Raw genomic sequence first — 53766 nt, forward strand, 5'->3', positions numbered from 1 at the left:
AGGATGCTCTCGTCTATAGATTGTTGAGTCATTATTGTTGTCAGTGTAACACTTAGACAACGTAATGCAGCATTCAGAGCGGCGCAGAGAGACGCTGCAGGTGAAAGTTACTTCTTTACCCACAGCTCCAGTCACATCCTCACAGTTTACACTGATGTCATCTGAAAAATATTTTATATTAAATAATACAGCAACTGAACAATAATAAAGTTCTCTGTTTTTGTTTTTTTTATATCTCATGAGACAGACTTCTTGTGTATCTGTCCATGTCAGTCATATAATAAACACACAGTGACTTTTTCATTAGAGAACCTATTCATAAATAAAATCACTGCATCAAGTGTTTTTGTACATTAGAGTTTGAATAGGTAATTTAATCTCTGGTAATGGGAGGGTCACATATAATATTGTTTATTATGAATTATAGCTTATATGTTCAGTAGCAATATATAAAGTCTCAGCATGCAACATCCTGTCTCTTTTAATCATGCGCATCAGATAGAGTCAGAGTCAGAGTCTAGACACACAAGATCCTGTAGTCTTGATTGAAAATGTGATTTGTATGAATATTATTATACATAAAAGAGTGTGTAATTAAACATAAATTAGCAGTAACTTGCAATGCACTGCTCCTTGACTCTAAAGGATTTCCTTCTATTGTGTAAATCATTTAAAATGTAGTCAACTCCCCGACTGTAATGGATTTCCCTCAAAGCCATACACATTTGGACTGAAATGGATACACTAACAAAAAGGTTTTAAGAGGTTTGACCTTCTTTCTTTATCTTATATTTAGTCCTTCCTCAAAACTTACACACTCTTTATAGGGAAAGTTTATTCTCTTACCATCAGCTCGACAGACTGCAGTAAAAGTCCAAACCAGAATGATCAGATGCACAGAATTTACAGCATTCATGCTTTTGATTCTGTAATAGAAAAAGAATGACAGAAATGTGCATCAGAAGTGGAACTTAAACGAATAAGGAAGTACTAGAGATATAATTAGATACAATTTATTGAAAGCTCTGAACATGATGTATGATTACCGAAAAAACTGAACGTGATGATATAAAATTAGACTTTTTCTGTTGCTTTGTATCCACTGGTTAAACCCAAAAACAAACAATTATGTAGGAAGTAACATTAATCAGACAGAATTATCACAAAGAAGAAACGTTTTCTGTCTTCATAGTCATTTTTAAATATCTGCAAAATATGTAAATCACATATTACAAAAACACCATGCATGTATTGAAGATTTTCCTGTGGCTGGTTATGGATTAGTAAATATATAGGAGATTTTTTTTGTTATTCTCACCTCTTGTCTGTAGCCTATGTCTTCACCGTCTGAGTTCATTCCACTCTGACTGACTAAACTTTTAGTTTTCAGATGACATTCCTGACCGGCAGCTGGTGATGTCACTAACCTGTGGATATCCCCTTCATGCAGTGATGCAATTGCATTTCAATACGTCAAAAAATATATTGAAGATACCGGGAGGGTCGTATAGCTTCTCTGTTTGTTGCTATGTTTGAAAACAAAACGTTTTAAAAGATAGGCTATGTGCGGTCTAACAGCGCTCATCAATGTCAAACTGATGGAGATAACCAATCATATCAAGGCGGAGCGTTAATGTTCACGAACATGAATTCCAGCACTACACTTCAGTTCTAATGATTAAGGAGAGTGAACTAAACATTAAATATTTGATGTTTAGTAAAGCTGCTTTAAAAAGTGAAATATAAAATAATTAACTTCATTGGAGGAAGCCTTATCCATCCATGAGAGGACCACCAGAGAGGAGAAGAGAGGGTGAAGGGTCTGGAAAGTGACTTTGAGAAGGCAACCTTAGATCCACCGATCCTCTTCTGTCGATTGCTGAAATGTTCTTGATATGTTCCATGCTGAACATCTCTGGAAAGGTGAATTTAATCTTTTTTAAACCATTAACTTTAATTCTAAAGATTTACTGCACAATAAGTTCATGTAACTTAAATAAATAAGGCATAAATTCAGATCATCTCTGTGCGGCGACTCTTTACCCACTTTACTAGTTTTACTGGTGTACGGTATCTTACCCAACATCATGTGATGATAAAAAAGTTTCCAGATATTCATGTTTAGAGAGCATCACACGTGTTTATTCATTCCATTTTTCTTTTTCTTTTTTTTTTTAAATAAAAAAGAACCCTGTACAAAATCGCACCATTCACAGCATTAGAAAATTGCAGGTATAGAACATTAAAAGTAAAAAATCACAATACCACTTAACCAGTACAAAACTGACATTCATTATAGAGATTCCTTGGAAATCAGGAAAAAAAGAGCAAAACCAAACACAGTTTGTGTTTTTCTGCATTGCCTCGTAATGTTCACACAATGCCAAAAATATACACTGATCAAAAAGATAATCATATATCACAGAAATCAATATAAAACAGAAACAGGTTTAAAATCTACAACCACAGTTATATAGTTCAGTTTGAGATATGACAGATAGTAATGTATGTACAGATATAGTTAATTAAGTTCCTATAAAGTTGGTCTTTCATGAGCTTCACATTAAAAGTCAAACAAAACTCATTGCTTTCATACTGTTGAGTCAGTGCTATTGATCTCATTTTGTGGGCTTTGCTGTTGCAAATTGCTGTTGTCTTCATCATGTCTGAGGCACAGAAACATCCTCCTCTGGAAATCATAAGGTTTGCTGTAGTTTGGTTTCCTTTTGTAAATGATTGTCATCGTTATGATGATGATGAAGATGATGATGAAACAGCCGGCAAACTGAACAAGCGACAGTAGATCCAGAAACTTCTTCTGGTATTGATTCAGTATGATTTCTTTTTGTTAATCCAGAAACCTCTCCTGTTGGTGATGGTGTCTCTGGAAAGGTGCATTTAAAGTGTTTAACTGATTGTTTAAATCATAAACTCAACTTCAGCCTATCAAACATCAGACAGTCAGATTCTCCACAGATTCACGAAACACTTCTGCTGCTGAGAATCTGAGAGAACTGATTTATGACACACACAGACCAAATCTAAACATCTCTAAAATCTGACTGAAATATCTAGAGAGATGTGAGACTATGATCATACATCAGTTTCCTTCTTAGACCCTAAACTCTAAAATCATTTATTCACAGGTGATTTTTAAAATTATAAATATTCTGACAAGAGACTGAAGAGCTGTTTTCAGTCTTCATTAATAACCTGGAGCTCAATAATCATTAACCAGAATGGAATGTAATATCTTTCTTAGGATCTTCAGTGATAATTTCAGGTTTAATGGACTATGTTAACAGATTTTAAACCAATGCTAGTAGATTGAAAATAAATGTAGAGTTGCACACATTTATTGAATTATAAACAACAGTATTATATCCAGTACCTGTAATGTTCACAGTAAATTCTGTTCTTTTCATTCCACTCTTTGTTTGCACAAAGAATCTGAATTTCCCAGTCATTGCTGTAGTTGGAGTGTGTCTGCATGTGAAGCTGTTTCTCTGTTCACAGGAGTTGTTTTGTTTACAGATTGTTGAGCCATTATAGATCTCAGGGTAGTAAAACTTATACAATGTAATACAGAATTCAGAGCACTTCTGAGAGACGCTGCAGGTGAAAGTTACTTCTTCACCCACAGTTCCAGTCAACATCCTCACAGCTTACACTGCAGACATCTGAAAAATAACAATGTATATCATATGATACAGCAACTGAACAATAATAAAGATCTCTCTCCTTTTTTGTTTTTTTACATATCATTAAACTTATAACATATCCAGACTTGTGTCTCCATCCATGTCAGTCATATAATAAACACACAGAGACTCTTTCATTAGAGAACATATTCATAAATAAAATCACTGCATTATGTGTTTTTTTGTACATTAGAGTTTGAACAGGATTTAATCTCTGGTAATGGGAGGGTCACATACGTTATTATGAATTATAGCTTATATATTCACAAGCAATATGTACACACAGTTATTGCATGCAACGGAGTTTGCATGTTCTCCCTGTGTCTGCATGGTTTTCCTCCAGGTGCTCCGGTTTGACATGCAGTACAGGTAAAGTGAATAAAGTGCTATGTCCGAACTGATTGCACTTTACTTTATATGTATCATCTTTCTATTCTTTTAATTCTTTTTTCTTGTTTTTATTTCATTTTTAATGCATTTTATGTTATTTTTATTTCTTATGCATTCCATTTTTACTTTTATATATTTGCTTCCTCTTTATGTAAAGCACTTTGAATTACCACTGTGTATGAAATGTGCTATATAAATAAAATTGCCTTGCCTTGTCAAAGTAAATAAGCCATAGTGAGTGAGTGAGTGTCCTAGCGAGTATAAACACATAAATTAGCAGAAAAAATGCAGTGCTCCTAGACTCTAAAGCCCCGTTCACACCGCCCGCGACAAGCAGCGACAAAGCGACAGGATCCCATTCATTTCAATGGAGCGCTGGCGACTTCCGGCGACAAGAGCGACAGTAGGCGTTTCTCAATGTCAAGGAAGGATCCTCGGAAGCCAGAATTTCGAGGATGCTACGTCATCGACATCTGTCGAAGGACTGTTCCAATGTCGAGGATCCTCGGAATTTCAAACAAGGACTGAGTCCTTCATTCGAAAAATATCCCATATACAGGAAAGGATATGTGTAGCCTTCGCGCTCTCAAATCACCCACAATCCTATGCGCACAGCTTTGCAATCTTGTTCAAAAAATTTACAACAAATGTCAGACGTTAACGGGCAATATGCTTTCAAATGTAAGTATATTTACTTGTTACCATTTGTAACTGTAGTAAATATGTCAGATAAATAAAGTTTAACGTTTAAATGCCAGTACAAATTACTACTGTATTGATATTATAAATTATACTTTTTTTATACTTTATACTTTAATTATACTTTAATTATGTTATTGATGGCTAACTGAACCGGGCCGTCATTTAACAATTGTTAGCTTGGTTGCCGTCACCGGCATTTCTTTTATAAATAACTAGTTAAGTTGTCCAAAGTAATTTAACATTAATATTATACCATTATACCATTCACAGCGTTATTCATAGCTTTCTCGTCTTTTTAAACAGGGACCAAGGAACAAACGGAGGCGTTCATACGTCTCCGTGTAGAAAGCAGGCAGCTGTTTACCGGGGGGTAATGACGCAATGACGTGCACTTGCTAGTCTGTTCCATTTACGTGTTCTCCGAATGTGACCAATCTCCTAGTGACCGTTGGCGAAGGAATGTAGGCGTGTCAAGCGACGGGAGACAGGCGACAAAAGTTTAGAGATATTTCAACTTTATGCAAATCAGGAGCGAATTTCGCGAGCGACAACCAATAGGAGTGAAGGCTCTCTGGAGCTCACGTCACCGTCTCGAGTGCAGGCAAGACAGACAGGAATTCCCGAGCGATTTCACTGTTTTATATGATTTGGCTGTACATATATAATAAAATGATGCGTGGAAAAGAAACGGTCGGCAGTCTTGTGAGTTTGATTCATATATTCTGTGTTGTTAATTATATGATGCTGTGAGCAGTTTAGCACTGCTGCAGTTCATATTACAGTTTCCCCTGCATTGTGTTGATTATTAGGGACAAGAAAATTGATTATTTGTCAAATTCGAATGACGTTTTAGTATTTTTTGACAGTATTAGTGAGTTTAATTTGTTGATAGATCGATCGTTAATCTAGTTAATTATTTAATGCACCGAGCTGCAGTCACAACACTCTACAACAGCAGAATGTTACTTAATTATTTTAAACCTAATTCCTAGTCAAATTAGAATGATTTCTTAGTTTTATATATCATTTGTGATTGCATTTTCTATATCAGACGTGTCTACCAATGATATTAGAGCAACAGCACTAGGAACGCCCACAAGCGACTTCACAGTAGGAGACTAGCGACATGCAGCGAAAAAGTCGCTGGCGGTGTGAACGTGGCTTAAAGGATTTCCCTCTATTGTTCAAACAGTAATTGTTCAAATAGTGAATCTACTTTTAAATCACTGGAAGGATATAATACTTGTAAAAGATTTGACCTTTTCCCCCATTATCTTTGATTCAGTCCCTCCTCAAAACTCTCACACATTCTTTCTAGAGGAAAGTTTATTATCTTACCATCATCAGCTCGACAGACTGCAGTAAAAGTCCAAACCACAATGAACAGATGCATACAATTTACAGCATTCATGGTTTTGATTCTGCAATAGAAAAAAGACAGAAATGTGCATCAGAAGAGAGACTAGGAAGTACTAGAGATTAAATAGAAAATATAGATGATTTACTGAAAACTCAGCAGAAATGTCAGAATTTATCAGTGAAATTTTGCTTGTTTAGCTATTAAATCAGTTGGAAATAAAAAAATCTGCCATCATTTGAACAAATCTTTATGGTGATTTTAAGTAGTTTGAAATGAGTAGAGTTTTCTTTATTATTAATTACCCTTCATGTTTCAAGAAACACCAATATCTTCTAATGCTTTCTAATCTTCTAAATCTTTAGATTATTTGATCAAAAACAGAATATGATAATTGTACAGTAAAAACTGAGAAAATGCTCAACTTCTTCAATATATCGCACAATGACCCCATTGAAGAGTCTTGTGAGTGCAAAATACACCCGCAAAACCAGAAGATTTATTACATTAAAGCACTGAATAATAAAGCATTACCTGCTTCGGTCTGTATGTCTTCACCGTCTTTCCACTCTGACTCACTCTGCAGCAACGCCAATTGCAAAACTCTAATGTACGAGTCATTAAGCTTTCCATTTTTTGAAAATGACTCATTCAATTTTCTATAATATTTGTGACCAGCAGTTGGTGCTGTCACAAACCTACAAATTACCCCTTCTATCATAATGGTGATGCAAGCAACCAATTGCAATTTCAGTAAGTTCAAATACAAGTTAATACTACTCTATCATGTTATAGTTATATGCATGACTCTTATCCAAATGGTCAAGGTGGTGTTGTTGCTTCCGAACACATTTTCTTCTTTGTAAGGCACTTTTTTTAGCAAAACTACTTTTGAACATGTAGTCTACTGTGAAAAGTGCTCTATAAATAAAAGTCAATTCAATAGAGGAACGCTTATCCAGTATCCACCCATGAAAGAAACTGTCATTGCAAAATCTCTCATCAACGGTAAACAGGTTTGTATTTCATCACCTCTACATGCACATTGATTCGTTAAACGTCAAAACATGAATGCGGTTTGTAGGCTATAAAATTTTCCATCATAACCTACAACACAAATACAAACCAACACCGTTGTGCCTCAAGCCCTAGGTGCTTCCCATGTTGCTTTAGCGTGACGTTCATTGTAATAAACATGCATTTAAATGTATTTAGGAATAATAGCTTTGAAATAGTCTATTGTAGTAGTACTGTGTCTCGCCCATACTTTCCATTCATTCATCCCCACTGGCCTCAAACTTTTGGCATTACACATCTGGAAATCAGCCCAAGTAAAACTTGGTTGAGCTAAAAATAAGTCAGTGACTGTACACGTGCACCAATAATGCGATTATTTCCTATAATCAGAGAAACCATATATGCTACCTTATTGTGCTATCAGAAACTTGATCATTCCCACTTCTGAAGTCATTATTAAGAGCTCATTGTATTCAAAATGGGAGGGCGTTTATGTGCTATTTTTACCTAAGAAACTTGATGCCTATGTAGCAATTTTGTTGCTAGATTTAGCAACTTTTCAACTATCACAAGCACATGCACACTTCTGTCAGAGTGGAATAGATGCAATTTGCATTTACATGCCAGTTTATTACGATTAAAGTCGGCATACGCCACATAGCCTTTGTCACTGCGATCAGCGTATGCCATACAGTTCAATACATTTTTGGTTATTAGCTTAATCATTAATCGTATCAATTTAAGTATTGTATTTACATGAGGTAAAGTTCAATTCGCAATATTGTCTAGTTGTTACAGTCTAAAGCACACCAGCAAATTACTGACACCTGAAGAAAGATAAAACAAAAGATTTAAACTGCATGGTTAGGTTCGTGGTTTTGACTCTTATACATCGCTGTCTGTAGATATCAGTATCAGCATCAGCCACTGAAAAACACATTTTGCAAAACACAACAAACATATACAATGAAATTACATCACATTACATTCATGCATTTAGCAGATGCTTTTATCTAACAAGACTTACAATAGAGGAAGAACACCAATTCATCATAGAACTGACAATAATTGTTTTCGGCAGTTCGGGTAGAGATTGGCAGCTCATTCCACCAGAGAGGAGCAGAGACGGTGAAGGGTCTGGAAAGTAACTTTGTGCCTTGTTGTGAAGTAGAGGTCTGTGCAGGACTGTTTATTTTTGTCTCACTCCCACCCACTCCCACCTAAAATTCACTCTGTGTTCACCTGCTATCCGCTTATAATGATTTTCTTCCCGGGTCCCGCTAAATTGGATCGTTTCCAGATTCTCGCATTTAAACTTCCTCCAAAAAAGAGAGTGATTGGGGAATATAAAATGTTGGATAGCCTACAAGATTTGTTATTTGTCTTATGATGCTGTCAACACCCTAAAAAATGTCAGAGAAAAAATGTCACAAAGAATAATAGGCTAAATATCACAGAGAAAAGTAGGCGAAATTAAATACAATACAATTCAGTAGGCTACACTATAGTTACTGACTGCTACTGCCATTCATTCAAAATTTAATCCCGCGTCTCGATAAATCTTATCGGGAAAGCTGTGGTAATGCAGACCGCTATTGTGAAGGAACAACAAGGCATCACTCAATCTATTTTATTTTTTATTTTTTTGAAAAAATAAACACAACTTCAGCCTATCAGACTAGTCAGATTCTAATTTTGTAGTGGCTTTTGACTGTTATGTGTTTGAAAGTCCATCTGTTCTCCATCAGACTGAGATTGCATTGATCTGTGTAGTTCAAAATGGTGAACATTGTTTCTGAAGAATGGTTTTGAACATCAACAATCCTATTGGTGTCTTTTTATGTGATCTAATGATTATTTGTGCCAATTTTGGTGAAAATTGGATGCATTTTTTTAGAGTTGAATCACCCAGAGAAGTGTATGGAAAATCATGTCCTTACATTGTAATGATTTTAAACCAGTGACATGAGAGAACCTGCTTGCCCTTGCAAAATCTCTCTCTTAAGGTAAGCAGAAGGTTAATTGATTGCATTGCCTCTACATGCACATTGATTTGTGTGGGAAAATATGAATATAAAATTTTCCATCATTACAGCCACCACCATTGTGCCTCAAGCAAGGTGCTTCCCGTGTTTCTTTATGGAGTCTTTCACAGTAAACATGCATTCAAAATGGCTTTGAAGTCTTTTTTTTTTAAATATAGTCACAATTACTTCTATTCATTCACACGGTCTGAGTTCAAACCCTCAACATCACATGATAGGGAACCAGTACAAGTAAAAAAGCCAGATAAATTATCATAGAATGATATTATCATAGTTGGTATGAGCTGTCTGTAGTCTGTGGCATCAGTGCATATACTAAACACCCTCTATACTATACAAAATGACCTCTAGAAAGTGATTTAATTCTTACAACGTGAAAATGAAGTAATTGCCAAATGAGCAATTGTTTTTATAATAGTTTGTCATGTATTTCTTTATTCCAGGCCATCATAAAGAGACGCTAACACGGCCATTACAGAACTTTTTACAACCACATTCCTTTGTTTGTTTTCATCTGTCATGTGCTCCTTTGTTCTAGTTTCCCACCACAATCTGTCACCATGGACACTAATCACATTATCACAGCTGTTTTTAATTAATTCGTCGGTGTATATTAGTTCAATTCTGTTGATGTGTTTTGGTCGGGTCTTGTATTTACTTGTGTTATGTTCCTATTCTGCATTCTCCCGTTTGATTATCAAGTAAAGACTTGTTTGTGTGTTATCTTCTTTATTGTGTGTTCTGCTATATACCAGTGTTTCCCAACCCTGTTCCTGGAGGGACACCAACAGTGCATATTTTGGATGACTCCCTTATCTGGCCCATATATTTCTGGTCTTGGAGTCTCTACTAATGAGCTGATGAGTTGAATCAGGTGTGTTTGATTAGGAAGAGTTGGAAAATGTGTAGTGTTGGTGTGCCTCCAGGGGCCTGTACCATGATGGTATTGAACAAACTCAGGGTTATAGGATTAGTTTTAAATTGACAAAACCAAACCACTCCAATCCAAGTTTGTTGGTACCGTGATGCCGATCGCCAACTTTCTCTGTCAACTCAGGCTTTGATCCTGAGTTTGTGGAGCGCGTGCACATGAATCCGTGACATCAGTGACAAACAGCTAATCACATGCCTTGCAACAGAAATAAACTGTTTTGATTCACTTCTCGCGAGAGAGTCAGCATGATTCAAAACTCTTTTGCTGAAAATGAAGAATTTAAACGCATTTACACTAATGGAAAATACTTGTCTGTGAAAGAGGACAAATAAAAGAAATGATCTTTCTCTATCAGTGCAAGTTGTGAAGTTAGTTTATTTAGTTGATAATATCGATAGAGACTCAAACATACAAGGTCACATGTATAGTCATATTTAAAGAGATATTTACACCTTATTTATATGATCTATATATTATTAATATTCATTGAAACTAAATGCTTATTAACAACTGTTAAACTAAACTTGCGTGTGTGTAATGATTAATAAAAAAAAAAAGATCATATACAAATCATATATAAATCATAAAATAATTCTACGTAATTATCATTAAAACCAAACAATTCGATAGTTATTTGTTTTTACTATATAATGACCTTTAATTTGGAGGATTGTGTGTGTTGGGTGTGTCAGTATCACAGCTTACATCTGATTGGTCCAATTTCAGTTTCAGATCTCTGACCCAGAACATAACCTACCCTGGACCAGGTTAGCCATGGAGCTTAAGTTACCATGGCGATGAACACCGCTAAAAGTCAAGTTACTTTCATGGTACCTAAAACCCAGGATTGGCGCAAACTAATCTGAAACTTACCTGGCTAGCCAGCTAATCCAGCTTCATGGTACAGGCCCCACGAACAGGGTTGTGAAACACTGCTATATACAACCAGCACGTTACACACAGTGGTACACTGGTACACTGTATGAAAGACCAGGAACAAAGTGAAAGAAAAAAGAAACTTCAAAGAAATAAAAAGTAAACAAGAGACATCAAAGGAGACTCAAATGAGAGCAGAAGAATTTCATGCTGTTTATGTACATTCAGATGCTGCTTAATGAAAAGCATAGTATCTCACATATATATATATATATATATATATATATATACACACACATGATCATATACATATTCAATTATTAAATATATGAATGCTAGAATATAACACGGTTCCGTTTGTTGTGAACTCAACTGACTGCTACACACTGTATTGAATTTATGTAATGCGTGGTTTGACACATACTGAACTCTTAATTTCTTTTTCTCACTTTCTCAGCACAGTAATTAATTTCTCAGAAAACAAATCTCACCCTCTTTACTGGTTTCACTGGTATACCATGTGATGATGAAATGAGGTTCAAGATCAGTGGTGTCAAAAGTATTCACATTCAATACTCAAGTAGAAGTATAGATACTAGGGTTTAAAAATACTTCTGTAGAAGTTGAAGTATCAACTCAAGCTTTTTACCAAGTAAAAGTGTAAAAGTACTGGTTTCAAAAACTTAAAGTATAAAAGTAAAAGTAATGTAAGGAAAAAAAATGCCATTAAGGACAAAAGCTTAGGCCGCGCCACAGGGGTCTATTGTGCACTCCACCTCCTCAAAATGTCATCAATAACCTTTATTGGAATGTAAATGTACAGTACAGTCCAAAAGTTTGGAACCACTAAGATTTTTAATGTTTTTAAAAGAAGTTTCGTCTGCTCACCAAGGCTACATTTATTTAATTAAAAATACAGTAAAAACAGTAATATTGTGAAATATTATTACAATTTAAAATAACTGTTTTCTATTTGAATATATTTCACAAAGTAATTTATTCCTGTGATGGCAAAGCTGAATTTTCAGCATCATTACTCCAGTCTTCAGTGTCACATGATCTTCCAGAAATCATTCTAATATGCTGATCTGCTGCTCAAGAAACATTTAATGTGTAAATTGTACAAAATATTTGTGTACAATATTTTTTTCAGGATTATTTGATGAATAGAAAGTTCAAAAGAACAGTGTTTATCTGAAATCTAATCTTTTGTAACATTATAAATGTCTTTACTGCCACTTTTGATTGATTTAATGCATCCTTGCTGAATAAAAGTATTCATTTCTTTAATTTCTTTTCAAAAAAATAAAAATAAAAATTCTTACTGACCCCAAACTTTTGAACGGTAGTGTATAATGCTACAGAAGCTTTGTATTTCAGATAAATGCTGTTCTTTTGAACTTTCTATTCATCAAGGAATCCTGAAAAAAAAAAAGTACACAACTGTTTTCAACATTGAAAATAATCATAAATGTTTATTGAGCAGCAAATCACATATTAGAATGATTTCTGAAGGATCATTGACACTGAAGACTGGGGTAACGATGCTGAAAATTCAGCTTTGCATCACAGGAATAAATTACTTTGTCAAATATATTTAAATAGTACACAGTTATTTTAAATTGTAATAATATTTCACAATATTACTGTTTTTTACTGTATTTTTAATTAAATAAATGTAGCCTTGGTGAGCAGATGAAACTTCTTTTAAAAACATTAAAAACTTAGTGGTTCCAAACTTTTACTGTACTGTACATCCAAACTTAACTGCAGGAATCTGTGAGGGCAACGGACAAGAAAAATGTGGGTAGTTTTGGTGTACCCAGGCAGGCTTAGTAACAATCAGGGCTTGACATTAACACCCACCAACCTGCCAAATGCGGGTAGTTTTCAGCTGTTTCAGTTCACACCGCACTCGTCTGTTGGAGTTTGTTGGATAGGTGTGATAACCCTGTTGGCACTGGTCGGAGTCTATTTTTACCAGACTGAACATGTTTAATCGCCGTTTGTTTGGTCGTCTGAGCATCCAACAAACGGCAACAAACTCTCGGTGCGTTCCAAACGGGATATATCGCCCTCCGAAGGGCACTTCGGAGTGAAAACAATCATGGCCGCCAATATTGAAGGGTTGTTCCAAACGGAAGTGCTCAAAACTGGCCACTTTAAAGGGCCCTTCGGAATGAAGGATTTCGAAGGATACAACTGATGGACACTTCGGGCCCCCATGATCCTTTGCACAGGGAAGTTGTTTGACGTCACAGAATGTACATTCTATAAATGTATGTATAGATACAGTAATATTTCTACGAGTTATTTGTACATTATATTCAAAACGACATGCTTCAACAAAAATACTTTAGCTCCCTTTATCAGTCCATCAAATGTTTATCATAGACACAATATACATTATATGCGATAAACCAAAAATATATATATATAAAGGGCGCAGCTTGCGCAATCTGTCCTCCTTATTGCCTTGTTAAGATGACAGTGCGTTCCAAAAAAGGAGTAATTTGACCCCTGCACATGAGCTCTCATATACATATTCAATTAGCCCTTTAAATATATGAATGCTAGAGCTGTTTGATCGCGCCCGCGCCTATACACACAACAAACACGGTTCGCAGCCGTTATAAAAAAAAAATAGTTAAAAAAAATAATAATAATAATAATAATAATAATAATATATATATATATATATATATATATATATATATATATATATATATATATATATATATATATATATAAAAGGTTTGTTGTGAACTCAACTGACTGCTACACACTGTACTCGTTTTGGCTTGTTTGAATTTATGTAATGCGTGGTTTGACACATACTGAACTCTTAATTTCTTTTTCTCACTTTCTCAGAACAGTAATTCATTTCTCAGAAAACAAATCTCACCCTCTTTACTGGATTTCACTGGTATACCATGTGATGATGAAATGAGGTTCAAGATAATCATCTTTAGAGAACAACACCAGTGTTTCTTCATTCCATTGCTTTTTAATACAACAACACATTGTGCAACACAAACACCATTTACATCATTAGAAAACTGCATGTGTAGAATAATAACAGTAAAATAATTTCCATACTATTACCACTTACCACCAAATACAAAATTAACATCATATACATATCTTGAATGTCAGAATAAAAAAGAGCAAAAGTAAACACTGTTTTTTGTTGCTTTACCGTTTTAGTGTTTAAATAGGTGTGAGATCATTAAAGATCAAATAGATAAATAATACTACCATTATTTCATAGAAATCAATGACCAGATATAGAGTTCCTATAAAGTTTGTGTCTTTCATGATCTTCACTTGAAAATCAAACAAAACACACTGCTTTTATAATGTTGAGTCTGTGATATTAGACCACATTTACTGGACATCTTTCTTGGCAGTTGTTCCGAAACCTCTTCTTCTGTTTGCAATTTTGTTTCATTTTGTAAATCACAGGAACGATGACGATGATAAAACTGCTTACGACAGCAGCGATGACAGCGACTTTAAATCCACGTCCTTCTGCTCTTTCGTGCTCATATTTTCCTAAATTATCCAAGTTACTTGCTTCTTCTAGAAAGATAAATTTAAAATGTTTCATGACATTAAAACCATTTATTCACAGGTGATTTAAAATTATAAGAGGCTAAAGAGCAGTTTTCTGTCTTTCATAAATAACCTGGAGCTCAATAATCAATAACTATAAAAGAATATATTGTACCTTTCCTGTCATGATCTTCAGTGTCAGTTTCAGGTTTTCTGGGCTCTGTTAATAGATTTTAAAACACTGTTAGTAGATTGAAAATTAAAGTTTCAAACATCCATTGAATCTTATCACAGGTCTTTTATTTTTGTCTGGTTTTTGTCCTTAAAACGCTGTTGTGTGTAGAACTACTTTTTTGGATCTCATCCAAAGCCGTTTCGAATTCAAAATGTAATTTTAAAGATAGTAACGGAGGCTTGAGCCATTTAAAGCTATTCAACTCACCACCAAGAAATGTCAAGTCGCTTTTCAGTCGTTACACTATTTTATTGATAATTCATGGGGCAGCGCTGACAGCGTGATTTACATAGATAATAAAAGTTAATTTAGTAGGTAAAACATGGAAGTTGTTTGTCATTTTTATCCAATTGTTTGTCATATTTGTCTTGAATGAAATGAGATGAGTTGGTGAAGTGATATGAAACTGATTCACTGCTGTGTGTTTATTGGAAAATAATTGCACGCCTTAGAACATTCATTAACCAATCAGAATCAAGCATTCAACAGTCTTGTGGTATAATAAAATATATATTACCTTTCCTACCAGGAGCTTCTTTGATAATTTCAGGTTTACTGGGCTCTGTTAACAGATTTTAAACCACTGTAAATACACTGAAACTACAAGCTGCAAACATTTATTGAATTATAAACAACAGTATTATATACAGTACCTGTTATGTCCACAGTGAATTCTGTTCTTTTCATGTCACATGTTGTTTGAAAAAATAATCTGAATTGTCCTGTCATTGCTGTAGTTGGAGTGTATCTGCATGTGAAGCTGTTCCTCTGTTCACAGGGGTCCAGATGAAACTCTTGTTTACAGATTGCTGAGTTATTATATTTTTCAGGGTATTGAAACTTATACATTATAATGCAGCATTCAGTGCACTTCTGAGGGACACTGCAGGTGAAAGCTACTTGTTTTCCTACAGTTCCTGTCACATCCTCACAGCTTATACTGCAGACATCTGAAAAATAACAATATATATCAGCAACTGAAGAATAATAAAAATGTATGTAGCTATAATAAGAAATTCAGATTCACTTTCATTGAACATTGTGCATCTTTATTTGTGCATGTGTGTAAAAATCAAAATCATATGAATTAAAACATATTCCATTATCTTATATTCAGTCCCTCCTCAAAACTCACACACTCTTTCTAGTGAAAGTTTATTCTCTTACCATCATCAGCTCGACAGACAGCAGTAAAAGTCCAAACCACAATGAACAGTTGCACAGAATTCACAGCATTCATGCTTTTGATTCTGCAATAGAAAAAAGACAGAAATTTGTATCAGATGAGAGACTTAACCACCAAGGAGGACTAACATGGAAGTTCTCGAGATTAAAGATAGAGATTGTTGAGAGAAAATTATCAGGAAAAGTTTGCTTAGATTAAATGAGTTCCTTAAGGAAAAGATAAAAACAACAAGTCTGCCTTCATTTCAACATAGCGCAGCCATATGGACTAGTTTGAAATGACGATTAAATGTTTTAACAACCTATTCTTTCATGCTTCCAAGAAACACCAACATCTTCTAATGCTCATTATGACTTATAATATGATCGAATATAGAGAACGATTTGCACTTTGCAGAGTGAAAAACACTTCGCTTTTACGCTACTTCAAGCCTCGGGTTATGTAATATATCACTCGTCATTTTTAGAGGATTCACACAACATAATGAATCATGCATTAATGTTGAGGTGTTGAAGGGACTCATGGGTGCAAAATACACCCGCGAAACCACAAGATTAATCACAATAAAGCACAAGAGAACACGACGAAACTCCATTCAGAATAATATTACAGTCTACAGCGCCACGCCAGCAACTGATCGAGGCGATATAAAAGCCTTTCTATTTAAATGTCTGAAAAACAAATGCAATTTTGTAGGAACTGTAACACCGATCGGGTAAAATGATCACACACACACACACACACACACACACACACACACACACACACACACACACACTATATTAAACAAATACAGTTAACTAACCAGTTTTCCCGTGATTATGGATTAGGCTAGTAAAGGATCCTGTTGAGAGAAAGAGAGTTATATTCACCTCTGGTCTGTATGTCTTCACCGTCTGAGTTCATTCACACCGAGACTCTTCTGCGACACCAGAATGAGCGAGCTTTCGCTTTCATGCACTCAGACCTCACACAGCTGTTTTGTTGTCACATTTTTGGCCCGCATCCCAATGTCCATACTATCCACCCTAAACAGTACTGAATATTCAACACGATCACATGAGAATGCGTATCAATAGTACGAGTTTGTAATCTCGTAGAATATATACGCCAAAATGAGTTTTGGCGTGCTTATGGCAGGGGCGGCGCCAGCCGATTTTGCCGGGGCTTCAGCCCCGAATGTTTTGAGTCAAGCCCCGAATGTAATGACAGTCACTGAGCAAATATGAAACTGGACAATAGCCTATGCAAACCCCCGAAATCATAAGTTGTTTTATTTCATTGCGCTTTGGCTTTGCATATACTGCATACAGCCTGTAAAAACAGACCTTAAAAATAATCTAGCCTATAGAATACATTTCTTTGCTGTCGGTAGCCTATGGGCTACACCGTTTCTTCCTCTCTGTTGAATATGCAGCAGGTAGGGGAGGAGCTAGCACAGTCAACCGCAAGAGTGCGAGACAGTCAGCGAGCAGGAATTTCAGGTTTGAGGTTTCTTAACAGTGCTCTCAAAATATAATTTTTCTAAACAGATCTCTCTATTAAAATACGTTAAGCAGTTCAATACAGCTTTTCTACAGTATCCGACCATACACCGGCAGCGCTTTCTCTCTCTCGCACATTTGCGCACGCGATCAGCTGGTGATCTGGTGATCAAAATAAAAGCTCAAGGATTTATCTTTTAAAAAGAAATGAGTACACAAGTATTGTAAAAAAGATGTTTGAACCCTTTTTAATGTCCAGGTACAAGTCAACGCTGTTTCTTTGTTCAATTTGCACACTGTATATGGGTTGAAGCTCTTAATTTTGAGTTTCCAGAGTGCACCAGATTGATGCATTTAACCTTAAAATGTACAAAATTTTCTTCCGGGGGGGCATGCCCCCGGACCCCCCTAGAGCTGGTACATCCAACAAAGTTTTACAAATTACAGTGTCAAATAATGTACATTTTCTAAACAAGAATACGACAACAAAAGCTCCTTTCATGTCAGTAAAGCTGTTAATAGAAAATTAAAATGTCTTTGGACAAATATAGATTTGGGCTAAGCCCCGAATGTTTACAATGTCTGGCTCCGCCCCTGGCTTATGGTACGCGTTTTTTCGCGTGCATATGATACGCTCTTTATGGCGTGTATATGATACGCTCTTGGGTAGGATGGGGGTGGGGGAGTGGGGGTTTCGTACGTATAGTACGCCATAAAGTACGTCTCATATGCACGCGAAAAACTGCGTACCATAAACACGCCAAAACTCATTTTGGCGTATATATTCTACGAGATTACAAACTCGTAGCTACTATTGATACACATTTTCGTGTGATCAGGAAGGATAGTATGCACATTGAGACGCAGGCTTGGAAAAGTCCCCTTCATGCCATGTAACGACAAGCTGCTAATGCAATACACTGACTAATATCAAAATCGTTGGTTATTCTTAGACCGTTTAATAACTGTACTGGACTTCATGGCTCAGCTATGCTATAAGAGCAATTCATGACTGCCATCCAAAGATGCAAGGCATTGTTGTTTTACTATTGCATACCTGAACAAACACATCAGGGAGATTTTCTTCTTTGTAAGGCACTAAATTCACTGGAGGAACCCTTATCCACCTATGAACCTGTCAATCTCTCCTCATCAAAGGTAAACAGTTTTTTAATGGATAAACCTCTAATGGCACCACCTCTACATGCAGTTGTTAAACCTTTGTGCCAAAATATGAACTAAAATTTTCCATCATTACAAAAAATTCAAGCCACAACCATTGTGCTCTTTGCGCGATGCTTCCCATGGTGCACAATGCACAATGCAAACACATGCATTTAACAAAGCGGAATCATTGTTTTGTAATATATTAGCAATGCTTATTACCTCTCTTTTTCCTTTCAGTTCCCCATCTGTGTTCAGACCTTCAGCATCACGACCAAGCATAAAAGCCTGATAATAAGTGTATGATGATGAAAGTCATAGTCGATATGAGCTGTCTCTGTCTGTTGTGTCAGTGCATATAAACGCCCTGAAAATGACCAAACTTATGTAGAACATTATGTAGGGGAGAGTGGGGTAGGTTGACCCACCCCGTCTTGGCAGCCGTACCCAATTGCCATGTGACCATATATTTTGGAGCTACGCATTATTTCTGCCAGACTGTGAAAAGGAGAAGCACATGGGAGGAGTGGAATGCGCCAGTTTACTTTAAAAACTGTTTTTGGCTTGTTAAAGTAAGATATTAGCATAACAAATATAATGGCTGTTACATCAAAGCAAATTTGTTCATGTCTAAAAATATTTATGAATCATATTAGTGATTTAGCAATGTATAAAATCATGCAAAGCATTTAGCTAAATATTATCCTGAATTGGTACGCTAGCTTGTTTCCCCCAATGACAGCTATATGGGGCAAAGTGAGCCAAATGCTGTGGGGTAAATTGAGCCAGTGTTTACCCCACCATAATGCATTGAATTAACAGTGTAAATTAAATCTCTGAAGTATAAACTTCTATCATTTCAATGTAATATTATGCAGCTGGGATTGTTTTCTTTTCTTTCTTTTTCATTTTTTTTTAGTTTATTTGATAGGAACAGTGTATAAATCCACCAAATCCTTCTCTGATATGAACCAGAAGATGTTTCATCATATATATCTTTCCACCAGTAGTCTCTAATGGCCTAACATGGTCAACATTGCAGAATAACTACCAGACCATTTTGACTAAAATATTTATTAGTTTCGGTAACATTTATTCATTCTAATTCAGTTTTTATTTAATTTTACTCCAATTTTCTGTTTATTTTATTTTTTTGGTTCAACATATTGTTTCAGATTGTTTCATAAATATTTGTAAGCAGATATTTGATGATTAGATTAGTTTTCAAAAGAGGTAATCTTTTAAAAGAGGTTCAACAACAATGAACATGTTTACTATAGCTCGAGTGTGATTTAGAGGAGGTCAGCCAATGAGTGCAGCATTAATGATGTCCAGTGGTTTGAAATGTCGTCTTCTGCTTCATGCAGTCAGCCTCCAAACAGCCCAGCACTTAAAGAGGAATCCTCAGAGTCTGTGCGTGGTGACACTGCTAAAAAGCTTTTGTTGGCCAGAGCCAAAACTCACATTGAACAACAAACAAGTCCATTCAATACTGTCTGCAACAAATAATGACAGCCTAGAGATGTTTGGCCAGCAAGTAGTGTTGTGGTTTCTACTTTATGCAAAAAAAAATCACTTCTTAAAGATCTTTGATTCCAGACATTTTATTATTTTATTGTACAACAAAGGAAACAGCCTCTTCAGGAGACAGCTCCAGATTTCTGCTCTGATCTCATTATATATCCAGGCAAATGCCCTGTGCCATACATTCTATAGACATTCTTGTAAAGGTCCTTTTACATTCTGCAGCTTGGAATAGAATTTTCCATATGCTTTACATTTCTCATCAAACTTAGCAACACATGCATAAGGCCTTGTACTCTCATGTATTCTGCAACCTTAACGCACATGTAAAAACTTTTCATATGATTGTAATTGCGAATTGAGATTATGTAAAAACTTTCATTTGATTGTAATTGTTCACTTGTGTTGTGTAACGTTGTTGGAGCAAAAGTTGTGTGTGAAGTGCTCTCTCTGTCTCTCTCTCGCTCTCCCCCTGTTGCTTCGTGCTAATTGTGAACACAGGTGCAGCTGTTTATGTGGGTGGAGCCGGGAATCGTTCAGTGGATAAAAGCTTGGAGGGAAGACTGCTCGATGAGTTCCCTCTCCTGCTTCCTGTTGTTGTACCAGCCGAGTGTGTGTGTACGCTGCTGGACTAGCCTTTGAAGTAAATCCTGGTGTAGAGAACAAATTGTTAGCGGTATAGGCCGGTAAATGTTCAATTGCCCTTTCCCATGCAGACCGTTTGTTAGTGGGAGGCCCTTTTTTGTTTAATTACTATTTTTCTCCTGTTTATTAGCAGGGAGGTAAGACTTGTGTTTTTCTTTTGTTATCTTTTTTCCAGGGAAGATCTTTAAAAGTAGTATCCCCATCTTTTGTTTGTTGTTTTGGCCGACCCACGGACTTAAAGCCATTCTTTAACTTTCTTTAAGAAATAAACAAATTTCCTCTCTGACTCAACTGGTGACATTGTGGTGTTTGTGGGAGCAGGAGACGGGACTCCGGGCGACACATGTTATAATGTGTCGCTCTCTATGTTACGACCGAAGGCTGTGTTTGTGGAATTCGTAACAAAGCTCAAGAGGCAGAGCAGGCAAGCCAGTACCAACCACTAGTTGTGGGGCCATCTTCATGTCAGTCAAGGCCTTACACACCTGTGCCAGTGCAATATCAGGTATACAAGGCGCCCAGCTGAGCCCTCAATGTCAAAGTGGACCCAGGCCCAGTCACAAAGTCAGCCTCACCACTCTCTTTTGTAAGGATGCTTAATTTGGAGCATGATTAATTTAACACAACTTCTGTAATGTCCCAGGTGAAAAAAATTACATTTCTATAATGTACTTAAAGTGATATTTTTGCGCACTAATTTTGTATTTAAAATGCTAAAAATTCTTCTTTAGTACTTAAGATAGTCTCAAGAACATCTAAGCATGAATATGAACTAAAATGTGCTTTTAATAAACTATCTCTGTATTAAAAAAAAAAAAAGATTAATTACCACTTGTAGTACACTAGAGGTCTTCACCCGCTATCCGCATATAGTGATTTTCTTCCCGACCCGACGGGTCCCGCTAAAGATCGTTTCCAGAATATCGAGTTTAATCTTCCCTTAAAGAAAGAGAGTGATTGGGTATAACAAATATAAAATGTTGCATATACAAGATTTGTTATTTGTCTATGATGCTGTCAACACCCTAAAAATGTCAGAGAAAAATTGTTGGCTTAGCTATACTGCAAAATGAAATCTTTTTTAACATCCATGCAACAACAGAATGACGCTGACTGACGACCGTTTCAGAACGTCTCTCCTCCAAAGTCCGATCACAAAGGTTGAATGTTCTCTGAAGGTTCACTCGCGCAGACCTCTAATGCAAAGAACATATTGCCAGGTTTCTCAGGACAGAGAACTGGTGACTGTGTGAGCGCCAGCACTGCAGAAAGTTTTGTTCACTTCAAGTTCAAGCACAGATGCGCGGATGTCAAATCATCTCGGGAGTGAGCGGCTTATTGTCAGACCGCCCGCAGTACACTAGTTACCGACCGCAATCCGCCTTTTTTATTCAAAATGTAAGGACTTTAAGTAAATGTAATTAATTTCACCATTGTGAACTCATGTTTCCATTTGAAAGAAGTTTCTCTCTTGGTCTGAGTATTTAAATTGATGTTGCAAGAGGCTCAGGGGGTGATTCTGTAATCAGATCAGCCCACATTGGTGAGTGTCCTACAGACGTGTGTATTTTTCTAATGTCAGCAGGCCCGGATTAACACAGTGTAGTGTCCTAGGGTGACCACATTTGAAGTGATGGTAAATAAGACTTACCTAAGCAGAATTTTTTTTTCTAGAATTTGTGCTTGCAAAATCGTTAATTAATTCTGCCTTCACGTGCTATTGGAATTATCGTAAATACGAGGTAAAAATTGTACATGAACATTTACATATATGTGTAATCATTTGAGGAATATTGTATGTTTTATAGGCTACATAGCGAATATTGCCTGCATTTGATCTAAATAACAGAATCGTAAGCCAATGGACTATCTAGATAGCACTGTGAATTTGGTTGTCAGTGCATGGGACACCACATAGGCCTATCATTTTGGATTTAATAAGATTTTCCCAATAAATAGGCAAGAATAAACCTGTGTCCTCCATGCAGCGGCATGCACAGACCTCCGCGAGGGCAGGGGCGAAATCGCGTTCTGGGGGAGGAGAAATGGGAACGCGGGGCACCGCGATGTAGAGACCTACATCGGATGGGACGGATTTTTCAGTCCCGCGCCCATCAAATCTTGTCCCGCGCCGCACTCTGTTGCGTTGTGTCCCGCGGATCTCTACCGCGATGCGACCGCAAAGGGCACTTTCACTTTCGCGATCAAAGGGGCAGGGCTCTTTATATTCTGTCCGTATATTGTAGATATTGTATATGTATATTTTGTATGTATCTTTCCAGCTAAATAATATACAAAACACGATTTTTTAATCACTTGGTGCCCCCCTATTGGCTGGTGCCGCACTCGCCCAATCCCGTCTATGGATAATCCGGCCCTGAATGTCAGGTATTCGTCTTTTACTCTGTTTGTGAGCATTTGATGTTTTGTATTGATCATATTTGAATCGATTATGTAATTGGCATTTACATTTACCTGACTAATACATTGTTATATTTGATTTTATTCTGATTTACTCTGAAAATATTGACTCTAGTAGATTACGTTAAATCCATAACCCCGCAACTCAGGTTAGTAACAGACTAAAGTACAGTTTAGGTGGAGCAGTGGGGCACACCAACTGATAATTTAGAGCTCTGACTAACACATTGGCATTAGTTATGTGAAATATTTTATGTTTAAAGTGTTGGTCTCAGCATTAAAGGAAGGTAGACAGAGGGTCTTTTGTGATCTAACATAAGGTTTTCTTTATGTACTGGAACCACTCCTAAGTACAGTGGCAGAGCCAGGATTTTTTCATAGGGCAAGCGATTCAGGAAGAAAGTGGTGCGGCCGTGCTTTCCACGCTTTTTTAGACGCGATATGTGAACAGCCCCTAATATGACAACTTTTTAGTGATCATAGAGGGAGCATGCCAAATCCCTTAAGCAGTAGCCTATGCTTATTTTTGCACACAGAATTGCACATATAACCAAGGCAATATTAGGTTTTTATTTCTATGTCACAATTTTTTAAATAATAGTGCACAATTATACACAGCTGTGTATAATTGCACTCACTGATAGAAAAACAGTTGTACTATATATCATGCAACACTCGGTTTTGAAAAAAAGACAGTTTTGTGTTTTATTAACAGACATTGACTGTATTCCAAAACATTACAATCTCTTTTTTTGTCACACACAGTATTGCAACTTTCACCTGGCGTCTTAACACCCAAATTATATTACATAACTTGTCTGGGCACACAACCTGTTAACAGAGTACACAAATAACACACACGTTGTACTCTTTCCCATCATCCAGTCACTCTAAATGGCACATTTTTATTAAACTATTAAACAGATTAGGTCACATGACATACACTTCGCAGTGTGATTGGATTGCCTGTACCACAGAGAAAAAAAAAAAAAAAAAAAAAACAAAGCTGGAAAACCAAATAAAATTACAAATACAAATGAGAGTATAGCTTATACATATTTATCATAGTCAAGTTAAATTTTATTAACTTGAGCTTTGTTGCTGGTTTTGTTACACCTGCAACCATATCATCAGTTGGATAGCACTCTAAGTCTGCCTTAATTTATTACTGATTTCACAGAATGGTATTTAATGTCCACATATTGGCGATCTCACTTTGTAAAGAAAGACTTTGCGCCTGCGCATACGCATTCTTTCACAGAGCACTCGCACCAAACTTATTTTTACAGTTTACTGCACTTTGATATTCTTCTCATTATTTCCATATAGCTGCTAATAAATCGGAAGTCTCGCAGCTTCACAAAAAATAAAATGAAAAAAATATAGGCCTTTATCACAGTTCGCGTGTCGTCACATCCTGCTCCGATTAGTAGCGTAAAGTAATTTAAACGTGCATTATTGTCAATGGACAGACCTCAGTTTTTAGAAGAAAATTAAACTAATTTAGTTGAACTGAACAATAAATATCAGTATTTAAAACTGTTTATTTACACGATACCCTACTATGTATAACATTAGTCCTATCTGAGAGATGTGATTGTCAGTCATGAGGAGATTAACAAGCAGCGCGCAGCTCAAGTTACTTACAGAGGAACCATTAGACTGATTTAATTTTATTTTGTTCATTTTTGCATTATATTACCAGCCATTATTGTCTAGAGTATAACACTATCCAATCACTGTACTCAAATATGGACGATATGACTTATTTATGATGATCAGACCAATTATTTTTTAACAATCGTCTATGGGCTGGAAATATTCCTTTATTTAAACAACTTTGATTTAATTATTGATTATTGCATTAAGTAGATGCATGAAAGTAAGTAAATGCACTTTAATTAAACCTTTAATTTAATACCCCACCCCCCAAAATAGACATTATATTTTATGATTTGTCTAATTCTAATGCTCTTTAACGTGATATGTTGTTTGCATTTTGTATTCTTGCAGTTTTGCAATAAAATAAGGTGATCAGACTCTGCACATACACATACAGTATGGCTTGCGCTTTCCCCTTTAAATCACGAAATAACCGTCTGAATATCATGACACCCTTTTTCTCTGATTCACAATAAACTGAGGTTGTATAAGAAGTATCTGTGCTGAATTTTACATAAATCAACAACAATCCCGTGCTGTGGGCACAGCCATTGATACAATTTGAAGCTTCCGCTTTGAACACGGAAGTGTGATAAAGGCCTATAAGGTTGGATAGACTAAACATGTAATAAACATGTGCATGAAATCACGTTTTCACAAGATTCATGTTTTGGTAGTTTACACGGATATGACAGTATCATTATCAAAAATTTGATTTTTTCAGGCCACCAAAACGCTGTTGTTGTATAAATGAATGGCCAAAAAACGCATAAAAAATTTCTGTTTTTAGTCGAAAGCAGTGTCGTATAAACAGCACCTTTACATTATTTCTGTCAGGACCACTATCGTCAAATTATGATTGATAATGCATAGAGTTTGTATTGGCGGTATGGTTCTGTTCTGGGCAAGAACTCCCTGTGCATCCATGCAGCCTAGTATGGATAAGAGCCGGGAGAGCAGCAATAACCCCCCTAGGGTAAACAGAACAGAACCAACATATGCAGAATATCATCAAATGTCATAATTTAACATGTACACATATTTCAAGAATTAGTCTGATTAGGAGAATAATAAGGCTGATCCTGACTAAAGAGAGGAGGAGCTGGGGATGGAGGAGGGTAGTTTGCTCCTGAGAAATGCAATAGCTGCTGATAATACTGAGGAGCTTATATATGGATGCTGTGATAGGCATCATATTCCTATAGGTCACCTGGGAGTCAGCTGATGTGAGCTTGACTGATGTGACCTGCCAGAACTGACGCTAACACTGGATCTTTACATGAAAAATGAAACAAAATTCACAATTTTCATTCCGTTTCATTCTGATCTTTTACTGTTGTCATTGTTGGTTCTTCAGAAGCACCTCTTTCATATTCTATCTGGGATCCAGAAGGGATTGGAGCGTTTGAACCATCTTTACACAAAAGACTGATATCCCGATGATGAAGATGATGATGAAACAGCCAACAACAGCACCAGGGAACATAGGGGCTGTAGATCCTGTTTGATATGATATAGTAAAATTAAGAATATTCCATAATGTCTACTGATGTATTCAAATGCATAAAATTGTTCATAAAACAACCATATTTCATATTTCTATTGGACTTCTCACACAGACTTCACAATACACTTCTGCTGCTGTTAGAATATGTACTCATATCTAACTGTACTCTATACAGAAACATATCAGACTGTCAATATTTGTAAACTCTCCCATGATTAATAAGACTTGAGCATCTTTTACCATGTCAATTTCTGTGATTTGACATTAAGGATATTTCTGACAAGTGATAGAAGAGCAGTTTCCATTTTTATAGTAATTCAGAACAGTAAACAATAATCAGTTGTTATTTAATATGGTATGATACCTGTATTAACATGAACATGCTAAATAACTGTGTTCTAACCTGAATTCACACTCAGTAATAAAAAACTGTAATAGAATGTAATATATTTCTTACCAGGATCTTCAGAGCCAGTTTTAAGTTTATTGTGCTCTGTGAACAGATTTTAAAACACAGTTAGTAGATTGAAAATTATTTATTGAATTATAAACAACAGTATTATATACAGTACCTGTTATGTCCACAGTGAATTCTGTGCTTTTCGGTCCACTCTTTTTTGTTTGCACAAAGAATTTGAATCGTCCTGTCATTGCTTTAGTTGCATTGTATCTGCATGTGAAGTTGTTTCTCTGTTCACAAGGGTCCTGAGGAAGATCTTGTCTACAGATTGATTTATTGTCATTATAGTTCTCAGTGTAATAAAACTTATATTTTTCAATGCAGCATTCAGAGCAGTTCTGAGAGACGCTGCAGGTGAGATTTGCTTCTTTCCCCACAGTCACATTTTTACAGCTTACACTGCAGACCATCTTATTTGAAGAAAAAAAGATTATATCAGTTTAATACATCAACAGAAAACTAATTTCACATCATGTGTCATATTACACATCAAAAGTAAAGTTGAAGTGTGTCGCTTGATTGATTATATACAGTAATGTTTATATAACAGCAGTAAGTTTTATTGCTCTATAACAACTATATAACAGCTTCTTGAGTTCTGTTATTAACCTGAATTTGTATTCAATATATAATTATAAAAGAATGTAATATCATTTTTGTCAGGAGCTTCAGTGACAGTTTCAGGATTAATGAGCTCTGAGAACTGATTTAAACCACTGTTAGTAGATTGAATATAAATGTACAGTTGCAAACAGTTATTGAATTATAAACAACAGTATTATACTGTACCTGCTTTGTTCACAGTCGATTCTGTTTTTATTGGTCCACACTTGATTGTTTGCACCAAGAATTTGAATTGTCTCATCATTTCTGTAGTTGGAGTGTATCTGCATGTAAAGCTGTTTCTCTGTTCACAGGAGCCCTCAGGAAGATCTTCTCTACAGATTGTTGAGTCATATTTTTCAGGGTATTCAAACTTATACTTTATAAAGCAGCATTCAGAGCACTTCTGAGAGACATTACAGATGAAATTTACTTTTTCACCCACAGTTCCAGTCACATTCATACAGCTTACACTGCAGACATCTGAAAAATAACAATGTTTATCATATAATGCATCAACTGAACAATAAAAGAAATGTCTGTAGCTTTAATAATATAAAAAAAAAATCAGATTTACTTCCACTGAATATTGTGCTTCTTTATTTTTGTATATATGTATGAAATTCATATGAACCAAAAACATTTACCATTTCCATTATCTTATATTCAGTCCCTCCTCAAAACTCTCACACACTCCCTCTAGAGGAAAGTTTATTCTCTTACCATCATCAGCTCGACAGACAGCAGTAAAAGTCCAAACCAGAATGAACAGTTGCACAGAATTTACAGCATTCATGGTTTTGATTCTGTAATAGAAAAAAAGACAGAAATTTGCACTAAAAGAAAGACTTAACACGATTAAATAAATAGAGATGATTTACTTAAAGTTGAGTAGAAATGTAAGAATTTATCAGCCAAAGTTTGCTTGGATTAAATCAGCTCCGTTAGGAATAGCTCAAAACTACAAGCCTGTCTTCATCTGAACATATGGATACTTTAATGCTGGTTTAAAGTCGCTTAGTTTGAAATGACGATTACATTTTTTAAATAAATTATTCTTTCATTTTAGTAAAGAATATTATTTTCCTGTTGAGAGAGAGAGTTCTTCTCACCTCTGGTCTGTATGTGTTCTCCGTCTGAGTTCATTCACTCTGAGACTCTCTCTGCAGCGACACCAGCATATAAACGACCGACTGAACTTTCGGTTTCACATCGAGTCAGTTTTCACACGGCTGTCCTGCTGTGATTTTTTGGCCAGCAGCGGGTGCTCCTGTCACTATCCTGCAAATTTCCCTTCATGCCATAACGGTGACGACAGCTGCCTAATGCAAAAACAAGCTTATCGTTCTAGTGAAGTTTTATTGCCTAAACACCGTCAAGAACGTCACAAGAGAAGTTTGGTGGATTTCATTATAATTTGTTATTTATTTCTGTATTCCAGGCCATCATAAAGAGCAAACATACTGTAGGCCTATGAAAGACCAGGAACAAAATGAAAGAATAAAGAAACTTTAAAGAAATAAAAAGTAAACAAAACAATTTAATGTAGTGTTTCCTTCACTTTCAGTGTGGACACTTCAATGTTTTTGGATTTGTAAAGTAAAAGTTATAGTTTTTATTTTTGAAGTATAAAGATAAAAAGAGGCATGTTGTTGTATTTTTAAATGTAATGCTTATTGTAATTAATGGGGTTATTATTTAACTTTTACACGAATTAGATGTACTTTTCAGACATCTTTGCTTTCACTAAAACCTAATTGAGTGAAGTCATTCAATTTGATTTAACAGGGTTTATATTGTGACATATCTTCAATTAAAATATGGATAATTATGTAAATATTCATATGCCTGTACATAAATCATAATTTTACCTTTCAGATAAATCTTTTACTGGGATTCTTCTTTGTGTGTCATCGATTATTCAATTATTCAACTAAACTGTCAAAATTAAACTTTAAATACAATAGTTGATTTAGTATGTTAGCCCACATTAATGACACTTTAAAAAATATATAAATATTAATAAGAATATACATTCTGTATATGTGTATCCATCTCACGCCTCTTAATGTTTGACATTTGTGCTATAACAAATAAATTAGCAAATGTTTCTAATTATTTACTGTAACAACACATTGGCTGATCATCATCATCCTGCACATGATAAACATATCTACATTGCCCGGTTTAACAAAGTCTTAAGTCTAGTCTCAAACTAAAATGCATGTTTGAGCGGTTTTATTTAAAAATAACTTCATAAAATATGTCAGTGTCATTGTTTCGTCTCATGATGCACACCTGTAATGTTTTTAAAAGGCACGTTTATACGCTGATTTAACTAAGGTCGAGTCCTGGCTTAATCTAGGCCCTGTCTGTGAAACTAGGCTCATATGTTACAGTTGAAAAGTAACTAGGTGTCTTCCCACATGTGACCCCTACATTATATTCATACATGTATAACACTTGAGCAGTATAACACTTAGTAGTATAGCAGTATAACACATATTTAATAATTTAATAAATACAATTACAATGCTAACTTAAAAAAAACAATGAGCAAATACAATGGCATATACAATATGGATATATGACACTCAGAACTGTTAAAATAAAAACATTATTTACTCAAATTATTAAAGTCTTTTGAAACAAAGGCAGAGTTATTAACTGATGAAGATCATCTCAACATGGCCAAATATTGGCTGATTAATTGGTCTGATCAATATATTGATCTATCATTGTTTCTGACACTGTATGAATTTTACAGTTCAATTAAAGGCATCTTTGGATAAAGTGAACATTATCACTTGTGCGATCTTTACATGAAAAATGAAACAAAACTCACAGCTTTCATTTTGTTTCATTCTGATCATTTACTGTTGTTATTGTTGGTTCTTCAGAAGCACCTCTTTCATATTTCATCTGTAATCCAGAAGGGTTGGAGCATTTGAACCTCTTTACACAAAAGACTGATATCCCGATGATGAAGATGATGATGAAACAGCCAACAACAGCACCAGGGAACATAGGGGCTGTAGATCCTGTTTGATATGATATATAGTAAAATTAAGAATATTCCGTAATGTCTACAGATGTATTCAAATGCATAAAATTGTTCATAAAACAACCATATTTTAGCCTATTGGACTTCTCACACAGACTTCACAATACACTTCTGCTGCTTTAAGCATCCTTTACCATGTCAATTTCTGTGATTTGACATTAAGGATATTTCTGACAAGTGATAAAAGAGCAGTTTCCATTTTTATAGTAGTTCAGAACAGTAAACAATGATCAATTGTTTTTTCATATGGTATGATACCTGTATTAACATGAACATGCTAATAACTACTTATTTAATTTTTGTTAAATAACAACAGTAGCAAATAGTTTAAAAGAATATCTAACAGCTTCCTGTGTACTATAATAGAATGTAATATATTTCTTACCAGGATCTTCAGAGCCAGTTTGTTTATTGTGCTCTGTGAACAGATTTAAACCAATGTGTAACGAAGGCAGGACTCAGAGTAAGATCCAAATGCAGCGTTTTATTTGAAGTGAGCGTGGTCGTACAGGCAGGGTCAAACAGGAACAAACAGGAGCAATAAGGAACAGGCAGAGTCGTAGTCAGGGTACAGGCAAGGATCGAGGCAGGCAGCAATGGGTCATAAAACAGGAATCAGGCAGGAACAGTAACAAACAGGTAAACAGGGAAATAACGCTTGGAATTGTACACTGAGGAAACAAGACTTCGCAGTGAGGTGGTGTGTGTATGAGTCTTTTATAGTCCAGGTAATGTGTGGCAGCTGGGTGTGGTGATTAGTGTGGAGTGATTGTGAAGTGAGTGCAGGTGATGAGCAATGGAGGATCATGGGAAATGTAGTCCGGGATGTGACAGGAACAGACGTGATCGTGACACAATGTTAGTAGATTGAAAATAATTAATTGAATTATAAACAACAGTATTATATACAGTACCTGTTATGTCCACAGTGAATTCTGTGCTTTTCGGTCCACACGTTGTTTGCACAAAGAATATGAATCGTCCTGTCATTGCTTTAGTTGCATTGTATCTGCATGTGAAGTTGTTTCTCTGTTCACAGGAGCCCAGAGGAAGATCTTGTCTACAGATAACTTTATTGTCATTATAGTTCTCAGTGTAATAAAACTTATATTTTTCAATGCAGCATTCAGAGCAGTTCTGAGAGACGCTGCAGGTGAGATTTGCTTCTTTCCCCACAGTCACATTTTTACAGCTTACACTGCAACCATCTTATTGAAGAAAAAAAGATTATATCAGTTTAATACATCAACAGAAAACTAATTTCATTATGTGTCATATTACACATCAAAAGTAAAGTTGAAAGTGTGTCGCTTGATTATAAACAGTAATGTTTATATAACAACAGCAGTACATTTTATTGCTCTATAACAACTATATAACAGCTTCTTGTGCTCTGTTAGTAACCTGAATTTGTGTTTCTTTATATAATTATAAAAGAATGTAATATCATTTTTGTCAGGAGCTTCAGTGACAGTTTCAGGTTTAATGAGCTCTGTGAACTGATTTAATCCACTGTTAGTAGATGGAAAATAAATGTACAGTTGCAAACAGTTATTGAATTATAAACAACAGTATTATACTGTACCTGCTTTGTTCACAGTCGATTCTGTTTTTATTGGTCCACACTTGATTGTTTTGCACCTAAGAATTCTGAATTGTCTCATCATTTCTGTAGTTGGAGTGTATCTGCATGTGAAGCTGTTTCTCTGTTCACAGGAGCCCTCAGGAAGATCTTCTCTACAGATTGTTGAGTCATATTTCTCAGGGTATTGAAACCTATACTTTCTAATGCAGCATTCAGAGCACTTCTGAGAGACGTTGCAGGTGAAATTTACTTCTTTTCCTACAATTCCAGTCACATCCTCACAGCTTATACTGCAGACATCTGAAAAATAACAATGTTTATCATATAATAAATCAACAGAAAACTAAATTATTAACATTTTACATACAACAATATTCCTATTTAAAGTTGAAGTGTGCTGCTTCTGCGATATTAGCATCACCAAACAGAAATGCAAAAATAACTAGAATGCACATTTTCTGAAGAAAACGTGAGTGCTTGCAGTGGCAAAACGCAGCTCTCGGTCCACTAGGGTGTTTCTTAGGTGGTTGCTAGAGTGTCATGGGTAGTTGCTATGGTGTTGCTAGGTATTCTGGGTCATTGCAAAGTGGTAGCTAGGTTGTTCCTGTGGTTGCTATGGTGTTGATAGGTGGTTGCTATGGTATTGCTAAGGGTAAACTGGGTGGTTACTAGGGCATATATAGGGTGTTCTGGATGGTTGCTAGGGCATAGCTAGGGCACTGTTATGTGGTTGCTAAGGTGTTGTGGGTGGTTGCTAGGGAGTTACTAGGAGGTTTGTTAAGGTATTCTGGGTGGTTGATATGGTGTTGCTAGGCCAGATTGCTAGTTGTCACATATGGTTACTATGGAGTTTTTAACAAGGTTCTTAGCATGTTTTAAACAGGTAAGCTAAATCACTGTTAGCATGTAGCTATTCACTGGGCTGCTTGCCAGTATGAATTACATAAACCAACCCCAGTGCCTCTATGATTTTCAGATTTAAAAGATATCATATATATCATATATTGTGTTTGGGTTGCTAGGGCATGGCTAGGAAGTGGTGAAGATGATTTGTGATTGGCTGTTTGCTGCCCCGAGTCAAATGAGCCCATCCTCATGTTTCTATGACACTTCTCTTTTAATGGAAGTCTATGAAACTTGTTGCTTTTGTGCTCTAAATGGTTGCATGACTTGTCTTTCTGTTTCTCTTACCATCATCAGCTTGACAGACAGCTGTGAAAGTCCAAACCAGAATGAACAGCAGCACATTATCAGCACCCATGGCTGCTTCTGCAGAAAACACATGAAATACATTTAGATCTGAAGTGAAACCGAAGCTGTGCTCCATCTAGATAATATAACAGAAGAACACGTCCTGTGTGTTGATCACCATTACTGTCCTGGACATCTGTTTCAGGCATCTGAGACAAAAGCCTATTTATTTGAATAGGGAAATCCTGAAATCTCAAAAACTGCTTGCTATACTCACATTTAAATCATATATTTCATAATCGGCAACAAAAATCTGACATGTCATGTCAAATAGCAGCAATAAAGCTTATATTTCAGGCTGGACCAGAAGGATGCTGACCGTTTCTACAGCAACCAGATCTTCTAACAGCAGCTGCAGTGATGTGATGACTTCCGCAACCTGTGATGGGCTATATGCACGGTTACTTCCTGATTGTCATTAAGCCAGCTCGGGCATTTCCGGTGAAGTGTTAGCTGTTCATTCTGTACTTGCTGTGCATCGACACAAAATCATGACTTTTTAATGTTGTATTCATATTTTAATGCAGTTATCACATTTACCTAATTTGCCAATAAACCAGTTTTATTGATTGCAATTAGAGCTGCACGATTAATCATATCGCAATCGCAATCGCGATGTCAAGCTTGTGCGATTATATGACGCAAAATGCTGCGATTTTATGAAATAAAATATTAAGTTAATAAATAAATAAAAAATAAAAAAATACATGTGTGGACACAACAACCCATTATCTGAGAGCTGTTTGCCCATTTTATACACCGCTAATAAAAAGAAGACCAGTCAGTTTCAGTTTAGGCAGTGGCATGTGTGGCGCGCACGGTCATGACTTTTCCGGTGTGCAGCGCAGAGAACGGGTAAAGATGGATGCGGAGCAAACGGTCACTGAACTGGTGGCAAGAAAAAACGCTACCTCTGTTATATGGCGATATTTTGGCTATAAGATTAGAAACCCAGATTAGTAGTGGTTGAAGAGGAAAGGGGATTTAATTCGGTATCGCACGCAGCGCTGTTATCGGTGCGCACATGACGCACATACATACAAGGCTGGCGCGCACAGAGAGAGAGAGAGGCGCGTTATAGCTCGCGAACTCCAAATTGATTTCTCTTTCGCGTCCTCAGTGCACTTGGATGGTCACATACACGCATTATGTCAGTCAAAATACCCCTCTCAGCAAGTATTCATGTAAACACATTCAGTTATGTCTTAATTGAACGAGGTGAGAATTCGGATGTATATCTGTCCGATGTGTGCGTGCATGTCTTACTCTTAAAGTGACAGCAACCTATAAATACCTGCTGTTGTCTGTCATGTAAATCAAACAACAAAACACAGCTTTAACAAATATTAATCTATATTGAATTTATACAATGAACAGTGTCATTTTACATTTAATTATTACATTTCTGTGCATGAAAATTAATACTACAGTTAGACCTTATACTTTATTTGTAACTTTATGTAGTATTTATCTATGCTTGTTGTAATTGGTGTACAGTATTTGTTCTTTTTACAGTCTGTTCACTTGCCTTTAATAATGTATTATTTAGGCTAGCAGTTTATGCTATGGTATCAGAATAGTTAAAGTGGGCTAAGTAATAAATGCAAAGTTAAGTTACCCCCATCCAATTTTTTTTTTTTTTTTGTGCTGATCCGAAAAATGATCCGATCTGTGACGTCATAACCGTGATGTGATCCGAACCGTGAGTTTTGTGATCCGTTGAACCACTACAGATTAGTAAAGAAACAAATATCTTAAATGGGATTATAACAAGTTTGCAGTAATGCAAAGATGTTATTTAATTTAATAAAAATATTTTAATTTGAAAACGCTGTGCATTTGTTTGCTGTTGTTGCTAGTTTGAGTTGAGAAATACACATTTCAGCATTATCAGTGATCTGTGTGTGTATTTTCATTGAGAACCAAGCAAGATGACTCATGATACTATTTGTTTATTATATCGCTATCGCAAATCGCAATCGCAATATTGACCTCAATAATCGCAATATGACATTTTCCCCAAATCGTGCAGCCCTAATTGCAATAAAGACAAAGCTATTAGGACCTGTTTAAAAAAAATCTGTGTCTGTAATTAGACATGCACACACATTTTTTTCCCCAGCACTTCAAATGTTATTTTTAATGTGATGACCACAAATCATTAATTATTCATCCTTCTGAGACTGTCCCCATTGTAAAACTGTACTTTGCGCATATATCAGCCATTTCCGTCTAATCGTTTTTCACTTCATTTTTGACTAATTATTAAACATTATAAAATAACTAGGTTTAAAAATACATTGTCAATGTGAAGTATGAAATACTCACAAAATCATAAGAAAAACAATAACTTTTCTTGTGAATGAATGACACAGAAAGCGAGCACCACGCTCTCTCTTTATAATCACAGCAGCTGTCAGTCAGTGCAGCGCAAGATCAATGATTTCAGCACACTTGAGAAAACTCACATTTTATTCAATGAATCAAACAAAAGTGCACAATAAATATTAATTTCTGGAGCTTTTTTCATACAAAAGTGTAAAAACTGATGGTCGAATTGAATTTAGCCGAGGAGGAACACTGAGGTACGTCTTTATTTATTTATTTTTTATGCTGTCTTACGTTTGAATAACTAAATTCATGCTATGCCTGACTATTTAAATGACTATAATCCGATTATTAAACTAAGTATTGCACTAATGATGCTCAGTGACATCTCACCGTTCTCGAGCTGGCTTAAATTAATGTGGAAGTTCCAAAGAACGCTTCATGCATATTATAGTCCATTGGCTCCTTATTATAATGTGAGGTTATATTCCACCATACTGCACTAGTAATATAAATGCACTGTCTTGTCTTGGTATATCTAAAGTCTTGAAGTAAAAGAGTACTTTAAAGTGAAAGTAAAAGAGTACTTTAAAGTGAAAGATGTGGTGCAAATGAACAGACCTCAGTCAGGGTAGATGCTATATTTAACTTTTGTATTGGATTTTGAGATATGGGCGTGGCACCCAAAAATTGAGCCAGATGGATGTGAGTTTGCAGGGGCAAAGTTTAACCGGACTTAATGATTGGAGAAATCCTGTATATGTCAACAGAGAGAAGTCTGAGATGCACGGATGAATTGTTTACACTATATATATATATATATATATATATATATATATATATATATATAAGAAAGACCTAAAACATGCATTAAAAGGAAATGGGTAGGTATATACATTTTTATATATATATTTTTGTATTTCATGCCGACTTTAAGGTTCTATGTAATGTTTCATTTCCACAACACATTTTCCAGAATATTTTGTTATCAGGAATTGTTTTGGTAAACGTATAACCACCGGGTTCAGTAAAAGCAAATCGTGTTGAAGTTGTGTAACAACACTCACTAGACTACAACTTATACTGAGACCTCAGAACCACAATAATCTGTAACAATATAGCTGTGTTTACCATCTTGACCTCCCATATATTGGGCCCTGAATTACTCATTCAATCTAACATTTCATAGGCCAATGCAAATGCAAAAAAAACCTTGGTTTACAGGGTCAATTACCCACACAATGAATTAAATAGTTCAGTTCAGAATCACACAATTTCGTTTTAAAGAGGTAAATTGCGTTCAGTGTGAACAGGTTTTACCATATATTTACTGTCTGACTCTGTCTGTGTGAATTTGTAAACTTTTACTTTCGGTTTCAAAATTGCTCTGATTCACGGTCCAGTTCCCTCACTCATTTGATGTTTAAACAACAGAAACTGATTAAAATGGTCGCTTGTAGGGAAGGGATGAATGTTTTATCGACTTCATATGCTTGTATTGTTATTTATATTTTTGGACGGACTGACTTACACTACAGAAAACAACATCGCTTCGTTCGCGCTCCTAATGAACATCATTATTATCAAATACATCGACTAAACTCACCTCAGTGTCATTATATGCTCAGCGACTCAGCTCCTTAACTTCATAATTTCCATCAGACGAAGTTGCGACTTTCTAATTGCTGAATCCGACACTTTGAAGAAAATGAAAAGAGGGAGAAGTCCACTTGTCGCCACAGTCACAACAACAGTGAACGTCTTCTTCCTTTGATGTTTTATGGCACCCTGCACTTTTAGTGCATATTCCGCCACCTACTGGGATGGAGTGTGAGGCGATGATAGCAAGGTCAATAATAACATAACATAAAAATAATACTAATAATACTATAAAATAATACTAAAATAATAATAATAACATAAAAATATACTCACTTTTGTGGCCAGCGGTTTAGACATTAATGGCTTTGTGTTGAGTTATTTTTATATTATGTTTATCACGATTGTAATACTTCCATATTTGCCTCCAAGTGATTGGAATGATGTACATTATTCTTGTGTGATTGTAAAGGAATTTTCTAATGCCTATACAGAGTCCTTAGCAAGGATTGTTCTCCATCGCATAATCAAACAACACTGAGGAAATTATTCTGTTTAATGAGACAAATATTCTAGACTCACTTGCACCACTAAAATCAAAGGTTTCAAAACTCAGCTCACGTCTATGGTTTAAAAATGATGTGATCTCATGAGAATACATGTATATTTTTACGTAAATTGTGGTTCTACCACACGTACATTTACTTTTGTTTTCATACACACAAAAATGTACAATAATTACGTATTTATAGCACTGAAATGTAAAAATACTTGCGTATTAACAGCAATAAAATGTAAATCATTTATGTATCCAAGTGTGACTGTGTATGAACTCCAATGTATTCATATTAAAATCGTGGCATTAATGTTTTAAATCCGTTGTATTCAATTGTCATATCAATACGAAATATTAATATGAAATAACATCTGTTTGTGACTTGTGCTGCAAACTCTTTTGGAGGATTACATAATGTTAAACAAGCCTACACTTTGAAACCTAAAAATGAATAACATTTCTGTAATTGTTTAACCCTTTTGTAATATTTAGTTTGTTTGCTGTGTGTGACAAAGAACGTGTTTTCTCCTATGCAGCGACTGACAATACAACCATAAGATACACCAAAGCACAACATAAATCCACAAATAACATCCATTTTATTTGTTCGCTGTATTCCATCTTTAGAATCCATATGTTTGTAAGGACAGATTCGCAATAAATAAATCAGAATCAGAATCAGAAAGATTCTGATTCAATCATTCAATAAATGATTGTAATTACACTTCTTTGTCTGTTAGCCTATTCTTTTATTTATAACAGTATAGGTTAAAGAAATGGTTATGGGTAGGTTTAGGGGTAGGTGTAGGATTAGTGGCTCAAAATATATTAATGTTATATTTTTACTAAAATTGCCATTTTTCTACACATTTCTGTCCATTTTGTTTCATTTTAACATTCTGTATAAAATGGGTATTGTTAGGTTCGGGGTGGGGTTTAGGGTCTTACATTTATCTACAAAATAATAAAAGGGAAATTATACATATAGCCTATCTTTAAGACTATAGTAAATTTATGAAACATTTGTAAATATTTTACATATTTTCACTGTAAAACATTTTTTTTTTTTTTTTTTTTTTTTTTTTTTGCACAGGCCTATCTAAAGGGTTAATGGTGCCACCTGGTGATCGACAGTAAAAATTACAAATTTTACCTCTTCCCAACAGGGAAAACCACCAACAACCAAGAATGCATGATTATATGGTGTCATGACTTTGCAAGTTTGCAATCAAAAAATGTTGTTATAATGGTAATCAATGGGGCAAAAACAGCCACGAACAGTAAACAGAGAAAAAATTAAAATCTGATGCAACACAAAAACTAACAATGCATCAAAGCTAATGTTGTTACTAATCTTTGACATGCCCAAGACTGTGATGAGAAAAGGTAAAAAATATCCAGTCCACAATCACTTTTTACATTGAAAATAAGTCATTTTGTGTGTTTTTTCCCCACATCAGTGACATCATTTATGAACTTGGCAATTAAAGAGTAAAAATCCTGAATTTTTTTTTAAACATTTTGATCAGGACTGAGGTTGATTTAATAGATTTATGCAAAAAAAAAAAAAAAAAAAAAAAAATCTGATACATTTTTACAGCAGTTTAATTTAGTGGATGTTTTCATCCTGAACATAACGAACGAGTAGTAAATTTGCCCACAGTGTATTTTTGAGGTTTTGGAAATTTTCAAAGCATTTTCCAAAATATGTATCAAAATAAGATTTATCACCAAAAACCATTCCATTTGCTGAAACACAGAGAAAGTTGTGGCCAAATTAAGACTCAAAAACACCCCATAGTGGATGAAAACATGCCCAACAACACATAAGGGTTAAATACGTCAATGTTTCAGCACCTTTCTAAAAGATCAAAAATGTACATTTTGTGTCTTTGAAAGTTGCACACTAATGCCTACGTATTAACAATGAGACCAGGCTGAACAATCATAACGTGCTCTCAGGCAGGACTGCCGAAAGGCAGAACGTAAATGGAAAAAAGACAGGCTACATGTCTCTCTGGAGATTTTTAAGAACTGCCGGTCTGCCTATCAGTGTTACTAAACTAATACTAAACTTAAACCCCTCACAGGAAAGAATCTGTCATTGTAAAATCTCTCCCTCATCAAAGGTAAACCAGTTGTTAATTGATTTCATCGCCTCTACATGCACATTGATTCATGTGCCAAAATATGAATGAAGTTTGACTAATATTTTCCATCATTATAAACAATAAAAGCCAAAACTGTTGTGCCTTGAGCGAGATGCTTCCCACGATGTTTTAGTGTGACTTTCACTGTAATAAACATGCATTGGAATCATTGTTTTGTAATATAGTACCAGTGTCTCGTCCATACTTTTCCATTCGTGCATCGCCACTGGCCTCAAACCCAGCACAAGTCACAAATAATCAGTGACTATCACATGTGCACCAGTAATGATTATTTCCAATAACCAGAGTAGCCTAAGGAATATCACAGTAACACGAGCAAACCTCTTCAATTTTCAGTATTCTGATTATTCGCTAAGAATTGAGTTTATTTTTATCGCAATCATTCACACACCGCAATACACAGCACAAATGATGAATTCACATACAGTTGTTAATAAATGCATGCATCAGTGAAAGCAACCTTAGATCCAGGACCTTCATCTGCTTTGACTTGTTGAGATGTTCTTTGTATGTCCCATACATTTCCAGCTGGAAAGCTGCACTTGAAATTCTTTGATCCATAAATTCAACTTCAACTGACAGATTTTACATTCAGATTAACCCTATATGGTTTAGATTCTCAGACCAAATCTGATATCACTGAAATGCATTTACTTTTTCCCAGTCTGCTTATACTCAAACCACATGATGCCTGACGGTTCTTCATCAGACTGAGACTGATTTGTTCTGTGTAGTTCAAAAGGTTGAACACTGTTCCTGGAGAATTAATCTGTCTGCCATTGCAAAATCTCTCCCTCATCAGAGTTAACCAAGTATCATGTCTACATACACATTGAGTGGTTAAACTGGTTCAAGTACGAATGCAGTTTGTATTCCATTTTCTGTCGTTACAAACAATACAAGACACCCTCGAGCTAGGTGCTTCCCACGATGCTTTAGGGAGATTTTCACTGTAAACATGGATTTGAAATGGCAAATTTTAATTACTTCTGTCTGTCTCACCCATCTTTTTCCCACACTGATTTCAAACTTGACATGGAATCAGTCCAAGCATAAAAGCCTGTTGGCTGACAAATAATAATCATGAGTATGCAAATGACAATAGTCTCTAGACCAGGAACAAAGTGAAAGAATAAAGAAACTTCAAAGAAAAAAAAAGAGTAAACAAAAAGTAGTGTTTCACTTTCAAATATAAAAAAATATTGTGTTGGTCCCTGTTTTTCTGCCAAAACAGTCCTGACCCGTTGAGGCATGGACTCCTCTAGACCCCTGAAGGAGTGCTGTAGTATCTGACACCAAGATGTTGGAAGCAGATCCTTGAAGTCCTGTAAGTTGTGAGATGGATCCTCCATGGATCGGACTTGTTTGTTCTGCACATCCCACAGATGTTCGATTGGATTCGAGATCTGGGGAATTTGGAACCCAAGACAACGCCTCAAACTCATTGTTGCGCTCCTACAAACCATTCCTGAACCACGTTTGCTTAGTGACTATCCTGCTGAAAGAGGCCACAGCCACCAGGGAATACCGTTTCCATGAAAGGATGTACATGGTCCACGGACATAAACTCGCCAGTCTGATCTTCGTCAGAGGGTGTAACACAATAAGTTGGCTAATACAAAGGCTCGGTCAGATAGTCGGTTGCCTACTGCTCACTCGAACAAAAGTGTGGGAGAAATTTTCAAGAAAATAAAAACGGGTAGCATAACTTCCATACACCTTGCCAAATCATTGGTAAACAGAAATCAAAAGGTCTTCAGATGAAGTCAAGCCTACTGCTCCTTCATTCATGCAAGCCTTCAGTTTGTTCTACCAACTGCAAGACACAGGCGATTTGCGGTAGCATTAGCCTCCAACAGGTAATTTCACTGGTAATGGCAAATTAGGTGTTCAGGAGAATCCAGAGTAAATCAAACCTTATAACATTTTAGCCGGGGGGCCAGTTCTCCTCAGGTAAACAGTGTATCGTGCCAATCAGGTTGCACATAAATTGATAGGATCGCCAATTCAGAAAGTCATTAAATTTACATAACATCCAGTTGCTTAAAGGATCGTATTCATCATTAAGAGTATGGACGGTTTGCATATGACACACAGTGGTGGATTCAGTGTTTGACGACACTTGCCCATCCCTGTATGGGGGCCTCTGGCTACAGAAGATCCCACCTGACTGCTTTGCAATTTACCTTATACACAGACCAGAACAAAAGGGTTAAAAATATTTACTACACCAACACCTGTTTTGGGGGAAGAGGAGTGGGTTTTCACAAAAGGCACCACCCAAAGAGAGGACAGAATTTTCCTCCTGCCGGTCTTGCTTTCTTCCTATAGTGCATCCTGGTCCCATGTGTTCCCAGGTAAGTGATGCACACGCACCCGGCCATCCACGTGATGTAAAAGAAAACGTGATTCATCAGATCAGGCCACCTTCTTCCATTGCTCTGTGGTCCAGTTCTGATGCTCACGTGTCCACTGTTGGCACTTTCAGTGGTGGACAGGGGTCAGCATGGGCACCCTGACTGGTCTGCAGCTCCATACGCAACAAACTGTGATGCACTGTGTATTCTGACACCTTTCTATCAGAACCAGCATTAACTTCTTGAGCAATTTGTACAGTAGCTCGTCTGTTGGATCAGACCACACAGGCCAGCCTTCGCTCTCCACGTGCATCAATGACCCTTGGCCGCCCATGACCCTGTTCGCTGGTTCACCACTGTTCCTTCCTTGGAGCACTATTGATAGATCCTGACTAGGGCTGGGCGATATATCGCATGCGCCTTTTAATAGACAGAGCCGTAGTTCACTGATAAGCCACGCAAAATCGGGTTCAGTATCGAAGTCGATTCATCTTCGATACTGAACGCGATTTTGCGTGGCTTGTCCGTGAACTACGGCTCTGTCTATTAAATGCCGGGAACACCCCACAAGAGCTGCAGTTTTGGAGATGCTCTGACCCAGTCTTCTAGCCATCATAATTTTGCCCTCTGTCAAACTCGCTCAAATCCTTATGCTTTTTTCCATTTTTCCTGCTTCTAACACATCAACTTTGAGGACAAAATGTTCACTTGCTGCCTAATATATCCCACCCACTAACAGGTGCCGTGATGAAGAGATAATCAGTGTTATTCACTTCACATATATATATATATACTGTATATGTATATGACTCAGCTAGAATGTATTGCAACAGTTATAATAGTGTTATAATCATAAAACTTGTTCTTGTTTGTTGTGAACTCAAACGATTGCTACATTGGATTTTAATGTAATGCATGATTTGTCATGTACTGAGCTGTTTTTCTCACTTTCTCAGAACAGTAATTCATTCCTTGAATTAAAAACAAATCTCACCCTCTTTACTGGTTTCACTGGTATACCATGTGATGATGAAATGAGGTTCAAGATACTCATCTTTAGAGAACAACACCAGTGTTTCTTCATTCCATTGCTTTTCAATACAACAACACATTGTCCAACACAACACCATTTACATCATTAGAAAACTGCATGTGTAGAATAATAACAGTAAAAAATAATTTCCATACTATTACCACTTACCAAATACAAAATTAACATCATGTACATAACTTGATTATCAGAACAATAAAAAAGAACAAAAGCAAACACTGTTTGATTTTTGCTGCTTTAGCCTTTTAATATTCACACAGGCATAAGATCATTAAAGCCACACACACACACACACACACACACACACACACACTGATCAAAGAGATCAATAATACATTATTTCATAGAAATTAATTAAAAACAGAAAGACTTTTTTAAAATTTACAACCAGAGTTATATAGTTCAGTAGTTTGAGATATAACAGATAGTAATGTATTTACACATATAGTTTACGGAGTTCTTATAAAGTTTGTATCTTTCATGATCTTCACATGAAAATCAAACAAAACTCAATGCTTTTATAATGTTGAGTCTGTGATATTAGACCACATTTTCTTGGCTGTCGTCCAGAAACATCCTATGCTGGTTAGTTTTTTTTCATTTTGTAAATGATTGTCATGATGACGATGATGAAACAGCTTACAACAGCAGCGATAACAGCAACTTTAAATCCACAACCTTCTGCTCTTTCAGGTTTAGATGCTTCTAATTTATACCCTCGAGGTTCTTCTGGAAAGATACATTTATTTTTTTATGACATTATTTAAAATCATTTATTCACAGGTGATATTTAAAATGATAAATATGATGACAAAAGACTAAATAGCATGTTTCTGTCCCATAAGTAACCTGGAGCTCAATAATCAATAACTATAGGCCTAATAGAATACAGTACCTTTCTTACCAGGATCTTCAGGGTTGATTTGAGATTTAATGGGCTCTGTGAATAGATTTTAAACCATGATAGTAGATTAAAAAAATAAAGTTTCAAACATTTATTAAAGTTTATACCACAGGTTTGTTGTTGTTTTATCTCAAGACATTCATTCATCAACCAATCAGAATCAAGCATTCAACAGTCTTGTGGTATAATAGAATGTAATATCTTTCTTATCAGGATCTTCAGTGACAGTTTCAGGTTTAATGGACTCTGTTAACAGATTATAATCCACTGTTAGTAGATTAAGAATAAATGTAGAGTTGCAAACATTTACTGAATTATAAACAACAGTATTATCGACAGTAGCCTACACTACATCCCTGAAGTGTCAGCAGAGATTGGGCCAACTGGAAGGCCCTGTGAAGGCCTCAACAATCCCGTCTCCATACCGGCGTGATGAATCCGATCTTCAACCAGATGGAACTGGATTAAATATTTTGATTGTTCCAATTCCAATCCCAATCTGACTTCTGACATCTGACGCTGCCCAAATCATAACCATACACTGTTTGTTTGTTGGCCAGAGGAGAACTGCCCCCCAAATGAAGCCTGGTTTCTCCCAAAGTTTTTTTCTCTCCATTTTTGTCACCTGTCGGAGTTTGGGTTCCGTGTCGCTGTCGTCTCTGTTTTTGATCTGCCTGCATTGAAACTATTGTATGTGAACTGAACTGAGATGTACGATGACATTACTGTTTTCTCCATAGCTGCCAAATGAACTGAATTAATAACTAATGATTTTTACAACAGAATGAATTAATACTGAACTTACTTGAGCTGGATAATGACACTATTTTCTTCTAGAGTTGCTTTACAGCCAAAATATTCCCTCCATCACTGTAAAGCTGCTTTGACACAGTCTGTATTATAAAAAGCGCTTGTTTATTATGTCAAGGATTTTAATAACTATACTGGACTGAATTAGGTATAATAGTAATAAGAATGACTGCCAAGATTCAAGGCATGTATTGTTGTTTTACTATTGCATACCTGAACAAACACATCAGGGAGATTTTCTTCTTTGTAAGGCACTAAATTCACTGGAGGAACCCTTATCCACCCATGAAACTGTCAATCTCTCCCCATCAAAGGTAAACAGGTTTTTAATGGATTGCACTACCTCTGCATGCAGTCGTTAAACATTGTGTCCAAGTATGAATGCAGTTTGTCTAAAATTTTCCATCATTACAAACAATACAAACCACAACTGTTGTGCTTTGAACGAGGTGCTTCCCACGTAGGGACTTTCACTACACATGCATTTAAAACGGTGGAATCATTGCTTTAATATATTAACAGCAGCAGTGACGTATGACACTTTTGTGCCCTGGGAATGGATTTGTCTACACTGTAAAAAGTGATTAGTTGCCTTTAAATTAAGTAATAAACCTCATGTGTAATTGAAAAAAAAAAAAAAAGTTATGTTACACAAATAACACATAGCCTAGCTAAGTAAAATCAAACGTAATGACACCTTTTGACTCTCCTTGCTATAGTTGTGGAGTTATGAGTCTACGTTTGTGTATGTCATTCAGAAAAAACAACTCTAGAAATACCTTTAGATCTGAAAGTCAAGTCAAGTCATTTTCATTTATATTTACAATACAGATTGTTTTAAAGCAGCTTCATAGTGATAATAGGAAAATTAATTGACAGATTGTTTTAGCTTTACATGAGCTTTAAGAAAATATTATTATCGAGCTAAAGTAGGTTTTTGATTGAATCACTTCCGGTGTAAAAATTGTTAATTATTAACTTTAGGGGCCGCTTAAATAACACCTTTCCTACTGAAAACCAAAGACCTTTAATGCATTCGTATCGTTCATTTACGTGTTTGAATGTGTATGTGTGCAGACGCTGGTCTTTTTACAAAGTGATATTGCAAAATACTTGTCTGGTCCTGCATAATACAGAAAAATTAGTTGTGTCCTGCGGATCTATGCGAACTGGAATAATTTTGATAATTTGGAACAAATTTGATAATTTGGAATAATTTTGTTTTATGTACAGAAAGGAAAGGGAACGAGGTCATCTCAGGAGATAGTTTAGTTGACACTTCAGGGCTGCGTTTTCGTCGTGTCTAGGAGCAGATCATCTCACCTAGATACGGCCTGGATCTGGCAGACTACGGCAAACCTCGGGATAAACAGAGAAAGACTTATATTAGCATAGATGCCATTCTTCTTATGATGTAGCGAGTACATCAGGTGTTATGGGAAGTAAGGAATTAATAAGGAAAACAAGCATGTAAAATGTTTGTATGTATGTTGTTTAAATAAATTGGCATATATAAATTAAACATATCTGTGACATATATGGTCATAACATATAATATTATATAAACAAAAATCATAGACATAGTATATATATATATATATGTCAATATACTTATTTAATATGGACATTTTATATATGTTATAAACATATCAACATATATCTAGAGATATGTATATATGTGATAGCAATATATTGTCATTTATTTTGCATATATGACAGTGTCATTTGCGATATAGTGACATTACATATATGTCATATATTACATTTCCATATGGGTTGTGCTCCTCAAACCATTCCTGAACCATGTTTGCTTAGTCGCAGGAGCATTATCCTGCTGAAAGAGGCCACAGCCACCAGGAAATACCGTTTCCATGAAAGAGTGTACATGGTCTGCAACATTGCTTAGGTAGGTGATACTTGTCTAAGTAACATCCTGTTACTACAGCTATGCAGCTCCAAACGCAACAAACTGTGATGCACTGTGTATTCTGACACCTTTCTATCAGAACCAGCATTAACTTCTGGAGTAATTTGAGCTACAGCAGCTCGTCTGTTGGATCAGACCACACGGGCCAGATTTCACTCTCCATGTGCATCAGTGAGCCTCGGCCGCCCATGATCCTGTTGCTGGTTCACCACTGTTCCTTCCTTGGAGCACTTTTGATAGATCCTGAACACTGCATAACCGGGAACACCCCACAAGAGCTGCAGTTTTGGAGATGCTCTGACCCAGTCTTCTAGCCATCTTCTGGTCCTTGTCAAACTCACTCAAATCCTTAAACTTGCCCATTTTTCCTGCTTCTAACACATCAACTTTGAGGACAAAATGTTCACTTGCTGCCTAATATATATATATATATATACATACATATACTGTATATGTATATGACTCGGCTATAATGTTTTGCAACAGTTATAATAGTGTTATAATCATAAAACTTGTTCTTGTTTGTTGTGAACTCAAACGATTGCTACATTGGAATTTTAATGTAATGCATGATTTGTCATGTACTGAGCTGTTTTTCTCACTTTCTCAGAACAGTAATTCATTCCTCGAATTAAAAAAAAAACCTTACCCTCTTTACTGGTTTCACTGGTATACCATGTGATGATGAAATGAGGTTCAAGATAACTCATCTTTAGAGAACAACACCAGTGTTTCTTCATTCCATTGCTTTTCAATACAACAACACATTGTCCAACACAAACACCATTTACATCATTAGAAAACTGCATGTGTAGAATAATAACAGTAAAAAATAATTTCCATACTATTACCACTTACCAAATACAAAATTAACATCATGTAACATAACTTGATTATCAGAACAATAAAAAAGAACAAAAGCAAACACTGTTTGATTTTTGCTGCTTTAGTCTTTTAATATTCACACAGGCATAAGATCATTAAAGCAACACACACACACACACACACACACACACACACACTGATCAAAGAGATCAATAATACATTATTTCATAGAAATTAATTAAAAACAGAAAGACTTTAAAATTTAAAATTTACAACCAGAGTTATATAGTTCAGTAGTTTGAGATATAACAGATAGTAATGTATTTACACATATAGTTTACAGAGTTCTTATAAAGTTTGTATCTTTCATGATCTTCACATGAAAATCAAACAAAACTCAATGCTTTTCATAATGTTGAGTCTGTGATATTAGACCACATTTTCTTGGCTGTCATCCAGAAACATCCTATGCTGGTTAGTTTTTTTTTCATTTTGTAAATGATTGTCATGATGACGATGATGAAACAGCTTACAACAGCAGCGATGACAGCAACTTTAAATCCACAACCTTCTGCTCTTTCAGGTTTAGATGCTTCTAATTTATACCCTCGAGGTTCTTCTGGAAAGATACATTTATTTTTTTATGACATTATTTAAAATCATTTATTCACAGGTGATATTTAAAATGATAAATATGATGACAAAAGACTAAATAGCATGTTTCTGTCCCATAAGTAACCTGGAGCTCAATAATCAATAACTATAGGCCTAATAGAATACAGTACCTTTCTTACCAGGATCTTCAGTGTCAATTTCAGGTTTAATGGGCTCTGTGAATAGATTTTAAACCATGATAGTAGATTAAAAAAATAAAGTTTCAAACATTTATTAAAGTTTATACCACAGGTTTGTTGTTGTTTTATCTCAAGACATTCATTCATCAACCAATCAGAATCAAGCATTCAACAGTCTTGTGGTATAATAGAAATATCTTTCTTACCAGGAGTTTCACTGTCAATTTCATGTTTAATGGACTCTGTTAACAGATTATAATCCACTGTTAGTAGATTGAAAATAAATGTAAAGTTGCAAACATTTACTGAATTATAAACAACAGTATTATATCCAGTACCTGTTATGTTCACAGTGAATTCTGTTCTTTTTGTTCCACACGTTGTTTGCACAAAGAATTTGAATTGTCTTAGCACTGATGTAGTTGGAGTGTATCTGCATGTGAAGCTGTTTCTCTGTTCACAGGAGCCCTTAGGAAACTCTTGTCTACAGATTTTTAAGTCATTATGGACCTCAGGAAACTTATACATTGTAATGCAGCATTCAGAGCACTTCTGAGAGACGCTGCAGGTGAAGAGTTACTTCTTCACCCACAGTTCCAGTCACATCCTCACAGTTTATACTGCAGACATCTGAAAAATAATAATGTGTATCATTTAATTCAACAACTGAACAATAATAAAAAATGTCTATATAGTTTTAATAAGAAATTCAGATTCACTTCCACTTAATATACTGCATCTGAATCAAATTTTGCCAAAACCGTTTTCATAATCTTAGATTTAGTCTCTCACACTCTTTCTAGTGAAAGTTTATTCTCTTACCAATCATCAGCTCGACAGACTGCAGTAAAAGTCCAAACCAGAATGAACAGTTGCACAGAATTTCACAGCATTCATGCTTTTGATTCTGCAATAGAAAAAAGAATGACATAATTTGAATCAGAAGTGAAATGTAACCAACTTTAACTAATAAGGAAGTACTTGAGATTAAAGATAGAGATGAATGTCAAAATTTATTAGCAAATATTTGCTGGGATTATTAGGAAACGAAAATTCTAAAAATGAATATAGTGTATGGACTACTTTTATGGTGATTTATTAAAGTAGTTTAAAATTACATAACATGTTTCAAGAAACATCTTCTAATGCATATTTAGATGATTTATAATTGATCGAAAAATGTTAACCGCACAGTAAAAAACTTTAGCTTTAGGTTACTTAAAATCTGAGAAACCCGCCACAGAAACTGAACGTGATATAAAAACTTTCTATTGCATTGCTTAATTGGCTGAACACAAAAATAATGTAATTCTGCTGGAAACACTGCAACATTAATCAGACAAAATTATCATTTAAAAAAACAAAACCAAATATTCATGCATTTTAAAATATCTGCAAAATGCATAAAAACAGCATGTATGTACAGAATGTGAATAAGTATTATGAATAAGTATTTATAAATTATATTATTTTCCTGTTGAGAGAGAGTTATTCTCACCTCCGGTCTGTCTGTCTCTTCCGTATGAGTTAATTCTGTTCTGAGACTCTCTCTGCAGCGACACCAGGATCTAAGTTTATATACAACTTTCTACTAAACTTTCAGTTTCAAGATGACTCTCACAGAGATGTTAATTTTGCAGTGATATGTTTGACCAGTGATGAGTACTGCTGTCACAACCTGGAAATTTCCCTTTCATGCCATAAAGTTGACGACAGTACACTTCATCCCTGAAGTGTCAGCAGGGATTTGGTCATCTGGACCATCCCCTGTCTTAATAACTACTGGACTGAATCTGTACTCCTCCAAGCTATAATAGTAATTCGCATGACTGCCATCCAAAGATTCAAGGCGGTGTTGTTGTTTTACTATTGCATTCCTGAACAAACACATCAGGGAGTTTTTCTTCTTTCTAAGGCACTAAATTCAATGGAGGAACCCTTATCCACCTGTGAAAGAACCTGTCAATCTCTCCCTCATCAAAAGTAAACAGGTTTTTAATGGATTGCATCACCTCTACATGCATAAACATACATGTTAAACATTGTGTCCAAGTATGAATGCAGTTTGTCTAAAATTTTCCATCATTACAAACAATACAACTGTTGTGCCTCAAGCGAGGTGCTTCCCATGTAGGGAGACTTTCACTGTAATAAACATGCATTTAAAAAGGTGGAATCATTGCTTTAATATATTAGCAGCAGCAGGGACGGATTATGACACGGTTGTGCCCTGGAAATTGATTTGTTTACACTCTAAAAAGTGATTAGCTGCCTTAACTTAAAAAAGTGAAGAAACCTGTTGCCTTAAAATTATTAAGTAATAAACCTCATGCATAATTGAAAAAAAAAGTTATGATACACAAATAGCACCTAGCTAAGTAAAATCAAATGTAATGACACCTTTTTTTTTTTTTCAATCTCCTTGCTATAGTTGAGGATTTATGAGTCTACGTTTGTGTGTCATTCAGAAAAACAACTCTACAAATGCATTTAGCTCTTCACGGCACAATATTTAATTTTTTAGGATTAAAACAACAACAACAAAAAAAAAACACTAAAACAATATTATATTTTTTGTTGACTTCTACACTTACATTATCTCAGATGCTTCCAAGAATGTTTAAATCCAGAGAAATAAGCAATATTTACCAGGACTTCCGTGCATTGCTTTTCAATGACATGATTAACCTCGATTTCCGGTTTTATTTTGTAGAAACCATGAAAACACCAAAGACGTGTTTTATTCAACACGATCACATGAGAATGCGTATCAATAGTACGCATGTGTAATCTTGTATATATGCCAAAATGAGTTTTGGCGTGCAAATGATATGCAGTTTTTCGCGTGCATATTATACACACTTTATGGCGTGTATATGACACACTCTTGGGTAGGATAGGGGTGGGGGGTTCATGCGTATAATACGCCATAAAGTGCGTATCATACGCACGCCAAAACATTTTCGTGTGATCGGGCCATTTTATTAGACAGGTGAGCAACTGTTTGGATATATTAATCGAAAACTAATCATTGTTACCTTACAAAGTATTACTGTTTAAATCTTGATTTACCACTTGAACCATATTTTACCATAACTAATATTGATCTAACTCATTGCAGTGTGCAAAAAGAGTCTCATAGCAACTTTCAACACACAAATATATCTAATATGATAAACAGTGCTGTGTTACCTCATACGCTTGACCGGAAGAAGCAGAAGCAGCGACTGTGGCATAATAAAAGTTGTGCTGCTCACGAGATGTGTGTCACGCTTTTTATAATTGCTCCAGCTCCAACATCACTCGGCCCTGCTCTGCTTCATGCTACAGTAATGTTAATAATCTCATCCATGAATATAATTTCTGCCCAAGTCTCATCCCGATTATTTTCCACCGGCTGTGTGAAGACAACACTGTGCAATCAAGGCGTCATCAAGCTATGCCTCTGTTTTGAATAACCTCAAGTGGCAAAAATTTTTCATATTGTAGCATTAAGGGGTTAATTTCCAATAGCTATACAAACAGAACTTACTCAGGCATGCAAGAGCAGTTCGCTGTCAATATGTAGCTTAGATTCGTACTGATATCCAGTCTTGTTCTGGTTTATAGTGTATGTTGTGGCATTTATAGCTAAAGACAGAAAATACACAAAACCCCACCACACTTCAGTATTAGTAATATAATCTTATAATATATCTTATATGCAATATAATCTTATGTAAATCTCAAATAATCAAATATAATATCTCAAATAATATCTTATAATCTCAAAATATAATCATATATGCAATCTTATATTCAATATAATATATCAATATTGTATAGTATAATCTTCAATCGGCTATCAGTCACCAAATCCAAGTTCTCTCAAAAACACTATAAATGACTGTTGAAAATGTTGAAATGGAGGTCAATGGAAGAGTTTGGAACTGATGCTAAAAATGTGATATATATATATATATATAATTGACTGTAATTTTTCTACAGGCTTTTGTTAATAAATCTGTCTCTACTTTTATCTTATCTACTCTATTTTATTTAGATTTCTTTTATGGAATTAATTATAAATATATTAACTCCAACTCATTCCTCAGAATTCCCAAAATCTTACTAAAATCTATATGCTTAGCATTTAAAATCATTCCATTTCTATCCAACATTTAACAAAAATGCCCAAAGATTTCCTGCAGAATAAGTTTAGTTGACTTGTTTAATAATGACACACAGTATTCAGGCACACATACTGATCAACTGTGTGTTTCTTCACTAACTTTACTAGTTTCACTGGTATAACTCACCCATCATCACCATGTTCAGATATTCATCTTTAGAGCATCACAAGTTAAGGCTGCCAAAAATCATAATTGTCGATTATTCCCTTGAAATCGTAATTATTAATTATTAATCACAATTATTAATTACGATTAATCACAGTTTACACTGAATGATGTTTTGAATAGTTGTATACCTTTGTTTGCCATATTTTTATATGAAATAAACAGGCTGAAAATGATATGGCCTTAAATGTCAACTATACATTGGATTGGTTTATAAATAAGCATGGTATTTTAATGTTATGCTAATTTTTTATTTTTTGTAATTGTGTCTTTAAACGATAACATAATCGTGGCACCCATAATTGTAATCCCGATTAGAAATTCGATTAATTGAGCAGCCCTATCACAAGTCTTTATTCATTTCTTTGCTTTTTAAAACAATAAGGCACACTGTACAATACAGTACTCACACTATTACAAAACTGCATATACAGAAAACTAACAGTAAAAATCATTTTAATATGAGCTATATGACGACTTATCAAAATCAGTATTTAAGACATCCTTTAAAAGTCAGATCATCTTCTGCTGTGTCTTCTTGAGATGTTCTTCTTGTTGTTATTCTTGATATATTCTCAGTGAATTTCTCTGAAAAGATGTAATAAACATAAATCATTTAAATCATAAACACAATATCAGACTGCAGTGAGACTCTCCATCACATCACAATATGATTCTTCTTTCTTGACACATGCATGAGATATTGATATCTGTGCAAAATCTGTTTTTTTTTTTTTTT

At 35.5% G+C, this 53766-nt stretch overlaps 1 protein-coding gene and 3 long non-coding RNA genes across 6 annotated transcripts; all 4 read right to left on the minus strand.

Annotated features, from left to right (window-relative positions):
• Positions 1 to 7: 7 nt before the first annotated feature.
• On the minus strand, positions 8 to 2042 carry LOC125261569. The gene is made up of 3 exons (XR_007183366.1): positions 1319 to 2042; positions 847 to 926; positions 8 to 161 (listed from the first exon to the last, which is right to left on the minus strand). It is a non-coding gene; the product is annotated as an uncharacterized LOC125261569 (long non-coding RNA).
• A 90-nt stretch (positions 2043 to 2132) lies between these two features.
• LOC125261571 lies at positions 2133 to 7695 on the minus strand. Its single transcript, XR_007183368.1, has 4 exons — positions 6685 to 7695; positions 6132 to 6214; positions 3392 to 3680; positions 2133 to 2884 (listed from the first exon to the last, which is right to left on the minus strand). It is a non-coding gene; the product is annotated as an uncharacterized LOC125261571 (long non-coding RNA).
• A 6380-nt stretch (positions 7696 to 14075) lies between these two features.
• Positions 14076 to 28667, minus strand: LOC125261568. Of its 3 annotated transcripts, none has more exons than XM_048180119.1 (6): positions 28350 to 28667; positions 15980 to 16062; positions 15466 to 15762; positions 15330 to 15374; positions 14753 to 14797; positions 14076 to 14604 (listed from the first exon to the last, which is right to left on the minus strand). In XM_048180119.1, the coding sequence occupies exons 2-6, from the start codon at positions 16050 to 16052 to the stop codon at positions 14399 to 14401; spliced, it is 666 nt and encodes a 221-aa protein (XP_048036076.1). In that variant the 5' UTR covers positions 16053 to 16062; positions 28350 to 28667; the 3' UTR covers positions 14076 to 14398. The 3 variants fall into 3 exon arrangements, with proteins under 3 accessions (XP_048036076.1, XP_048036077.1, XP_048036075.1); XM_048180120.1 differs by lacking the exon at positions 28350 to 28667 and adding an exon at positions 18869 to 19016 and having other exon boundaries at positions 14077 to 14604; XM_048180118.1 differs by lacking the exon at positions 28350 to 28667 and adding an exon at positions 16871 to 17023 and having other exon boundaries at positions 14078 to 14604.
• Positions 28668 to 32188: 3521 nt separating this feature from the next.
• On the minus strand, positions 32189 to 37468 carry LOC125261570. Its single transcript, XR_007183367.1, has 3 exons — positions 37303 to 37468; positions 33309 to 33386; positions 32189 to 32417 (listed from the first exon to the last, which is right to left on the minus strand). It is a non-coding gene; the product is annotated as an uncharacterized LOC125261570 (long non-coding RNA).
• Positions 37469 to 53766: the final 16298 nt, after the last annotated feature.

Source organism: Megalobrama amblycephala, unplaced genomic scaffold, assembly GCF_018812025.1.
Source record: "Megalobrama amblycephala isolate DHTTF-2021 unplaced genomic scaffold, ASM1881202v1 scaffold434, whole genome shotgun sequence".
NCBI lineage: Eukaryota > Metazoa > Chordata > Actinopteri > Cypriniformes > Xenocyprididae > Megalobrama > Megalobrama amblycephala.

Coding starts and splice junctions, on each gene's coding strand:
- LOC125261568 (XM_048180119.1), bottom strand. CDS start 16,052: ATGAATGCTGTGAATTCTGTGCAACTGTTCATTGTGGTTTGGACTTTT. Junction 15,375..15,465: donor ATTCACTGTGGACATAACAG/GTACTGTATATA, acceptor ATCTGTTAACAG/AGCCCAGTAAACCTGAAATT. Junction 14,605..14,752: donor TGAAGATCATGACAGGAAAG/GTACAATATATT, acceptor TTATCTTTCTAG/AAGAAGCAAGTAACTTGGAT.